The sequence below is a fragment of the Pyricularia grisea genome, chromosome I (genome assembly GCF_004355905.1).
Source record: "Pyricularia grisea strain NI907 chromosome I, whole genome shotgun sequence".
NCBI lineage: Eukaryota > Fungi > Ascomycota > Sordariomycetes > Magnaporthales > Pyriculariaceae > Pyricularia > Pyricularia grisea.
In genome coordinates this window covers 1336017-1408105 of record NC_044973.1, presented here as the reverse complement: position 1 = coordinate 1408105, position 72089 = coordinate 1336017, and the positions used below count along the sequence as shown (strand labels likewise).

The window sequence follows — 72089 nt, the reverse complement described above, 5'->3', positions numbered from 1 at the left end:
TCGGCGGTGCGCAGTTCTACATTGGGTGCGCGCAGCTCAAGGTGACGGGTAGCGGAAACGGCAATCCCGGCCCGACGGTCAAGTTCCCCGGTGCTTACACGGGCAACGAGCCCGGCATCAAGATCAACATCTACTGGCCACCGCTGACAAGCTACACCGCGCCCGGCCCCGTCACTTGGCCCAACGCCTGTGAGGACCACACCACCAACCTTTTTGGCCAGCCTAGCGATGGTGACTGCACCCCGCTGCGCAGCTCTCGCCGCCGCTCTGCACACTACTAAGCGTGGTTGATCGTGCTCATGGAGGCATGTTCTAGTTCCAGCGTTGGTCTTGGTCGCAGATAGGAATCTCTCGTTGGGCGCATCGTGGTTGCCTGCAATACATGGTCCGCGGTCGTTTTCTGTATTCAGCTTTTCAATACTGTCTTACTAACCTGCTTCATGTGTTGTCGCTACTGACACAATCTATGTCATGAAAATAAATGAGTCAATATGGCCTGAACAAAGCGGTTCTACGAAAGTGGTCCCAGGTTGTTGAATGAAGAAACTTGAATATAATCGCATAATTTGTTTAAGGATTGATAGAAAGTTTTCCGTCACCGGGCCACGTTTCCGGCCTACTTTATTTCTAGGTTATATTGCAACGTTTCCCGAAAACAATTTAGTATTGCCAAATCCCAAGCTGCAGTTAAAAGCATAACTATCCTCTCTCGAAAAAAAAACATATCCACGTTTTATAACTAATTAACATATACAGTGTTAAGTAGAGCTGTGTTAATGATTTTCTCCCCGTCCCGTCCAGGATAATGACAGCGCTAGTGGGGGTGGCGGTGTTTGTATAAATCTAACGTTATGCTCTACGATTGATATGATCAACCTAGACTATTCACTTTGACGTTCTGCTGGCCCGTCTAGCCTAGGACTTAAGTGTTGTGGTCGCCGTAGCCCTTGGCATGGTTTGATGCTCCGCATCGACGAACATCTGAGAGGCTGTAAGCTTCGTTTCAAGGGCAACTGTCCAGCGAACAGGATATTTGATATGAAACGTGTTGTCGGCGACCCATTATGTTTGTAGGTATGTTGTTACGAGTCCAGATTATTCTAAATGTGAAGGTTATGGCTTTGTTTGTTGGAAGCAGATTACCTCTACGCCATTAGGTACATATAGGGTAATTGTCATTGGCCGTGAAAAGCGAAAGTATAAACCAATTAACGAAATATTTAAATTTTATTCAAAAATAAAAATATAATTAAAAAAAATCAAAAAAATTAAAAATTTATTAAAAATCCAACCTCCATTTGAAAATTAAAGGCACCTATATCCCAATTCGACCAATATAACGATTAAAAATATAAAATAAATCGTTATTAATTATTTCGTTAATTTTTATATCCAACGTACAAACCGTTTATTTTTACGATTTTTATTTAATTAATTATAACGGAATGTCGGTCGCCGAATTGGCGAAATTACCTCCACTTGAGCCCAAAATAAACAAATTATCCTCAAACCTGAACCAAAATAATTTTTGGTTGGACTTACAGGTATAAGCAAAACCACGATTAAGCCACGCTTAATTGTGGAGCTCGCGTTTAAGGATAAGCCCTGAGACTATCCGTTTACCACGTTAAAAACTTTTTTACAAATTTGGAAAAAAAATAATAATTATTTAAAAAATTTATAGGATTTTTTAAATAAAGAAATATTTAATTTTATAAATATTTACCAAATAATGCAAATCGAAATTTCCCAAATATATGCCGTATTTCCGTAAATTTTAAAAGGAAAAATTAACAATTATTTCCGAATATATATAAATAAAAATAAAATTTTTAAAAATATATATTTACGTTTAAAAAAAAGGTTCGATACCGATTTTATCCGTTAATAATATTATTTAAATTAAAATTTAATTACGTTTTATTCCGTAAAAAATAAACCCGAAAATATAAATAAAATCCCAAAATAAATTTTGGAATTTTTTTTTAATAAATTATAACGGTATTAAAAAACCATAAAATTAAATTATTAATTTAAATACCAATTCGTTAATAATATAATACAAATTATATAAAAAATACCAAAATTAAAATTAACATTTGTAAATACGAGGAAAAAATCGTACGAAAAATTTTGTAATTAATTACGCCGGTTAATAATTATCGAAAATAAATTATAATTTAACGGCCAATATTTAATTAATCGTAAATACCAAATAATAATTTGAAACGAACGGTTATTATACCGTAAATAATTGGGTTTAAAAATTCGAACAAAATTAGGGATTAAATTTTAAAAAAAAAGGTATAAAAAAAAAGGTGTTATATTTGTAAAAAGAAAATTATAAATCGTAAAAATATACCAAAACAAAATAACGCGTTAAAAGAAAACGTTGGAAACGCGAATAAAAAAATTATAACCAAAATATACGAGGTTATAAAACGTTTTTACAAACCGCGGAAGGATTTAACGAAAATTTGGGCAATAATAATTTAAAAATATTAAAAAATTATTTAATAAAATTTATAAACGAAAAACCCATTATAATTAACTATTATATAATAATATAGGGTATAAAACTTTTAACAAACGAGTTTTTTAAATATAGGTTTAACGTTGTATAAAAATAAACAATAACGTAATTAATTAATCGTTTAAATTATATATTTATATAAATTAATATAAAATGGAAAGGTTTTTTACCAAATACCGGCGCGGTTAAATATTTAACGGCAAAATTTAAATAATTTGTAATATTGTAATAATATAAAATAAATTTGTATATAAACCAATAACGTATTGGAAAAATACGTATACGTTTTGGCCAAAATGGCGTAATAATATTAATGGGAATTATTAATATATTTACCCTTATAGGGATAATTACGTTTTATATTATAAAAATAAATATACCGTTTTTAATATCGTTAAAAAATATGGATAAATTATAAATTTATTATAATAATGTCCGAAGCAAAATCGTTTGCGGTAATGGTAAACGAATATGTATAAAACGGAAAAAAAGGCATTTTTGGTTTTATTTGGATAATATCGCGTAAAGGATTATATTTTTTACCGATTTTAAAATCGCGGGAACGTTTTTAACGGAAAAAAAGCTGCGGCGAATTTATAAACGTTTTGGGCATTTTTTTATTAATAAATTTTAACGTTTATTATAACGTATAGGCGAAAACGCGGATTTTAAAATAATTTAAATAATTAATAAAATATATTATTTTTGCCAAAAAAAAAATTACCGCAACGTTTTAAATTTATTTTAAAAGAAATATTAATTTTAATTATAAAATTATCGTTAATATTATATATTTGGATAAACGGTTAATATTTTATATAATTAATACGAATATTATATTTTAATTAATTTAATTTTTAGTTAATATATTAATTAAAAAAACGTAAAAGGCGTTAAAATAATATTGGATCGATATTTATTTAAATCCGCCAAACGTATTAACGTTCGACCCAGGGCCTAATTTCCGTACAATTAAATTTTACGTAAAAATACGTTTTTTAAAAATTATATATTATTAAATTTTTACAAAAACGTATTGGGTTATAGGTAAAATCGAACGCTTTTATACATTTTTAAAAAGGGCGTATAAAATTATCCGGGCAAAATACGGTAACGAGTATTTATAAAAAACTGCCTTTTAAATAACGGTAAAAACGGTTAATAATACCGCCGGACCAAACGGATTAATACCCACGTTATTTATTTTTAAAATTATACCAAAAATAATTATAAATTTACCATTAACGTTTATTTAGGTAAAACGCGCGGAAATAATAAATAAAACTATAATTAAATTCCGTAAAATTACCGTAAAAAAAAATTAAACGACGTATTAATTGTTAAAAACGGGTTTAATATAAAGGATAAATTACCGCGTACGTTAATATTAAATAACGAAATATTAATATACCGCGAAAAAGGTAATTAAAATGGCTTTTATAAAATTATTTTTATTATTAAAAATATAATACGGATAACGTTATCCAACGGCGATTCCGAATTTAAAAATACGTACGTTAAATTTTATTATAAATATTAAAAATAACCGAACGATATACCGGGTAATTAAACTGAATTTACGTATTTAAAAAAAGTTTAATTACGGCGGTAAAAACGCCCAAAAACGGCATTAAAACCTCCGAAAAAACCCTTTAAATTAACGTTAAACCCTTTTGCAAATATATTTATTATATTATAATAGGTTATTTTTAAAAATAATTTTACAGTTTATATAACGATTAATTTAAAAAATTAACGGCGTAATACCAAATAAAAACGGCCCAAATTGCATTACGACGAAACGTTTATATTAATTAAAAACCCAATCCAAACAATTGGTTATTAAATATAAAATCGAAAAAAAAATAATAACGTTAAAAATTTTATTCGAATAATTAAACGTAACGGAAATAACGTATATAACCGGATTTTTAATGTTAAAATGGTACGGAAAATTAAAAAAATAATAAATCGCCCGTACGAAAAATTACGTTTTATTATCCAAAAATATAATAATAACGAAAAAAAATTTTATTAACCCAAACGTTAACGATTATGCGGTATGATTAACGTTCAATTTTAACGATCGCATTTATTATAATAATATAATTTGGTTACGTTTTTATAATTAGGGATATTAACCAGGCGTACACCTAATTTAAAAACCAGTTTGTTAAAAACGTATTAATAAAAATCCCGAAAAAATTACTGTATAAATATCCGCCGGAAATTTATTTTAAAATTAATAAACCGTTATACGGATTAATTAAATTAAAATTACATTGGTTTAATATTTATTAACGTTATTATAAAAAATAATTAAATTATATAACGTTTAAATACGATATTTATTTCCTAATTACGAAAAACGGCCTATTTGGGTTAATGGGCCTGCAAATAAACGATACGTTAAATTTGGGGAATTCCGAATTCGTTACGTACAAAAAAATAAAATTCCAAAAAACAGGGCTGTTAATAAAACCGCAAAACATATTACAGGCGGGAAACGTTAAAAATTTTAACGGTTATAAAATAATATTATAAAACGGCGATATACTAATATAATAAAAAAAAGAATAAATCGTTTAAAGTTAATAAATTTACAAATACCAAATCGTAAATAGCAATATATGGTCCAACGGGCTAAAGGCGTTTATATTTCGATTACCTGCCAATTTAAAATTATATTCGATTTTTTAATGGCCGCGCAAATAATTAACTCGTTAAATATAAAAATTAAAATATTTAATAAACGATTATAATAATAAATCGAAAATTAGCAAAAGAAGTTGAAATATATTCCGTTATCCATAAAAATAACAAAATTATACGTATTTATAAACGGATTATTCGCTAATTTAAAGGATTTAAATTTATAAATAAACTATATAATTTTATATAATAACGAAATTAGCTATAAAAACGAAAATGATTTCGAAATATAGGGTAATATTTTGCATTGGTTTTCCACCAAATGTAAACGCGTAATACGCAACGTTTTAATTAGCGAAATTTATAATATAACGAACGGGTTAAATATAGGTTTTATATTAATACGTACGCTCCGAATAATTTGTAAACGTAATAATTTACCGTTTTTAAATTTCGTAATTTGCATAGATTTTAAATTATTGTACGATTATTTAATATAATTTAAAATTATTGTAAAAAAAAAATTAATAATCGATATTATGGCGATTAGGCAATCGTACGAAAAACGTAAAATTTAAAAAATCCGATAAATTAATAAATTAAATAATCCTATAAACGTTATAACGAAAAAATATCCGAATAATACGTTAAAAGATTTAATATTAACGAATAAATTACAAATACGTGTAAAAAATTGGGTATAACGTAATTAATAAGAAAATGCGAAAAGAAATTATAATATAAGGTATAATATAAATAGGGTATAATGTACGGATTAACATTTACTTTTTAAAAAAAATACGGAAAATAACGATTTTTTAACCCCCGAAAAGGACCCGCAGAAAATAATTAACAAATTAAAATAAAATTTTTACAAATTGTAAAACGGCCCGTTTGGCTTTTTTTTTCGGCCAATATAACCGTTACGGCTACATTATTACCTTTTTTTTCCTTTTTCCAAATTTCCAACATTTTTTAACGACGGGGCGTTATTTAATAATTATTTAAAATATACGTTAACGCCAAATAAAAAAGGAAAAAACGGTAAATATTATAATTTATAATTTTATCGTTTTTAGCGATAATCGTTAAAAAACGGACGGTAAAAAAATAAACGAAAACGGGAATTTTTTTGTAAAAATACCCGGAAACGTATTTATAATACCGTTTAAAAAACGGGTTTATTTCGCGGTAAACCGCGAAATCGCCGGAATTTTATTTGCCCGCAAAAATAAAACGTAAATAATTTAAACAAAATTTCGGCCGGATTACGCCGGCGGCGGGGCGGGGGCGGGGGAGGGTAATAATAAAAACACGTATTATATATAAATTATTAATTTTAAACGATTAAACGAAAAATAAACGAAAAAAAAATACGTATATTTGTTTTTAATTTTGGTAATCCGATTAACGGACGTAACGGTAATAAATTTTTTATTTTTACGGGCACCGGTAAAAATAATAGCGGTAACGGTAACGGTAAAAATAACGGTAACGGTAAAGGCGGGGGTAATAACGGCGGTAACGGTAGGCGTAAAAGCCCGAAAACGGCCCGAAGGTAAAAGGTGCCGGACAGGGTCGGTAAACGTAAAATTATTAACGGCGCAAACCGCCAAATTAAAAAATAATGGTTTAATTATTTTTTAATTTATATTAACGATAATATATTTATTAAATAATCGTTGGAAATAAATGGCCTATTTACGATAAATTTAATAAAACGTAAACCGGAAAATTAAAACGAAAAAATTACGAACCAAAAAAAACCGGTTTATTTATAAACGGATTAAAAAAAAAAAAAATTATTATAATATAAAATTTCTATTAAATTTTCGTATTATGGTTAATTATTTATAATAAATTAAACGTTTACGTAAATAAAAGGTTATTTTATAATTGTTAAAAAATAATAAAATCCCTTTTATTTATTAAAAAACGGTTGGAATAAAATATTTGTTTACAACGTTAAAAAACTTTACAATTTCCCAAACGCGTTATTTTTCCTTTATTTATTTATTAATAATTATTTACGGGTTTAAAGGGTACGTATATTTGCAATTAATATAAAAAATAACCTGTATTTATTCGCGGGCAAATATACGTGTGGGTAAATTACGTATGGTAATACGTGATTTTAAAACATGTAATAAAGATTTTAACGGATTTTTGCAGGATTGTAAATAGTTATAAAACGATAAATAGCATATATAAAAATACCGTTTTATTTATTATATTGTTTTTACCGATCGCAGCGATTATTTTATTCTTATTAACACGGACCGTTTATAAAACCAAATAAAACCTAATCGAAAAAATAAATATTTACCAATAAAAAGATTCGTTAAAAATTTATAATATAAAAATAAAAAATAAATTATCTAACCTTGGCGAAAATTTAACGGTATATTTAACGGCGTTAAAATATAAAAAAAAATATAAAAAATTTAAATTTTAATCCGGAAAACGTTCCGGAAATTAAAAAATAATTTGGAAAAAAAAACCGAATTTTAAATTTTACAACCATAATTTTTTAATTAAAGGCTAATTTTAAATATTAAAACGGGCATGTAAACTAATATTACCGTAAAAACCAGTTTTAATTATTTTATTAATATATATATATTATAATATTTAAAATTAACCTTATTCTTTCCACTTTTAATGTTTTTTTAATTATTTCCGTAATATATATTATTAATTTTACCTCCGTTTTGTTAATTTAAAAATATAAATCCGGTTAAAAAACCTTTTTCGCCGTTAATACCGGGGTGTAAAACGAATAATTTAAAAATACCCAATCTGTTTTATAATTATTTAAACGGTTTATTTACGGTAAGTAACCCAAATTTTCTAAAAAAAATATTTACAGCGCAAATCACGGTTTTAATATAACCTTATTTTGGATTTTTTTAATTATTATTATATTAATATATATTAATTGTTTTTTAACAAATATTTTTTAGAGGCGATTCTTTTAATAAATTTACTGACCCGCGATTTATCGTGACCCGCGATTTTGCAACCCCCTTTTTAAGGGGGCCCACAACGCATAGCCCCCAAATAATTTGGTCCAACCCATTTTACGTCGCCTGCGAAAAAATAATAAAGTTTTTAACCGCGACCCTATTTTCACTTAAATTAACGAAGCTAAGGTTTTTTTCCAATATTTTTTTAATAATTTTTAAACGTGTTTTATTAGTTTTAGGGCTTATCCCTAAATCGAAATTCCACAAATTAACCCGCGCGGCTTAATTCGTGGCTTTGTTTGTACCTATGGGTCCAACTAAAAATTACTTTGGTTTAAATTTGAGGATAATTTGTCGATTTTCGGTTTAAATAAAGGTAATTTCGCCAATTCGTCGACCGAAATTCCCTTATAATTAAATAAATAAAAATCCTAAAAATATACGGTTTATACGTTGGATATAATAATTAATAAAATAATTAATAACGATTTATTTTGTATTTTGGATAATTATATTGGTCGAATTGGAATATAGGTGCCTTTAATTTTTAAATGGAGGTTGGTTTTTGTATAAATTTTGCAATTTTTCGATTTTTTGTAATTATATTCTTATTTCTAAATTTAATTAAAAAGTGTTTATACGTGGCGGATAATATATAAATATATATTATATATAAGAGATTTGGTTTATATATTATTTAATATAAGGAATTAAATATTTAAATTGGTAAAATATTAAATAATTAGAATAAATAATTAAAGTAAAATTTGCAATTAAAACGGATTTATATTTGTACTAATTAAATAATCGGTATAAATAAACATCCACGTGATATTAAGTTTTAAAATATATTATATTTATAATTTTAATATTATAAATTTTTAATATAAAGGTTTAATTTATATTAGTATTATATTTTTAAACCGTATATTAATAAATATATTATATATTTATATAAATAAAAAAATCACGAATAATAATTTACAAATGTTTTTATACGTAGTTATTAGTAAGATTATAATTATTATTTTATAAAAATAAAAAACTTATATATATTATTATTTATATATAAATTTTTTAATAAGGCGTTAAAAATAGCATTATTATTATATACCTTTATTTTAATCTTTATACGGCAAATATCAATATAATATTTTCGTTATTAAAAAGCCCTTATTCGGGGCTTTATACCGATTTTCTTATTATATAATTACCATTTTTATTTATATAAATATCGTCAATAAATAAATATACAATTTTTTAATTGTATCGCCGTTATATATAAGGTAGGCACAATGCATATACAGTGCGTATATTGTGTAATTTCCGTCACACGCGGCGATAATCGACAAGATGTCCCCAGATCAAAACGGGCGCGATTTTTTCGGCCAATTAAATTGGCCGAAAAACCGTGTGGCTGAAAGGTATATGGAGCGCCAGGTCCACCACTGCGAAGCAGGGGTGGTTTAGTCTGAGCATTGAGATTAACCAGGCCCGCTGTTATTAATTTATAAATACCCAGTGAAGACAATTACTATGTTGGTCCAAAAAGGGTGCTGGCTAAGGAATCGTGGGTGATTTTTAACGTGGCCTTAGTAAAAGTGTTTAACCTTTTTATAATCTAGGTGAAGTTAAACGAAAATAATTTATGGCTATATAGTTAATCCCATCGTGGGTGTTAGGCTAAATAACGTGGCGGAGCCACCCAAAACAGGTTTATTTACGGGTTCATACGGGAAAATAACCACAACTTTACCAAAATAAAGGTAGTTTTAAAATTCTATTTGTAGGGCCGTTGCCCGATTTGTTTGCCAACGGGACAAGTTAGTGGTGCCTCGCCCGGACAGCGATGCGTTATTTTCTAATCTTCTCCCCCGTAATTTTTATATCTTTGGGACCATCGTATCCGTCAAGTTTACAGGGTGGCACAAAGCACCTCCCAGGGTTTGTTGCGTGTCGCAGTAAGTTTAATAGTCCCACGACCTCAGCTTAAAAGTATATAAAACCCGAAAATCACCGCTGCTAACCTTTTAACTTTGGCGTGTCCTGCAGTCTTCACCTAAAAGCTTCCTTAACGATAATGCCAAAAGTGCGTCCAAAAATTGTAGCGGGTTATATTTTAACAATGCATTTGTAAAAAGGGTAAATTACACAATTTCAACTATAATCTGTGTATTATTAATTTAATTAACATTTTAAATGTAATTTTTCTAGGAGTATTGGGTAAAATCTCTTTTGAACGCTTTATGAAAGATAATGGGCTTTGTTTTAAATTAATATTTTTCGGGAGGATTAAATATGAAATATGGTGTGCAGTAATTATTAAACATAACCACAGTTTTAACGTGATTTTTTAAGGATAATTTAATGGTTTTAAAAATTAAGGCAACACTTAAATTATTCCATTTAAAACCCTTTATATTAATGCCCGTTATAATAATGCAGGTATAAGCTTGTCGTACGGTGTACGCTAAAATTTAACTTTCTAACCAATTGGAAAGTGCTATAGTTGGAAAAAGGGCGAGGAAAGCGTAAATGGGGATTATTTGCCTAAAAGTCATTGTAAAAAGCTGATTCCTGGATTAATTAAAACAATATTACTTTTGCACTATGTATATAACAGCAAAAAATATTAAATGAAGTAATTTAAAATAATTATCGATATATTCGTTTAATTAAAAATAAAAGCAGTAGCGATTTGGAAAATTTCAAAATGGTGTGGAAAAGAAACTACCTAATTATATATTGCAAAATGTATAGGAAATAAATAATAATGCTAACCGTCTTTTATTTTTACCTTACGTCGGCGTGGCCGATTATTGCTATATATAACATATTATAATATTTGAATTAATATTAATAACGTTTTGAAACTAAGTAGAAGGAAATTAAAGTTTTGCTAAATGTGCTAATATTTGGGACGGATCAAATAATTTCCCAAATGCCCCACCTCTATATTTTCACTGCCTGGGTTTACATTAGGTATTTTATAAGCGGACCTTTTCGCCAAATGAATAAAACCACATGATTTAAAAAGAAAATAGGAACATTTAAAAATATGAACATGGTAGGAATTAGGCTAAATCCCTAATTTAATCTAGCGAGCAGGATTTTATATTTTAGGCAGGTCCAGCGTACAAGGACCGTAGCTAGCCTTTGTTAGGGGCGGTGTATTATATGTTGTAGAGTGCACAAGTTAAAACTGGGCATATATTTGGCCAAGTTTAATACAGCGCTAGACAAATTTGCGTGGGGTTTGGGTTGGGGAAAGTCGCAAAAAACGTGTACGTTTAATAATAACAATGGGCGGGTTAATTTTAAATGTTAAGTAGAGAATCGTGGATGTTATTCAAGACGTCTTTAGTTTTTTATGCAAGTGTATATCGGTATATAAACGGCTCGCAAAGGTATAAAACTGTCTCACCTGCCCATTTCCCCATATGCTTGCCTGTATTAAATAAGATTCCGCAAGAGTTCCAATATGGCCGTGTAATGATTTTTTACCGTTTTAATAGCGATAAATGAGCCCGGTAATATATTTCAATGGATGAGATTTAATGTTTGAATTCATATCGTGTAAATTATACGCGTGGGTGGAGTTCTTCGAGTCAAAACATGATCAGATTAACCGGCACCCGCGACATTTTATTTGGCACCCAAAATAATCCATTTATTTTTACCCATACAGTCTGTGTGTACACTGGGTACTACTTCAATGGAGTTTTCAAGTCAAGTCTGACACCATATATGATTTGAAATCTCGTTCCTCCATTTAAAAAGGTAGAATCCTATATTTTGAACCGGCGTTGTTGGGAGTTTTGCATTGTACGTCGTGCACTGTGAGTTGTGCGTTATACGTCGTACGTTAATCAAAATCTATAGGGCCTGACAAATCGGGGTAGAATTCTGGTGGACGTGAATCTTAGAACGTATGTTTTCGATGGTGACACCGGGTGGATACAAATCCAGTACCAAATAAGATACTGTGGGTGTCGGTTAATCCGGCCCTAAAATAGCCACACCCTTAACAACTAACAAACAATGGATTAGATGCACATTTGCTTGTACAACAGATGCAGAGCATGGCGGCCTAGGTACCAACCTCGGTGTTGTAATACAGGAGTGTGCGTCACGGGAAGATGTCCTCGTCATCTAGAAATGTCACCTTGGCCGCACTATGTAGTATTTAGCATCCGGAGGGTTATTATTTGTCTATATATCGCACGTGATCTATGCCTTTGAAAATATTTGGAATGCCGTCGTGACTGGGGCGAATCCTGAGGAAAGGGTGGCTGTGATGAGGATATGGGCTTGAAAAATACGGGGAAGGCCTTTTGTAGTACGATTGTCGTCGGCTAGGATCCTGTCGTGGGATTATACTGAGCAGCAAAAAATATAGAAATCAAAACGCAGATATCGATTATATAAAGGGACTACATGCCCGGAGCGATATTTTCTGATAATTTCATATTCCTCAAGAATGAGCCTTAAGATATGCCAACCACCAGGACCCCTGGCCTTGGGTTCACCCTGTCCACTATCCTCCCGAAACCTTGGCAATTATATCTCAATAAAGGGTGTTGTAAATTCAAATGTAGCTTCCAGGAGTGGTAGGCGAGTTTCAGGACACTTCAGCGGCTTCTTTTCGGGCGTTGTGGAGATTTTTGCCTTTATATCACAGGCGTACCGCATAAGTCTAAATGCAGATCGTCACCCGGCTCGACCATGCCGTCCGCCGGCCTAATGGTCGGGAGGGTAGATGGATTTCAATATATTGGTCCGGGACGAACTATGATTTGGGGGCTGCTGTCTAATTATACCACCTATTAGAGAAGAGTTGGTATTTTGAGGAGCTGATTTGAAACCTTGCATGTGTTCTTATTGCTGTGAGATCAGTATATTGGTAGGTGGACAAATGATATTCACGGAGCGGCAGTAAGTCGCGAAACCCGGGCATGACAATGTAGGGAGAAGGACGAACTCACATTGAAGTCTCGACTGTCAGGTTGCACCATACTTCTTTGGCGAGGACAAAGGTATTTTTGTGACTGCTTACTCTTTACTCCTCCCAGTTGGTAGCAGGAAATAATGACCCCACCCAGATGATTGGACATATTTGGGGCCTGAGCTGGTCACAAAATCCGCTTTTGCGTAGGACCAGGGTGAGAGTAAAGGAACAAAAAAAGAAAAAAAAGAAACACAGGGTGCTGGGGTGATATGAAAAGGGAAATAGCCAGATATTCCTGTTTTCACCTATGCGGGGTTATTATGCTAAAATTTTATTCTTTTGTATTGGCAACGCCGTCATGCCGCCTGCCAAGTTTGCAAGGATAGGTAGGTAATTAAGGTATGCAATGCACAGCCCGCAAGTAATTCTATATTTATTTACTACATGTCTGTTATCCATGGGACTAGGTTAACCTGGTATGCACTCTTTGAGTCATCAAGCGGTTGATTACACTGCACTTAGTTAGCTTGTAGTTACCAACCATAATATATTCTTTTTCTTTTCTTTCGTCTTTTTCTTTTGCTTTTTTCAACTCCTCGGACTTCTCGTATCAATTCCCCTTTTTATTAGTCACTTTCTCATGATAAACTCAGATCGGCCAAAAAACGCTCATAACTATGCATCTTTGTTCCCGATTCGACCTGGCCACAGCCGCCTTCGTCGCAGCCGCCTTGTTACCTCACGGAGCTTTTGCGACAGATTTACGCAACCCCAAGCCGGTGTACAGCTATTCAATCTGCAATGTTCAACTGCTTGACAGGCAATGTAAAGTGTTAGACCGGTACAGCATCCCAAAATACACGCTGGAAACGGTCACAGAGGAATCGGGCCGCGAATGGATACTACAAGTGGATGGGAATTGCAAGGCCACGGTATACAGGGGGCAAAAACCAAAAGGGATCGAGATAAGGGGCTGTACGGATCAGGTGTATCGCGAGAATAATAAGATGTGTCCTCGGCAAAAAAAGGAGGGGTTTGTAGCGGGCGTCGCAACATGCTTCAACTTGGGAAGGGCTAGCCGATAAAATCATAGCAGCATGTCAACTATCCGGCCCGTTCATACAAGCACCAGAGTCACTGATCGTTAAAGTCAATTGATGAACAGTACATGTTGGCATCGAGTATGAAGTTCAAAAGCCGTCGTCGCGGCTGGTGTAGCTTCCTTGGCCGGAGGTGCTGGCGCGGGCAAAGCACTCTAGGGAAGAGGAAGTCGCGTTGCCAAGAAGAAGAGATAAGCTTCAAGAGACTGGCCTGACCCAGATAGCGTTGGAAGGGGAGATATAAGCCAGGACGATAGTTACTATCTCGCATTAATCGAACGCAATTGTGGCTGACAGACTGACAGTGACAGATGCTGTTGTCCTTAGACCATACTGTGAAGTAAGGGGCAGAACTTAATTACCATAACTTACTTGGCGAGTATCATGCATTGCCGTGCGGTCTATCCTCAATCAGCCAATGAGTGCCCAGGAAAACATCAATGGCAAAGCTATTTTCTACCATCCATCATGCCTGTGAGCTGCTGCGCCGCATTCACATATAGGTAAATTCGATGAGTTCTGGTTCTGGTCCGTCCCGAAATTGAGCCGGAATTAATAAGTATACATCTTGTACTAGGCTTGGCATTTTGCCTTAGCCGCAATGAATATAGATCACGGATGGGAATGCGGTCCTGGAAAGAATAGCTCTGACGAGAATTGCTTAGTGTTCAGCTTGGCAGACGGAGAGCATGGGCTCCGGATGGGCGCAGGGCTTCTCGGCACAGATATTCGAACATATCATTCCTATGTGGATGAACCTTGGACGGCGCAGTTTTAAAATTTGCTATATTGCTATTATGTTCACTCCAAAGCAACAACTTTGCCATCGCTCTTGGGATGTCACAGTCCTCCAAGTCCTAACAGACAACTGCGACGAAGCCTACGAAGGAATCGAGAAAGTCACCCCTGCAGATTTTGCCGTCTCACAAGATATAAATCAGCAATTTGCCAGTCGTCCTCATTCTCATCCGTTTCCTAAAACATTAGCCTCAGCATCCTCAGTCACAGTCACAACGACAAGCAACATCACATCTATGCAATAGCAGCAAATCATACAAAAAGCCCAACTCAAGAAGACCAGGTTCTGTCATCATGCAGTTTTCCGGACTTGTTGTTGCGCTCTTCATCACCAGCACTGCCGCAGGCTGCGCCAACGGGCCCTTACAAGGAGGGCGCATGGTGCAAGACTTACTGCAAAGGTGCGCAGCCATGCAGCACCGGTAAGAATCAAGTAAGTTTGCGAAGAGGCAATTGCCGTTCCCATGCTCGTTGTCCTCTTTGGGAGTCTTCAAAGCCAGACTGTTGACGATGTGTCTTCTGACGGTCAATCCAACCACGATTATAAATCCGCTGTCAGGGGAATAAATGGATGGTGGCTAAGACATGCATCGAATGCTCTTTCGGTGTCTGCTCCAAATAAGCAATGTCGTACGGAAAGGAACCCCAGTCTTGTAACAGAGGAGTATCTGGGTGACCAGGAGTGAGAAATGACGTTGTGTATTCAATAGTCTAGAATTCTTTGTTTTCGTAGAACCGTTCACTTTCTCTGTGCGCTGTCAATAGACGACAGACTATGTGCATCTCACATTTCTTTGTTGGGGATATACGTTGAGTGTCCTTTGCAGCGTGTTTGTTGAATCGTGCTTGCCGGTCAACGTTGCCTTAATGAAGTGAGCCTCGCTTCCTATCTACAAGAAAGAGGAATGCAGCTGAACAGTACAGGAATACACAAGCAGGCAACAAAATCAGATCTATTAGTGTGCAGGATACGTTTCAGAAATACAAATGCACGGCTTCCTACCAATGGAAAACCACAGCTGGTCTGAAAACCAACACTGCTCCTTCAACTTATCGCTTACCTCCCCGCTGTCTGTTAAAATTTCCTCCTATCAGAGGTGGTGGATTACACTTCCTGAGATAAAACCGAATAGACTAAAAAGGATTACCCACGCAAACCCTCCCCAAACAGCCCGGCTTCTTGACGGACGGCTGCCCGCGCGCCTCCAGCTTCTCTACCTCGTCAATGTCGTCGAAATCCAACCTCTCGCTGTCAATAGCATCATGCTCTTCGGCCTCGACCTCTCCAGCAGCGACCCAGTCCACGTCAGCGTAGCCCTCGTACGCCAGGTCCCTCGCGGCCCTGGCGGCACGCCTCGCGATCTCCGGACGCGACGCCCCGACATCCCTGCGGGCGTTCTGGACCGGCGGGGCGTCGTACACGGCGCTGTACCTGACATTGGAGCTGCACGTCATGGAATTGGCTGCATACGACCGTGCGTCCAAAGTGCATGTGTATTGATTACCCGTAGTAGGAACATAAATGGAGAACGTCTTGCATGTTGTGATGGCTTTGCAGGAGGCCTGGCAGTCCAGCGTGGCCTTTTTGTAATCGTTGCCGCTGTTGTCTCCGCCTGGGATCGCTAGGCTTGATTGGTCCAAGTTGTGCCGGTCGTATTTGCACGCCGGCGCTTCAGCCTTGTAGTACCGGCGCAAAGACCCATTTACAGACACTGCTGTTGAGGTTGGGTTTGCAGTGGCAGTAGTTGTGGTCGGGTTGGCAGTAGCAGTGGTTGTGGTCGGGTTGGCGCCGGCAGTGGTTGTGGTTGGGTTGGCACCGGCAGTAGTTGTGGTTGGGTTTGCAGCGGCGGTAGTAGTTGTAGTCGGGTTGGCGGTGGCGGCAGTGGTTGTGGTTGGGTTGGCACCGGCAGTAGTTGTGGTTGGGTTGGAGCCGGCGGTAGTGGTTGTGGTCGGGTTGGCACCGGCAGTAGTGGTTGTGGTTGGGTTGGCACCGGAGGTAGTGGTTGTAGTTGGATTAGAGCCGGCGGTAGTGGTTGTAGTCGGATTGGAGCCGGCGGCAGTAGTTGTGGTCGGGTTTGCAGCGGCGGTAGTGGTTGGGTTTCCTGCGGTTGAGCTGCTGGTGCTTGAGCTCGTGGTCGGCGTTACTGCGGTCGTAGCATCCGTGGAAGTCAAGGTGCCAGAAACTGCCGAGGAGCTTGACGTAGTTGGGACCACAGTCGTCGTAATATCAGTGGTTACCGGATTGACGGTAGTGGAGCTTGATGTGCCTGAATTGGATGTTGTGGAGTCTACGGTAGTTGTCATCTCTGTCTCGACGGTGGAGCTCGACGTGGTCGGGACTACAGTCGTTGCAGCGGTGAAGCTGGTGGCTGAGTTTGTCGTGGTTGGAGTTACAGTGACCGTAAGGTCCGTGGCAGCCAAGGAGGTGGAGCTCGATGTGGCCGTGGTAAAAGTAGTCGTAACATCAGTAGCGAGCGGAATGATGGTATTAGAGCTTGATCCGCCTGAGCTGGAAGTTGCAGGGTCTACAGTCAGTGTAGCATCTGTAGCATCTGTCGCAGCAGTGGAGCTAGACGTGGTCGGAACCACAGTCGTAGCATCGGTTGCAGCGATGATGGTTGAGCTTGATGATGCAGAAGATGCCTCAGTCGATGTCGCAGCACTGGAAATCGTGGCTGTATCAGTATTGGCTGGCAAAGTGCTGGTAGCCAGGGCTGTTGTGCTTTCACTAGCGACGACAGTCGGCGCAACGGTGGCAGCGTCTGTCGTCGCCGCCGCAGTTGAGCTTGCAGATGTAGAAGCCTCCGCGATTGATGATACAACAGTAGTCGACGTTGTGTCAGCCCCAGCTGATGAGGTGCTAGTGCCCAGGGTGGTAGTATCCACGACTGTGACTGTAGATGAAACTGACGTAGCATCTGTTGTTGGCGCGGTCGAGGTTGCGCTATCCGTCGCCGAGGCTGAACTGGTAGTCTCACTGCTTGCACCTGAGCCACTGCCAGATGAAGTCTCTGCAGCTGTGCTTTCAGTACTGCTCGTAGTGGTTACCGAGGTGCTGCTGTCCGTAGTCGCTGTTGCAGACGTAGAAGTCGAGACTTCAGTAGTGATGCCAACAATACTGTTTGACGTGTTCCCTGGGATAACGCTAGCCGTAGTCGTCTCCAATGAGGCCGAACTGGTAGTCTCACTGGTGGCACCCGAAACACTACTAGATGAAGTCTCAGCATCGGTGCTGGCAGTGTTGCTAGCAGCACTGCTTGTAGTGGTTTCCGAGTTATTGCTGTCCACTGAGGCTGTGGCCGAGGCAGAGACCGAGGCTTCCGTAGTGGTGCTAGTGAGATCGTTTGTGGTGGTCCCTGAGTTAACACTATCCGTGGTCGCCGTCAGTGAAGCTGAGCTCGTAGTCTCAGTATTGTCAACCAAAACGGTACTGGATGAGGTTTCCAGAACAGATGCTGTGGTCTCAGCAGTGGTGCCAATAACAGTGCTTGTGATAGCTACCGAGGTGCTGCTGTCCGCTGTGGATATAGTCGAGGTAGACATTGAGACTCCAGCGGTGGTGTCAATAAAACTGTCTGACGTGGTGCCTGGGATAATGTTATCCGGAGTTGACTGCAATGAAGCCGAGCTTGTAGTCTCAGTATTTCCAGCCAAAACGGTGCTGGACGAGGTCTCCAGAGCGGATGTAGTAGGTTCAGCATTGGTGCCAGGTGCAAAGCTCGTACTCGCTCCCGAAGTGTTGCTGTCCACAGTGGTTGTGTCTGAGGCAGAGGCTGTAGACTCGCTATCCGTAATTGTCGCCACAGAGGCGGAGCTTGTCGTCTCAGCACTGGAGGCGCTACCAGATGAGGTCTCCAGAGCGGATGTAGTGGGTTCAGCACTGGTGTTAGTTACAAAGCTCGTCATGGCGCCCGAAGTGTTGCTGTCCGCAGTGGTTGTGTCTGAGGCAGAGGCCGTAGACTCAGTGGTACCGACAACGCTTGAAGCGGTTGCTGAATCAGCATTATCCGTAGTTGTCGCCTCGGCACTGGGGGCGCTACCAGATGAGGTCTCCAGAGCGGATGTAGTGGGTTCAGCACCAGTACCAGTTACAATGCTCGTACTGGCTTCAGAAGTGTTGCTGTCCGTAGTGGCTGTGTCTGAGGCAGAAGCCATAGACTCGGTGGCACCGGTCACACTTGAAGCGGTTGATGAAGTAGCGTTATCCGTAGTTGTCACCACGGCGGCGGAGCTTGCTGTCTCAGTACTGGAGGCGCTATCAGACAACGTTTCCCTAGAAGATGTTGAACTGTCGCCTACGGCGCTGGCAGTTGCTGTGGTGCTGTCCACAATGGTTGTTGAGCTAGAGGTCGTAGCGTCAACAGTGCCAGCGGCGGTGCTGGGAGTCCCCGAGGTGGCGCTATCCGCCGTGGTTATCGTCAAAGTTAGAGACTCAGTAGTGGCGACGCTGGACGTGGATGAGCCAAGGCTGTCGGTGTTAGCAGCCGTTGACGTAGCGTCTGCCTCGGTAGACGACCCTGCAGCGCTAGCGGAGGTTGGGCCTGCATCAGAAGTTGTAGCAGCAGCAGTCGTAATCGCAGCATCAGGACTACTGGTGATAGCCGTCGTCGAGGCGGAAGTGGTTGGCGAGGTCGTTGCGGCAGCGGCTGACGATGGCGTGTCTGTTGTCGAAGAGGTGGTGGCGAGCGAGACTGTGTCGGTCCTGGTTGGCGGGGTTGAATCGGTTGCTGTGGTCGATGATGTGGCAGTCAGCGAAGTGGCAGCCTCCAGGGAAGACTCAGAGGCTCCTGTTGCAGTTGAGGACGTCGGGGATTGGGTTGTTTCTGTCCCTGCAGTAGCCGTTGTGGAGCTTAGCGAGGCTGTATCCGATGTTGAAGCGCTGCTGGTCAACAAAGTGCTTGTCCCAGAGCTCGCACTAGTCGCAGTGGTCGGGCTTACGGTTACATCCGTGTCGGACGCAGATGTAAGAGAGTTGGCAGCCGAGCTGGAAGTTGAGTCTGTGCTGGCCACCGAAGCGCTCATCACAGAAGCTATGGTAGACAGTGTAGAGCTAGTATCAGAGGCAGAAGTATCGGTAGAGGTCATAGAGCTAGTAGCAGACGAGGCAGAGGTGGAGGCAGTGTTCAATATCGTCGAGGTGACTGTAACTGTATCGCTGGTATCAGAGGAAACAGAGGCAGACGACGTAGAACTAGTACTCAATGCAGATACAGCTGTCGAAGACGCGTCCACAGCAGTGGTCAAAGTATCACTGGTCGACGGGGAGGCGGTTGTGGTTGCCAGGGTGCTGGGCTCAACCGAAGACGTACCAGCAGTTGCCTCAGACGAGCCGGTGGTGGAAGTGGACAAGCTTGCCGGTGAGCCACTAGTAGATGTAGACGTAGTCATTGAAGGGTTGACAGTGATGGTGATGCCTCCCCCGGCCGATGAGCTAGTTGACGAGCTGCCCATGGACGACACAGTGGGCACGACAGATGTGGTGGTAATAGTCAAAGTCGGGGCGGACGACGAGCCGGTAGTAGTCGGAATCGAAGATGACCCGAGGCTCAAAGACACAGCCCCTGCTGTTACCATGCCAGTTGTCGTCGACGACCGCGACGTTGTCACTCCGTTGCAGGCACCAAAAGCACTCTGGCAACCCGTCCCGCAATAGTCCTTGGTGCTTCCGCACCATCCGTTCTTGGAGCAGCAGTTACCCCACAGCGAGCCCTGGCAGGTGAAGCCATTGCCGCACTTAGCATCCGTGCTGACCTTGAGCGTGGAGAGGTTAATAGCACCGGTGGGTGCAGTGTTGGACGTGGTACCGGAGGGATTGGTCAAACCGTTGCAGCTGCCAAAGGCGGACTGGCAGCCAGCACCGCAGTAGGCTTCAGTCTGTTGCGAGGTACATGTTAGTTGGTTTATGATCGTTACTCCGTGGGATGTGCATCGACGAAACTTACGCTGCCGCACCAACCGTTCCTACTACAGCAGTTTCCAAACGAGGAGCCCTGGCAAGTGAATTCATTCCCACACTTTGCGTTCTCGCTGATTTTCAGGGCCGGAGGGTTGGCCGTGCCGCTCGAGGACGTCGAGGCTGACGTGGTCTGGATGGTCGCCGCGTTGGCGGACATCGTCACTCCATTGCAGGATCCGTAGCCGACTTGGCAGCCGGCGCCGCAGTATGCATTAGACTGGGCGGGCCTGAAGTGGTCAGGGCCCTGAAGTGGTCATCTCTCTTTTGCTCTTTAACCATTATAACAATCCAACCGAATACCCGATACAGACCAAATTAAGTACCTATATAAAACCAAACAGCCGCTTTTCAATGGTATAATATATATATTTGTAACGTTGATAATAATCGAAATATTAAAGATAATATATATTTGTTATTTTTATTGTTTAAAATTCGAATTAAAATGCAATAAATATAAGGTAAAACCCATTAAATAAATTAAATTTCAAATAATATTTGGGATTTTAACCTGAGTATATAATATATTCGGTTGAATTTATACGATTTTTTAAAATAAAAACCATAAAAATGCATATTAAATTAAAATTTAATTTATAATATTTTTGGTTAATAAATAAAAAAATAAAACAATTGGACTGGTAATAAAAAAATAAAAACAAAATTACGAATTTTTTTGGCTTTAATTACAAAATCCTTTATATTTAAATGTTTATTTAAAAATTTTACTAGTAAAATTAGTAAAACTTTACTATGGGGATTTTTTAAAAAAAATATTTAATTGTAAAAAATTTTAAATATAAATTCAAAAAAATTCGTAATTTTGTTTTTATTTTTTTATTATTAGTACGATTTTTTTATTTTTTTATTTATCAACTAAAAATATTATAAATTAAATTTTAATTTAATATGCGTTTTTATGGTTTTTACTTTAAAAAATCGTATAAAATTAATCGAATATTTTACAAACCCAAATTAAATTCTGAAATATTATTTGAAATTTAATTTATTTAACACGATTTACCCTATATTTATTATATTTTAATTCGAATTTTAAATAATAAAAATAGCAAATATATATTATTTTTAATATTTCGATTATTATAAGCGTTACAAATATATATACTATACCATTGAAAAGCGGCTTTTTGGTTTTATATAGGTACTAAATTTGGCTTATATTGGGTATTTGGTTAAATTGTTATAAAGGTTACAAGAGCAAAGAGAGATGACCACTTCAGGGCCCTGACCATTTCAGGCCCGCCCAGTCTAGTCTGTGCCGGGAAACACCATGATTAGTTTCCCATGTATGAGGGAGGATAGGGAAAAACCTACACTTCCGCACCAGCCGTTCTTAGAGCAACAATTACCCCACTGAGAGCCCTGGCAAGAAGTGCCCTTGGCCGCTCCGCAGCTCGCATCTTGGGTTAGCTTCGGGGCCGGGCCGGCGATGACCACGTGGACAAGGGCCAGAACGACGCCGACGGTAGAGAGCGTGAGCCGCATGGCTATGAATGAGTGATGGAAAAGGCAGGTAGGCCTTGACTGGTAATGCAAACCGCACACAGAGAAAAGAAATTATTGTGGGAAGCCGACACGCCTGTACTGTGCTACTTCATCAAGGGCATATGAGAAACATCGAAAACATCGGGAGCAGCTTTATACGTAGATCTTACCCTGGAAAGGGGTTAGCACTAGGCGTGGAGAGAGCCACTAATCCAGACCCCAGGGCTAAGCTCCCCAGGTCGCAGGTGGCTACGCCGTTCAGGAGGCTAGTGTCTGCCAAGACAAGCTTTTTTACGTTAAGATTGATCTACGGCTGAAATGTCGTCACGCTAGTGACGGATGCCTCCTAGGGGCGAGGCCGTTAGATAAAGTGATGGGATTGCGATCAAGTCAACAGCAGGTGAAAGGTTGTGAAAGTTCCCTGCTCAGGGGTTGGATCGGATCACTTACACAACGGTGCACTTTTCAGCCGTTCTTAGCAGGCAACAGCTCATTAAAGGTAAAAGAAATCACAAAATGAGCGTGAATGGACGCCATGTGTGTATTAATTGATTTTAATTTCAACTGGCGAGCATTACTAATCCGAACTAATAAGTATATTTACAAACCCAAAAAGGTAAACCACGAAAAGGATATAATATTCAACGCGGAAACTTTCCAGAAACTACTGGCAGGAAGAGTTAGTGGGAAGAGAAGGGAATATGAGAAAAGACGTTGATCCCCATGACACAGCTCGTCCCTAAATCCCAGATAACCCTTCTCTTGTACCATATTCCGAACGCTCTTCTCACGAGGATGAGACTCCTCAACGGAAACCTGATTACGGGTTGTCCGAGTGATCTTATCCGTTCCCTGCGGGTAATTAGCCTCGTCAGAGTGCAACTACATTGGGAGTCAACCTAAGCTGCCTCACACCGTCTGGTATCCTAGTTTCCGCTTTGGCCTGCTTTCGGTTTCCGGACCCTGCTGCTGAAAGTGCTGCTGTGCTAGTCACTGGTAGCCAGGCCGCTGCTGTCATAGTAGTACCTGACACAGGTCGACTCGCACACCTACTTGAACAGCTGCTTGAGACACGAGATGCTGGCGGCGACGATGGCGACGGTGATCTCAGCCACAAGCCAGAGGGTAATGTCGCCTGTGTCCCAAAGGTAGTAGCCCTGCAGACCCCAATCGGCTCCGTTGTACTTCTTGACGACGCCCGCCGGGAAGGTGAAGTAGCGGAGCGGCTTCCGATGTTTTGAATATGGTTTGATTTGGCAAACATTCAAAGCAATCGTCCAGCTGCGAGGAAACGGCTCTTCAACACAACTTACGAATCATGCCTGGCAGTGAGAACTGAGTTGGCAGTAAGGCCTGCCAAAGCACGAAAACGGGCGGCCCGTCCCAGCCCATTAACCCGTGGGTACATCATGGGGGCCCGTAATAATCCATGGGTTTTCTCGGCGGGTTATTGGGGGCCCACGGGCTCGCGGGCTTGGCCCGAATTGGGTAGCCAGCGGGCTCTGTGCAAGGTCGACGTTTACTGGGGGGAAAATCGAAAAAAAGGCATTTGGATTAAAGATTATGTGATTTTATATTTATTTATTTTTGTTAATAGGAATAGAATAATCGCTGCGATCGGTAAAAACAATATAACAAAATAAACGGTATTCTCATGCATGCTATCTATCGTTCTGTAACTATCTACAATCCTGCAAAAATCCGTTAAAATCTCTACTACATATTTTAAAATCACGTATTACCACACGTAATTTACCTACACGTATATTTGCCCGCGAATAAATACAGGCTATCTTTTATATTAATTGTAAATATACGCACCTTTTAAACCCGTAAATAATTATTAATAAATAAATAAAGGAAAAATAACGCGTTTGGAAAATTGTAAAATTTTTTAACGTTGTAAACGAATATTTTATTCCAACCGTTTTTTAATAAATAAAGGGGATTTTATTATTTTTTAATAATAATAAAATAATTTTTTATTTACGTAAACGTTTAATTTATTATAAATAATTAACCACAACACGAAAATTTAATAGGAATTTTATATTATAATAATTACCGATTTTTTTTTAATCCGTTTATAAATAGGCCGTTTTTTTTTGGTTCGTAATTTTTTCGTTTTAATTTTCCGATTTACGTTTTATTAGATTTATTGTAAATAGGCCATTTATTTTTAACGATTATTTAATAAATATATCGTCGTTAATATAAATTAAAAAATAATTAAACTATTAATTTTTGGTTTGGCGGTTTGCGCCGCCAATAATTTTACGCCCGCCGGCCCTATCCGGCATTTTTTGCTTTCGGGCCGCCCTAAGGCCTTTACGCCCACCGTTACCGCCGCCGTTACCCCCGCCCCTGCCATTACCGTTACCGCCTTTACCGGTGCCCCTACCGCTATTATTTTTACCGGTACCCGTAAAGGTAAAAAATCTGTTACCGTTACCGGTGCCCGTAAAAATAAGAAATTTATTACCGGTATCCGTAAAAATAAAAAATTTGCTACCGTTACGTCCGTTAATCGGGTTACCAAAATTAAAAACAAATATACGTATTTCCTTTTTCCGTTTATTTTTCGTTTAATCGTTTAAAATTAATAATTTATATATAATATACGTTTTTATTCTTACCGCCCCCCGTCCCCGCCCCGCCGCCGGCGTAATCCGGCCAAAATTTTATTTGGATTGCCTGCGTTTTATTTTCGCGGGCAAATAAAAATCCGGTAATTTCGCGGTTTACCGCGAAACGAACCCGTTTTTTGGACGGTATTATAAATACGTTTCCGGGCATTTTTGCGAAAAAATTCCCGTTTTCGCCCGTTTTTTTACCGTCCGTTTTTTGGCGATTATCGTTAAAAACGATAAAATTGTAAATTATAATATTTACCGTTTTTTTTTTTATTTAATATTAACGTATATTTTAAACGATTACCAAATAACGCCCCGTCGTTAAAAAAATATTAAAAATTTAAAAAAAGGAAAAAAAGGGTGGTAATTTGGCCGTGGCGGTTATATTGGCCGAAAAAAAAAAGGCCAAACGGACCGTTTTACGGTTTGTAAAAATTTTATTTTAATTTATTGGCTGTTTTTTGCGGATTTTTTTTGGGGGTTAAAAATTCGTTATTTTTTATATCTTTTTTAAAAAGTAAATATTAATTTATACGTTATATTTTATTTATATTATATTTTATATTATAACCTTTTTTCGCATTTTTTTATTAATTACGTTATACCTAATTTTTTATACGTATCCGTACTTTATTCGTTAATATTAGATTTTCTAACGCGTTATTCGGATATTTTTTCGTTATAGCGTTTGCAGGGTTATTTAATTTATTAATTTATCGGATTTTTTAAATTTTACGTGTTTCGTACGATTACCTAATCGCCATAATATCGATTATTAATTTTTTTTTTGCAATAATTTTAAATTATATTAAATAATCGTACAGTAATTTAAAATTTATACAAATTACGAAATTTAAAAGCGGTAGGTTATTACGTTTACAAATTATTCGGAACGTACGCGTTAATATAAAATTTATATTTAACCCGTTTATTATACCGTAAATTTCGTTAATTAAAACGTTACGTATTACGCGTTTACATTTGGTAAAAAACCAGTATATAATATTGCCCTATATTTCGAAATTATCCTCGTTTTTATGGCTAATTTCGTTATTATATAAAATTACGTAATTTATTTGTAAATTTAAATCTTTTAAATTGGCGAACGATCCGTTTACAAATACGTATAATTTCGCTATTTTTATAAATAATGGAATATATTTTAACCTTTTTTACTAATTTTTAATTTATTATTATAATCGTTTGTTAAACGTTTTAATTTTTATATTTAACGGATTAACCGTTTGCGCGACTATTAAAAAATCGAATATAATTTCGGGTTGGTAAGTAATGGAAATATAAACGTTTTTAACCCGTTGGGCCACGTATTATTATTTGTAATTTGGCGCCTATACGTTTACCAATTCCAGGCGATTTACCTGTCCTTTTTGTTATATTAATATATCGCCGTTTTGTAATATTATTTTACAACCGTTAAAATTTTTAACGTTTTCCGTTTATAATATTTTTTGCGGTTTCGTTAGCAGTTTTATTTTTTAAAATTTTGTTTTTTCGTACGTAACGAATTCGGAATTTCCTAAATTTGGCGTATCGTTTATTTATAAACCCATTAACCCAAACCGACCGCTTTTATAATTAAAAAACAGGTATTATATTTAAACGTTATATAATTTAATTATTTTTTATAATAACGTTAATAAATATTAAACTAGTATAATTTTAATTTTATTAGCCCGTATAACGGTTTATTAACCTTAAAGTAAATTTCCGGCGGATATTTATATAATAATTCCTTCGGAATTTTTATTAATACGTTTTTAACGAGTTGGTTTTTAAATTGGATATACGCCTAGCTAATATTTTTAATTATAAAAACGTAACCGAATTACGTTATTATAATAAATACGATCGTTAAAATTAATCGTTGGTTATACCGCATAATCGTTAACGTTTAGGTTAATAGGCTTTTTTTTCGCTATTATTATACTTTTAAATAATAAAACGTAATTTTTCGTACGGGCGATTTGCTGTTTTTTTAACTTTCCGTACTATTTTAATATTAAAAATCCGGTTATATATATTATTTCCGTATATTAATTCGAATATTTTTACGCTTAATAAAATATTTATTTCCGTTACATTTAATTATTCGAATAAAATTTTTAACGTTATTATTTTCCCTTCGGTTTTATATTTAATAACCAATTTTTTGGGATGGGTTTTTTTAATTAATATAAATATTTCGTCGTAATATATTTTGGGCCGTTTTTATTTGGTATTACGCCGTTAATTTTTTAAATTAATCGCTATATAAATTGTAAAATTATTTTTAGGGGTAATTTATTATAAAATAATAGGTATTTTTATAGGGAAATTTGGCGTTAATTTAAAAGGTTTTTTCGGGGGTTTTAATACCGTTTTTGGACGCCTTTTCCGCCGTGGTTAAACCTCCTTTAAATACGTAAATTCGGCCTAATTACCCTATATATCGTTCGGCTATTTTTAATATTTATAATAAAATTTAATATACGTGTTTTTAAAATTGGAATTGCCATTGGGTAACGTTATCCGTATTATATTTTCGGTAATAAAAATAACCTTATAAAGGCCATTCCAATTATTTTTTTCGCGGTATATTAATATTTCGTTATTTAACGCCAACGTATGCGGTAGCCTATTTTTTATATTAGGCCCGTTTTTAGCAATTAACGTATTATTTAATTTTTTTTTTACAATAATTTTTCGGAATTTAATTATGGTTTTATTTATTATTTCCGCGCGTTTTACCTGGATAAACGTTGGGGGTAAATTTATAATTATTTTTAATATGGTTTTAAAAATTAATAACGTGGGTATTAGCCCGTTCGGTCCGGCGGTATTATTAACCGTTTTTACCGCTGTTTAAAAGGCAATTTTTTGTAAATAATCGTTACCGCATTTTGCCCGGATAATTTTATACGCCCTTTTTAAAGGTATATAAAAACGTTCGATTTTATCCACAATCCAATATATTTTTATAAAAATTTAATAATATATAATTTTTAAAAAACGTATTTTTGCGTAAAATTTAATTATACGAAAATTAGGCCCTGGTTTAAACGTTAATATGTTTAACGGATTTAAATAAATATTAATTTAACATTATTTTAACGCTTCCCACGTTTTTTTGGCTAATATATTAACCAAAAATTGGGCAAATTAAAATATAATATTTATATCGATTACATAAAATATTAACCGCCCATTTAAATATATAATATTAATAATAATTTCGTAATTAAAGTTAATATTTTTTTAGGGTAAATTTAAAGCGTTGCGGTGATTTTTTTTTTTTAGCAAAAATGGCATATTTTATTAATTATTTAAATTATTTTAAAATCCGCGTTTTCGTTTATACGTTATAATAGGCGCTAAAATTTATTAATAAAAAGGTATTTAAAACGTTTATAAATTCGCCGCAGTTTTTTTTCCGTTAAAAACGTTTCCGCGATTTTAAAATCGGTAAAAAATATAATCCCTTACGCGGTATTATTCAAATAAAACCAGGGGTGCCCCCTTTTCCGTTTTACAGGTATTTATTTGCCGTTACCGTAAACGATTTCGTTTCGGACGTTATTATAATAGGTTTGCAATTTATTTATATTTTTTAACGATATTAAAAACGGTATATTTATTTTTATAATATAAAATATAATTATTTTTATAAAGGTAAGTATATTGGTAATCTTTATTAATATTATTACGTTATTTTGGCCAAAACGTATACGTATTTTTCCAATACGTTATTGGTTTATATATAGATTTATTTTATATTATTATAATATTACGAATTGTTTAAATTTTACCGTTAAATATTTAACCGCGCCGGTATTTGGTAGAAGATTTTCCCATTCCATATTAATTTGTATAAATATATAATTTAAACGATTAGCTAATTGCGTTATTTCCTATTTTTATACAGCGTTAAACCTATATTTAAAAAATTTGTTTATTAAAAACTTTATACCTTATATTATTATATAATAGCTAATTATAATGGATTTTTCGTTTATAAATTTTGTTAAATAATTTTTTAATATTTTTAAATTATTATTACCCAAATTTTCGTTAAATCCCTCCGCGGCTTATAAAAACGTTTTATAATCTCGTATATTTTGGCTATAATTTTTTTATTCGCGTTTCCAACGTTTTTTTTAAATACGTTATTTTTTTTGGTATATTTCCATAATTTGCAATTTTCCTTTTTGTAAATATAATATCCTTCCTTTTTCTATATTTTTTTTTTGGGGTTTAATCCCTAATTTTATTCGAATTTTTAAACCCAATTATTTGCGGTATAATAACCGTTCGTTTCGAATTATTATTTAATATTTGCGATTAACCAAATATTGGCCGTTAATTTATAGTTTATTTTTAATAACCATAAACCGGCGCAATTAATTGTAAAACTTTTCGTACGATTTTTTTTTCGTATTTACAAATGTTAATTTTAATTTTAATATTTTTTATATAATTTATATTATATTATTAACGAACTGGTATTTAAATTAATAATTTAATTTTATAATTTTTTAACACCGTTATAATTTATCGAAAAAAAGTTCCAAAATTTATTTTGGGGTTTTATTTATATTTTCGGGCTTATTTTTTACGAAATAAAACGTAATCGAATTCCAATTTAAATGGTATTATTAACGGATAAAATTGGTATCGAACCTTTTTTTTAAACGTAAATATATATTTTTAAAAATTTTATCCCTATTTATATATATTCGGAAATAATTGTTAATTTTTTTTTTAAAATTTACGAAAATACGGCGTATATTTGGAAAATTTCGATTTATATTATTTGGCAAATATTTATAAAATTAAATACCTTTTTATCTAAAAAATCGTATAAATTTTTTAAATAATTATTATCCTTTTTCCAAACCTGTAAAAAAAATTTTAATATAATAAACGGAAACGTTTAATTGGGTATTTAAATGGGTAATAAACGTTTATATATAATAATATTTTATACCGTAATAAAGCGATTATACGTTTGGAAAATTTCGTACGCAATTAATTATTCCTTTTAAATATTTGCCCGTTTATTTTAGGGCTTTTTTTTATATTTTTCGTTAAACGGTTTTATATTATTAAACGGTTATTTTCCGAAAACGGTAAATAAATGGTAAATATAATTATATTATATATTGGGTAATAACCGTAATTTTGGGTCGAACCCCTAAAAATTTATTTTGGGCGTAAGGTATACGGATTATAAATTAGTAAATAATAAAATACGATTTTTTAATTTTTTAATTAAAAGTTTGTTAGGATTACGGTTTTACGTGGTTTCCGTTTGCGGTTTTTTTTTTGCAATTTCCATAATATTTATTAATTTTCGGCCTATTTTTCCGTATTTTTAACCTAATATTATAATTTTATAATTTTGTAAATAATTTTTTAAAATTCGTATAAACTTTTTATTATATTTATTAAAATTCTTTTTTTTCCAACTTTTAAATTTTTCGATATAATATTCCAATAACCGGTTACCTTTTTTAAATATTATAAATTTTTCGAAATCGCAAATTATTTTAATAATTTATACGTTTTTTTACGTAATTATTATTTGGCCTAAATATTCGGATAAATTTTTTAACCCGGTTTTTAACGCCTTTATATCGATTTTTTTTTAATTATTGGAACGAATTTCCAATTTTTTAAATATACGATTTAAAAGTTCGTTTTCGTTAAAATTTTCGAATATTTTCGGTATCGTAAATGGTATAGGCGGTATATTTGGATTTATCGTATTAATATCCGATATAACGCCGTTTTTCGTTTAAAATAACGGTTCGGAATAGGGGTTTGGTTAACGGTATAATCCGGATAATAAAGGTTTCAAAAGGTTTAAATTATAACGATTTAACCGGTATTTTTAAAAATTTACGTAATAATAATCCACAAATCCTAAACGCGTTAATATACGGTATTTGTAATTATTATAATATTTTTCGCTATTAACCCCAAATATAACGTTAATTAAAGGAATTAACAATTTAAATACCTTTATTTAGCTTATTTGTATTGCTTATACTAATAACATTAATTAATATTAATAAAAATAAAATAATCGCTGCGATCGGTAAAAACAATATAATAAAATAAACGGTATTCTTATACATGCTATTTATCGTTTTGTAATTATTTACAATCCTGCAGAGATCCGTTAAAATCTCTGCTACGTGTTCTAAGATCACGTGTCACCACACGTGATCTACCCACACGCATGTCTGCCCGCGAACAAACAATTTTGGTATAATTGTATTCCGAATCTCATACCCACAAATTTCAAAATATTTACGTATTTACGGGTTTCCCACGGGGGCCCGCGGTCTGCTAAGAAAACCCGCGTTCGAATTTGGGCCGGACCTGGCCCCCGTGGGCGGGTTTTGGCATGCTTTAGTTGGCAGATCAGCTGGGGTACGCTGAGAAACATCTAATGCAGGATTTCGATTGCGTTGCAAGATAAGTTGCTTGTAACGTAGTCCTTAGAGCAATTTCATTTGTAGTGACCATCTTCTAGATATTGTGTCTATACTGTCTTTTCTTAATGCACTCTAAGCCTCTAAACAAAAAAGCTCCACCCTGCTCAATCCGGGTTAGAAATCCCCTTCGCAAGCGGACGGCAAGAAGCGGGTTGCATCGGCCCTAATTGCCTGCGATATCGGGCTGGATTTCAAGCCAAGACAGTTCAATTGCTGAAATCGGAGGCTTCCAATATCTACACTATAAGACATGCAAGCGCATCTCTGACCTGAGTCACTGATTCTGGTATAAACCAACCTCGCCACCTCTCTATAAAAGCCCCTCCTGCACACCTCCCACCCAACTCGAGCAACCATGTCCACCCCCAACCTATACGACAAGCGCATCTTTGTCGCATCAAATAACTCCTCCAACGGCCAGGTCAGCGACGGCACGCGCTTCCACTACCGCCAGGACGGGACCGTCGTTTGGGCAGAGTATACGGGCGGCTCCATCGTCAAGGGTTTCCTCATCGCCACCGTGGCAGACGACGACTCGCTCGACATGCGGTACCAGCACGTCGACACTTCGGGCGAGCTCAGGACGGGAAAGTGTCGTTCGCGGCCGGAGAAGCTCGCGGACGGGAGGTTGCGGATGCACGAGATGTGGCAGTGGACAAGTGGGGATTTGTCGGAGGGTGTATCGACGCTGGAGGAGGTTGTGGAGCAGTGAGGGAGAGTCCAGAAAGAGAGAGTGCCACAAGGGCAAAAGGCATACCTCATGGTTCACACAACAGCTGCTAGCCGAGCTCTGTCAAGCAAGTAAGATTCGGTGTCGGGTATCCACGGGCCACGGCAACAGACTCGATCCCCTCCTTCACCATATGCCATAACCAATCCACTCCGTTGCGATCTCTCAAGCAGCAATCCTGTGTGTCCCCAAATCAAGCTCCGATGGCTGAACTCACATAAAAACATTCTACTGACCTCATCTGTGATATCTTTGCAAAGGCTCCTTTCGGTGTTGGCATTACTGTCAACCTGGCTAGCCCCATAGATGGTTCAGGATTCCACGCGAGAGGTTTCCGTAGAGCTACCAGCAGCCTAGGTATAATGTGTATACCACGACTTTTGTCTGCCATCATAGCGTTTTGCGGCGGGTGAAATAGTGCTCAGGAAATTATAAGGGGCTTTTGTGCCGATGATTCTCGAAGTAAGTCGAAATCCAGAATTCATCTCCGCTGTGACATTTGGCTGTCGGCGGAAAAAGCGCTGTAATCGTCATAATCCAACATAGACTCGGGGCCCGTAACGCGACATGCACGAAAAGAACTAGACTGGCCTCAGGGACAGGTGACTTGGGAGATGTGACGGGACAACTATCCATGCCCAATTCCGGGTTCTTGGCGCTCGGTTGCCAGTGTCGTGGACTCGTGGCTCTCCCATCTTCATTTCGACATATGACAGAAGACACGATGCTCAAATTGGCGGAGACCACCGTTTCTCCAGGGGTGACATTTTGGCCTACGCTGCCAGGGTGTATGGCGTTTTTATCATGGCATGTAGCTTTGTCAAGCAAGGGCAATGGTGTGACGACAATGATTCTATCGCCAGGCCTAGGAACACTATTGTATCTCAGAGCTGTCCGAAACCTGGACACGAGCTCTACTATGTGTTGTCAGAGCCGTCGCCGGGGGCGATACCACAAGAAGTATACTAACATCTGATATCCACACATTGAGATCTAATTGAAATTTGAAAAAAGTGAAACTCCTTATTGACGGAGATTGTACGAAATATTGCTCAGTGATAGCATATAAAACTTTTAGACCTGCAAATGGCACAGATTCAAATGAGGGGATAGTGGCTGTCATCTAAGTAAATAAGAAGGTCGAAGGTGGTGATACGCTTATGATCAAGCGGAATAACCAAAACTTGCGCCTGAAGCTGCCGAGCCTTTTGAGAAGAAAAAAGCTTAGTGATGAAACTGAATGTCTCATGTACACGAGATATCGATTTGAAACTTCGACTCAACTACACAATTAATCATTACCACTGCTTGAGTCCTTGCTCCGGTTAATAATACCTTAGAAGGGATCCAAGAGTTACGTGTGACGGGTACTAATTGAAGTTAAAAAAGGCTATTCTGCATGGCTCGAGCTTCTCAATGCTGGCGATGCTTGCTTAGCCACTATACTCCGCTCATCTCATTATAGTTGCGGAAAGAAGAAATCTGCCATATATTCCAACCATCTCAACCTCGTGAAGAGGCTTTGGGCGGTTGACCTCTGCTAAGAATACATGGGAATCGTGATCCCATATATAAATGTAAGGTGGCAGTGCTAGTGAAACTCTAACGGATAATTTTACTCAAAAGTCCGAAACCTTCTACCCTGGATCGGACTTGGATAGTGTATAGATATGAGGGGATAAAGTCATATGCGCATAAATAACTTCAGCGTTTCATTGTAGGTACTAACTAACACACAAAGGGCGCTTTCCGGCTCCAAGTCCACCAAAAAAGAACCGCCTTAATTTTCTTTACCCAGACTTTGGAAATCATGGATCCCAGATCCTGGATTTACATGTCATGTCAAGGCGCATAAAAGTCCGGAGTTACCGTAGTCCCTGCAATATGGGTCTGGTTTAACATGTCTAATTAAGGGACCATGCTGCAGTAAACTTTTACCCAATTATTATCCTTGATTTGAGCAATAAATAGAACCGAAAAACATAGGGAATACACAGCTGGACCTAATAAATCACGTGCACGGTGCAAGTACAGGGTAAATTTGAGAACGAGCCTTGTCCTAGCCTTCCGGCTATGGGCCCGGATTCACTCAGGGGGTCATGTGTACATATTTACTGGCTATGTGAAAAATCAGTCGCCAGAGATACGAAGGAACTGTCATACAGCGCTAAAGGTTCCACCCCGTTGCTTAGCTCAGGTCAGTGTGAATTGCTCTCGCCGCCGATGACTGGCGACTCGTTCTGATGCACCCGATTCAAATGTGCGGATACGAGTGTCCTGGTCATAGATGACTGAAGAAGGTGTAGCGGCAATAATCGTTGCCGCTCGGTTCGAGGACACAAGTCTCCCATACTGCCGCTGAGTTTATCAATCATGGCAAAACGCCAAACTGGCACAGTTGAACGGCTAGGGCTTCGGGGTGCTTACAAGAACAGGGTGATAGTGGTTCACGTGAGGACTAACAGTGAAATCAATAAGTTTCTACCTAGGTGACTTGCTTGCTTAAGATTTTGTAATTATTCTATCCGTCAATGTCATCCAAAAAAGGTTACAACAGCTATCCACTCGTCCTCGTAAGTTAAAAAGCTATTCAACTTGGAAAATGCCCATGACGAAACCTGCAGGCGTGATAAGCAACCAGAACTAGCAATACATTAATGGATGCTTCAAAGAGACCAAGAAACATGCGTGTCGCAGGAGTCTCTCAATGAAAACTCAGTAGAATTCAGCTTGCGGCCAAAACAATGCAATGAAGAATTCTTGGTCCTGTGGCGCAATTATTCTCGTGGGGAGGGGGGCATTGGTCCTGACGGTCGTGCTAATGTTAATCAAGTCTGATAGCTCGAAAAATGACATCTCGATACATATAGGCTTGTTATCTGTCTCCGGGATGTGGATCTAAACAAACTAGAAATGCTTATCGAACCTGAGATCTCGAGCTTATGTAGAACAGGAGTATTGTCTATCTTCGCTTAGCTAACTACTACCACTTGTCTGAGTATAACTTCCAGGGTCACCAGAGTTATTTGCTTTCCTAATCACTACAGGTCTTACTCCTCTTGACAAAGGGGACGCTGCCTGTGCGGCTTTGAACACGAAACGAAAATACTGGAAGTAAAATCGAAACGAAGCTTGTTAACGTTGGATTGGTTGGTCTTCCAACTTAATGCAGGAACAGCCCAATCTTTGTACAAACCCATTTGCAAAAAGCGCCGCTTCAGCAAACGGGTCGAGATGGCTTGGAGGACTAGCTCTCTGCGAGGAGCCCGCTTTGTTTGGCGAACGCGGGAACATCTTTTTGCACCGGTTGCCAGCTTCTTCACGTAACACTGCCAGATATTGCCCTTGGTCCCGCGCTCCAAGTAAAGCTGCCGTTGGACTCGCCAAAATATATAATGTTTTGACACAGCTTTCATAGTCCCTGGGCTTGCAAATTATGTTTGGCGCGAGTGCATTGTAATCGGGGCACTGGTCTCCCGATGTCGAAGGGGCGGTGTTTTGCGACCCCTGTTCTGCTGCTGTTGGGAATAGCTTGCGGCAATCATCGCTAGCCGTGCGAAATAGAATTTTCTCCATTTCCTTCCAATGTTCAGGTTCAAACAAAGCGACCGTACTATGAGTTAAAACATATACAGTCTCGACGCAGCTTTTGTAATCATTAACCGGGCGAATTACATCCGATGTATCCATCAGCGTGACCGGGCGATTTTGAGCTGGAACGTGAGTGACTGTGGGGGGCTTTGCAAGAGCGCCACAGATTGAATAAAAGAACAGGATACTTCCAAAGCGCATCTTGATGGATCAAGTTTTGACTGTTGCGAGAAGAATTAAGGCAATATTGGCCAAAAGAGAGAGTGATAGTATATGAACAGGAAGTCTCAAAAAGGGATAGGGGAGGTCAAGGTCATATTTATGTACACACCTAATTTTCTAGACATGGGTAAGTCCACAGGCAAGAATTTACTATCGAGCACATGAGCAAAGTTTTGAAGCCGCAGCCAGGGTTTAGTCTCTTCGTAAGTACAGCTGACTTAGAAAAAAGTCTTTTTTTAAGTCTTGGAATCAAGCAAAAATATACAATAAAGTAAGGGTGTGGTTATTTCAACCCATGAGAAAGACGAGTTACGTCAAGCATACCCATTCTTAGTTGAAATAGATACCGGTACAAATTGTAATCGCAAGCCACTTGGTTGACTCAACACGCCCAGCATTTTACCCCCTTTTGTGCCAACCTTTACGCCACTCCGTACAACTCTCTCATGCGAGTTCTTTGTTGAATTTCTTTGCGTATAGTTATTTATTTTCATTCAATTTTGCTATTATAATACATTTGAAGTGCCGTAAAAAGCTTCTGAAAAAGTGGCGTAAAAAGGTAGCGTAAGGTTGTTCGTATAAGGGGAACGCTGGGGTACCCAGTGGTGATTTTGAGCGGCATTTTGTGTACTGCTGTTTATTTTCTCTGTGCAGTGGATATACCTGTGGTGACTCAGCGTTTTCCTGCATTATAATCAACCCCATCCAATTTTTGCGTGCGGTAAACAGGAGAAAAGCATGGGTTGCCGGTGAAATGGAATCGGTATCTTGAGATCGCAAAGACAAAAAAAAATATTATAGATCACAATAATTCAAAGATGACTGACCAGCTCTCCTTCGGAGGAGCCGACTGCCTTGATGAAGCATGACACCACGTCATGCTCGTGAATCCAAGCAAGGTCCTGCCTGGTCCGCATCCGCCGCCTCAGCTCTTGATCCGACTCAATCACCCCTGACCTCAGCCGCTGCAAAGTCGCCCTGTTCTTGTCCGCCACCGTCTTTTGCACGCGGTCCGTGTGCTGCTTGCGAGTCTTCTCGTACAGCTGCAGAGCAGCCGTAACCTTGTCGCCCTTATCCCTTTTTTGCAGCGGGGACGGCGCTGATCTTGTTCCATCAGCGACTTCTCTAGCGGACGACGCCGCCGAAGAAATCTCTCTGGCGAAAACGTGTAGTATGGATTGCGCAAACGCCCAAGCGTCGTCGATGGCCAGGCTCCCGCCGGCCGCAAAGGCTCCTCCGTGCGCGTGCGCCGCGTCTCCGGCCACAGTCACCCTCCCGCCGCCCAATACCCAGGAGTCCAGCCCGTCGGCAGCGGCGTTGTGGTAAACACGCGTGTGGGGGTTGGCTTCGATGATTGCGCGGAGCGTGGGGTGCCAGTCCTTGTACAATTCTCGTACCTCTTCGAGGCTGCCCTCCCTATTCCACACTGGCTCGCCCTTGGAAGAGGTGGCACCGGAAGCTTCCTCCTCCGGATCGCATTGTGTTGATCCTACGATTGCATAGAGGTCCTCGCCGCCTCCACCGGCCAGCGGGGAGAGGAAGAGCGTCCGGTCGACACCCCAGTAGTGGACGGCCTCATCTGGCAAGTCCGGAATGTGCGCGACGACGGAGCGGGGGAAGACGGAGCGGAAGACGACCCAGCCGGTCCAGTGTGCGCTTGTCTCTGGGACAAAGGCGCGACGGACGGCTGAGTGGATGCCGTCGGCACCAAGGACGACGTCTGCCTCGGTGGTGGTCCCGTCGGCGAAGGTTAATACAACTCGGGAACCATCCTGGGTCGGTTTAATGGAGGAAAAAGCTTTTCCGAGATGTAGACGGCTCGGCTCAACGTGTTGAAGAAGGGCGCGCTGTAGGTGAGGTCTGAAGAAGCGGGCGGTGCGATGGCGTGGCTCAATGTGGCCGACGTGGCTGTCGGCTGACACTGTTTCGTTGGTTTGGGCGTGACTTTCTGTTGATCAGCATGTGTTATTTTCGGGGAATTGCGGCGTGATAATAAGGCAGTGCCTTGGCAGCTGTCTTGCCCAAGCTCCTTATCAGCCGTATACTTACCGGTATATCATAGGATGTCCCGATTTATTCCGGAAAGCGATTGAATCATCAAGTGCATTGTTGATTCCCAATCTCTCTAGTGTCCTCAACCCATTCGGTCCCAGGGCGATAGTTGCGCCCACTTCACGCAGCTCTTTTGTGCGCTCGTAGATGCGCACATCAATGCCCGGCTTTCCTTGAAGTGCAATGGCAGCAGTCAAGCCGGCTATTCCGGCGCCGACGATGGCGACGCTGAGCACACTCTGACTATCCATGTTGCCATGTGCAATTCTTTGAGCAGTCGAAACGATGCAGGGATGAAAAAAAAACAGTCAGCCCTACTAAGACTGTGCTATGGCACGTACTTATCAAACAAAGGCAGGACAGTTCCGGTGATTTCGGAATGTGCCCCGAGTCGAAGGCCGAGTTTCGGATGATGGCCGTGCCTTCGGATCACGCCACAACAGCCCCCCTTTTCGTGATCACCACATCAGGCAATTGGCGTTATCAGAGCTGAACACAGAAACCCCACCGACTAGCAATCTATTTGTCTCTTATCGTCCGGGTTTGGAGCCAAAGAGGCAGACAAACAAGGAAATATCCACAATGGTGCAATTTTGGCCCTCTTTTTTTCTTTCTTTCTTTTTTTTTTTGTTGTATTGCGATTATGTGCCTAGGTATGTAAGCCAATCTTTGGGGTGTATTGGAGGTTGCCTCCTTGGCAGATAGGATTGTATATGTGCCTGTTTTCCGATATCTGTCTCCTGTCCTGTCGCGACCGGCACACTGCATTTTGCTCATCATCCATCGTCCCTAAATCAATACCATTGACGCTCCAGTCCGCCCGCAGCGTCCTGGGAACGCTCCAGACATTTTGGTTAGAGCGGCGGCAAGAAGAACAATTACCTTGGCTCCAAGGCTGCTACAATGACCGAATCGACAGTTCCCCGCCAAAAATGGTGGAAGATACAATGGTATTCCGACGACGACACGCCCGAGGAGCGTCGCTTTATCACCAAGCTTGACATGGTCGTTGTTCCCTACGCCGTGCTGGCATATTGGGTAAAATATATCGACCAAGCAAATCTCAACAACGCATACGTCGCTGGCATGAAGGAAGAACTCAACTTCCAGGGCAACGAGCTCGTTGAACTGCAGACCATGTATACCGTAGGAGCCGTCGTGGGCATGGTTCCGTTCATGTTCCTTTTTACTTACATCCCAATGTACTGGTCTATTCCATTCATGGATGTGATGTGGGGTCTGTTTACACTGCTTCAATACCGCGCGAACAGCTTTGGTGAGCTGGCCGCATACCGTTTCCTGGTTGGATTCTTCGAAGTAAGAGACACCCATGCGCAGGACATTGCTCAGACTTTACCTGACTAAGATCACTCTTTTTACAGGCCGCATTCTTCCCAGCGATGCATTACGTTTTCGGTGAGTAATCTTGATCTGTTCCTCCAATCCTGCTTTGCTGTTCGGGATCCTAAACGAGGTTCTTTTCCCTCACAGGTTCCTGGTACCGCGGGCATGAGATTGCACGCCGCGGTGGGCTCTTTTATACCGGCCTCAACTTGGGCACCCTCACAGCTGGGCTAGTGGCTGCAGGGGCTTCGCATCGCCTGGAAGGCGTCAATGGTCTCTCTGGATGGCGATGGATGTACATCATCTGCGCACTCATCACTTTCCCTGTCGGCATCATGGGCTATTTTCTACTGCCCGGTACCATCGAGCAACCCAATCGCTGGATCCTGAACGACAAGGACATTCAGATCGGCAAGGATCGCCTCGAGCGTAACGGCCACGTCACTGCAGGCAAGTTCAAGGTCGGAAACCTGAAAAAGATTCTTTTCAGCCCACGTTTCTGGACCGTCGTCCTCGTCGACATTCTTTTCTGGAACGCGGGCATCCACAAGTCGACAGGCAGCTTTCTTCTCTGGATCAAAAGTTTGGGGCGGTATAGCGCCGCACAGATCAATGAGCTGGGTACCATCGCGCCCGCCCTTGGCATCCTGTATAACCTACTGGCCTGCTTCGCATCGGATCTGATTTTGGGTCCGGCCTGGGCCATTACTTTGTCCTCGTTGCTGAACGCTTCGGGCCTCATCATCCTAGTCATCTGGAACGTTCCCGAGAGTGCAATGTGGTACGGGTTCTCCACCATGTATTGGGCAAATGCATTGTCCAGCGTCCTGCACGGTTGGGTAAATACACTGTTGCGCGACTCACCCGAGGAACGCTCCTTTACCCTCGTGGTTATTACTATAATCGCCCAGTCCTCCACCGCCTGGACTCCTTTACTCACTTTCCCTACCGTCGAGAGCCCAAAGTTCCCCAAGGGGTTCAGCTTTTGCCTGGCCTGCGCCTTGGCATTAATCGTAGCTACGCACGTCCTTAATGTTTATCTCAAACGACAAGAGTAAGATACTTTCACCCTTCTTTTACTTTTTACACTGGCTGACGTGACCGTTTGGGACTAGGGCGCACAAAGCGGGAGTTACCGCTAGTGGAGAGGATGCTCAGAGCGACGGAGCATCTACAGAAGGGACTCCTGATACCAGAGTCGTCGTGGGAAAGGATGTGAAGTAATTCTCAGCAGTTGCAAGGTAGCCAAGTGAGTTCTGGTAATAGAATAAGTACATAAAAGTTGAATCCATTGTCGTCCGAATCATCGTATTCTTGCTCAGTACTCAAACTGCTAAGCACTGTGACCGTTGACCTGTCCTTCAGTCGTGCTCTTCTCGCCACACTGCTCCCACTCCTCCGGCCTGGGTGCGCCTTTGAACAAAACCTTGATGATTTTGCCCTCGTTGAAGCGGCGGTACAGCTCGGGCGCCTGATCCAGATCGAAGGGGCCCTCGTCAACGATGAACGACGGCTTGGCGCGCCCATTCTCAACCAAACTCACCAACTGGCGAGCTGTTCGCGGCGGATCGAGATGACCGGCCTTGATGGAGAGCTGTTTTGAGAAAAGCTCGGCCACCGGGACGCTAAGCTCCTCTGGGACCTCATCGGCTTTGGGTACGCCTTCCGACTTGGGGAATTTGGCATATGCGCCGATGAGGCCGACGCCACCGCCGTGGGTGGTTACGTGGATACACTCGCGCAGGACGTAGTCCCACTGCAGCTTGAGCTCCTGGTTGACCCCTTCCTGGCCTACGCAGTCGACGGCGCGGTTGACGCCGCCGGGACTCGTCTCGAGTATCTGCTCGCTCGCCTTTTTCTTGAGAAAGTTGATCGGGATGACGGCGGGTCCAATCTCGACGGCTTTTTCCAGCCGCTGCTGGTTGTGATCGACAATGTAGATCCTGGACGCGCCGCGGAGGGAAGCGCCGTAGGCGCACATTAGTTAGACCAAGTGGGCCAGCTCCAAAAACAGCCACGGAATCACCGGGTTGGAATCCAGCCCAGTCCAACCCCTGCCATGCCGTGGCAAAGGCATCGCTGACCATGATCCATTCCTTGTCGGAAATGCGATTGGGGATGGGGATCAAGGAGCTGTCTGCGAATGGTATGCGCATAAATTCGGCTGTGGTACGTCAGCTAGGTGCATCAGCTGACAAAAAAGGCACAAGCAAAATAACGGTGCAGGCTTGAAGAGTAAAAAGCTACATGCTGACGCTTACCTTGTGTCCCGAATTCTCCCCCTACAAGCAGCTCGATCGCTGGCGAAGAGAAGGAATTCTTGGTCCCGATGGGCCGGTCGTCAGGTATAGACGTGATAACACGGTCGCCAACCTTGAAGCTGTCGACCGCAGGGCCGACTTTGTAAACCACGCCGACCGCTTCGTGGCCGATGACATAGGGGAATTTCGGCGGGCCGAAATAGCCACGGTAGTTGTGCAGGTCACTCCCACAGATTGCAGAGGTCGTGATGCGGAGAATGACGTCCTCTGGCTCTTCGATCTCCGGGAATGGCACGTCGCGAGTCTCGACCCTGCCAAGGCCCACAAACATCACCGCCCGCATAGTCTTTGGGGACTTTGGGTGGTGAGGAAGGTCTGGATGCAGCTTTCTCGACATGGTTTCTTTGCCTGCTGGCCTTGATTACCGTGGAAGTAAATGACGAATGCTAATTCTTGATCTTCTCGGGTGGATGGTCGATGTTATCAAGAGGCTCACGAGAAGTCGCCGCCATTGTGATTTTACACGCTGCTAGTATTTATGGATTTTGGAGCTTCTGAGCCACCCAAGGTACGATGATGAGGAAAGTTCGGAGTTAGTCTTCCATCGGAGATTAGAATTATTGTCAGCTTAGACAAGGTTGATGTAAGCTGACTTCTCTTGATAAAAGGGCAGTCAATATCTGACATTTGCTTGGCATCACGCCCTTTGAAAGACGTCTCAGATATTGCCTTATTCTTTTCTTCTGTGACCGCGGAGCTGGGTATCAGGGGTTGTCTTAACTCAGTCACGCTGAGCTCAGATTTTTGCCCTCGATGAGTGTGGTAGCCAATCCTGACGTTAGCCAATCTTTGTGGGGATCAGTGATCTTCGCATCCTTCCTCATTTACTTCTGAGAAACATCTCTTGCCTCATCTTCATGCTGCTCAAAGGCCACAGGCACCCACACATCCTAAGCCCACAAACAACACTAACGAAGCAGGCACCGCCCCCAAATAGCCCAGCGCTAGGCCTCGGTGAAGCCTTCTCTTAGCTCGACTTAGTTGATTAAACCCTTGGTATGGCAATAGGCTCTGAGGACCACCATCACCAGTCATGGCAGGCGTGTTCTGCGCCACTAGTCTCTTAGCAGCTTGTCCACCCCACGGATCGAGTGGCATTGGCAATACCATCACCTACATTACCATCGTCTTTCGGTGAGCGCCCTGGCATTCCAAAAAAGGCATGTGGGAGTCACGGGAACCAAGATCCCATCCAAATACTCTAGTGGTCTTCCACATCAGTATCACGAGTTTCTCCAAGGGATTACCGCTTACTTCGTCTTTCTCAGAGGAGAATCAAGGGAGTACAGTTGAAACAGGAGTAAGGGTCAAATTTCCAACAGATAAAAAGGTGAACGCTTATACGCATTCAATGAAAGGGGGAGATGAAAGCAATTACTAAGTGTATGGACCGGGGAAGGCCCCCTAAAAACAACACGCGCGAAGAAACAAACGAAGAGCTGTCTATACACCAGTATTTTCACAAAGTTCCAAGGAACGGCTTGATATGATCTCTCCGTCATTACCAATATTCAAGAGGTAGCGGGCTTTTGATTTTAAGCAGAATCGCAGAAAAGCCTTACGTAGGACTAATTAATGTTATTCCTTCCACGTCAGTTGCAAACATCAAAATTAGGTTGGACCTGATTGGAGAGCACAACTGCGCAGAGTTCACATGTTGCTGCAGGTTGTGTACCACAAAGCAGCCACCAACAATGGTAGACGTCGATTGCTGAACCTCCAATCATCAAGTCGTCACATTATTCTACCTGCATGCATATGTTGCACCACACCTCTGAAGCCGTACGGACCATTGGTCATTACATGTGCCGGACATCCAATTGACGTCTGGGTACGTCACCCCACTCGAGAATCAGGTGCAATGTTATGACTGCTGTTGTGAAGAGCGACGCGGCTCAAAAGCAAGAACATGAAAAGAAATACAAACATAAAACCCTGGCATTTGCAACTTGTCTATCGAGCTTTTAGCGTTGTTTTCTTGTTTCTCTCCAAACCAAACACAATGGCACTTTCAGAGACAGCAAAATTCATCCGCAGTCACGTCAAAACCATCGTTCACACGTGCCATTCAATTGTTTATTTTTATCTGTCAGAACCAACAGTTATCTGGAAATCGGACTCGTTATGGATCAACGGCGTCCAATATGGAAAATTGACAATGGCAAAAAACACCAGTGAGGACCTTACCCGACAGTTCGCCATCTACCAAGCGATCGCTCACCATCCACGCATCACACAATGTCTGGGTCTCGAAAAAGACACGGTGGGCAACGCCATCGCGCTCCGTCTCGAGCGCGCACCGATGGGCGACCTGCGGGGCTTCATTGAGGAAAACTCGCCACCATCGATTAAACAGCGCGCAGCCATGGCAGCCAATTCGGCAGAAGGGGTTAAACATCTCCACTCCCGCAAAGTCACTTGGGGTGATCTTTCCACCCGCAACACGCTTGTTTTTGATGGAATGGACCTTAAACTTTGCGACTTTGCCAGCGCTGCACTCGAGAACGTATATCCGGAGTTCGGGCAGCATACCTACGAACTGCTTTACTGGCCGGCGATGACCCTGGACGATATCGAGCAGCTTAACATGTACCAAAAGGAGTTATTCGCCTTGGGGTCGGCCATTTATGAGATTATGGAATGGGAAAAGCCGTATGCCAAGTTTGACGATCTTGAGGTCGACAGGATGCTCTGCGGGGGCCAGAGGGCTACGATTTCGGTGGGGAACTGTGCTGGAGATATCATTGTGCGTTGTTGAAATTTCGGTTATGCCTCGGTACGCGAGGTTGAGGAAGACCTGGTTTCTCTCTTCCAAAAAATGAATGAATAGATGAGTTCCAAGTTCAGGCGTTAATGATATACCTACATTCTTCGCGGCTTTATCTGGTATCATCTCGAACGATAAATACATTACAGTGTACAAGTCCCATTTGATCGTGTCAGTACAATAGTCGCACATCTGAACAGTATAACCAAAGCTAATCGCTCCAGAAACTTTAATCTAACTCGATAAAATGAAACGGGAGAGTAGAGTTTGTCTTTGTTCGGTGAATTTGTTAGTGCTGGCTGTGTATAAAGCACGTTAGAGCTGAGATGAAACCAAAAACTAGCTTTTGCGGAATATTGCATACATCAGAACACCTTCCACAAATACTAAAAGCCCGTTATATGATGTAAATTATCCTCATACAGGCGGCTTGTATTGCCACATTTGCAGTCAAACGACATCGTACACCCAACCAGCAAATGACGCATATGCCCTTTGGCCTCCTGATGAAACCTTCGTACCAATATGTGTGAGAATAACTCTTCAGGTGGTGAAGTCTCCATTGCACAACGCCAGAGTGCTTGGCGGGAGCTGTTTCAATGAACATTATCTTGAAAATCCTTGGATAAACTATGAACGCAATGGGTGCGATCCTAATAGGCTTTATGAAATTTGGATGGGCCACAGAAAATGGATGCTTAGGCAATGCAGGCTAACTTTTCATACCATCATGGCGCCGATAAGCCTGACCATGTATTGACGGAGACATGGTTGGTTGAGGGCACAGTGAAGACACCTTCGGGCTGAACGGGCTTGAGACCGAGGACGTGCTTGTGGTGAAACCGTCCTGCATGTTGGTAAAGGCTAGGGTGCCCATAGCCCCAATTGACGGGCTGTGAACCAACGAAGCAATTGTATTGATTGCTCCCTATTCTGTTGATTGAAGTAGTAAAGGTTACAAAGTAGGGTTGCACAACGAAGATAGGCCCTTTTATAGGGACCTACCCCCTGTCTATTATCGATAAGTAATACATGGGCAAATGCATATAATTATGAACAGACACTGTACGAGGTTCTGGAACACGATCATGAAGCTTGCGCCGCCCTCGAGTTGAAGGCGAGCGTAGCACCAAAGATATTTTTGCCGAAACCAGACTGCCTGAAAGCGTCAATAAGTTTGCTCAATTCGTCAATCTTAATCCAAGCTTCAGTTTGTCCGCAAAGGCAAATAAGAGCTTGTATGCGCCCAGTTGCACGACAGCGAGACGCTCGTTGCTGTTGTCCGACTTCGCCAGCTCGCCCTTGACCTGTATTGTAAGGCATATTGTAGACGTGAGGTATCTCTCAAGCAGCCGCATTTTTGGGATCGGCCCAGAAGTCAGAAACGACTTGCCATCGTCGCCTTTAAGCATCGCGTACATGATCTCGTGGATACTCGGGGGCATATACACGTTCCGCGTGATTGACATGGGCCTGACGCCCCCCCCNCCCCTGGACTAAAGAAAAAAATCTAAAGCACCGCTGTTTCTAATTTCTCTCACCCTGACTCTCTCTCGCCTTTGCCCAACTAACTGCTCACCCTTGAACTAGCGTTGTGAAATAAGCCTCCAATGATTTCCAATGTAGTACTTATGAAATGAATTGCCATCCAGCTTCTTTGAAAAGGCCTACCTCGAATCGGGGACTGTCTTGACTGGTTAGGGGATTTCAATATCTCTTGCAACACTTCTCTAGGCGTTGAGTAGCTTAGAAGTCACTACCTTGAGGCGTCACTCTAGGGGAATTATCCAGAAATTGACATTATTCAAATTAACACGATTCCACGTAAAGTTTGCTAACTAGGACTTGCATGAGGAAAGACTAAGCTTTCACATATAGCTGAGGGTTTGTACGAGAAAACACTGCCATGGACCCAAGATCACAGAGCTTCTTTTCCAAGTTTGCCAATATGCAAACAATTCCGTTTCGCTATTTCGGTATCTCCAAACTTTTCACCTGCCACAATGCCGATGCAACCTGTCCTCAGGATTTTCCACCTCGCCATAAGAATCCTCGAACGCCTCCCCAAGTATGAACTCCGACCCCGCGGCTCGACCATTACCTATGTCCCGCAGCATTTTGTGTCCGTCTGGGGGCTGGTCTGGGAGCGGGTCTGGGAGCGGGTCTGGGAGCGGTTTGCCGCTTGTTAGGGTCGTAACCAACACTTGGTATAACCCTGATCTCAGTGCCCGATGGCGTGCTGTCATAAACGTGTTGTTTAACGCATTTGAAAATCTTAACCCTGATTTTATAATTTTCGTGCAGAACTTCAAATGTCCCAGACTCATCTGCCTCCGTGCCAGCTATATGGTTTGGGTTTCTCCCACCCTTCTCGTATAGACCAATAAAACAGTCGCCGTACTTGGCCAAGGTTGGGACGACTTGCATTGTCGCAACAAGAACAGCGAAAAGAGATCTAATTTGCATATTGAGGCTCAGAATGATAAGTCTATCGACTCATGTAAACATAGAGGTGATAAAATTGACTGTTGCTATGGTTTTAATAAAGAAGTCATTATAATGCGACGGCAATCGCGAATCGGACAGTCGGCATCAGGGTCAATTGCTAGTCTTATATTCCACGGCCCATCTCTATCAGGCATCTAGCATATTCATGATCCTGGGCATTACTCATCTGGCACTGCGTGGAAGCATAAAGACCCGATGTCACCTGTTAATGGTAAAATTGGGATGTCCGCCTGCTTACCATAATAGTCGATTAGTCTGACATAAGAACTCCAAACAAGACCAGGTATCCTTGGGAAACTAGATCAACGACTATTGCGAGCATCCTAAAGTGTAGAAACCAAAATTTAATTAGGTCACCGTTGGGCCGGGCGCAAACTCGTAATCTGGCACAGATTGCACAATATTGTTTGTACAGGAGTTTTGTTTACTCGTTAAACTTGATTAACGACCATTTCTACGGGTATTATCCAACAATTGCACTGAAGTCTGCTCATTGCCATGAATCGCGAGCGCAGGCTCCAACTTGGATGTTTGGGGACCCCTTTATAGTGTGACTCGCCCACACGTCTTCCATATTATGTATAGTTAGGCGTAAATATAATTCCCCTCTCACCCTTGTCATTATTGTGTGCTTCCACTCTCCTTAGTCAGGGTATTTCACGGATAAAGCGCATAACGTCATTGTGACTCTCTATTTTGAAAGACATGCCTCTCCGATAATGCTGCCGAAACCAAGTTTTGTGTGTGACCATCAACGCGGGGACCCTTGCAAGCTAGGTCTTATCCCATCTTGCGTACGAGCGAAGGTTATTTGAGCGTCTCTGGTCGGTAAGCTAGTCTCCAGACAGGGCTTTTATGCGATCATCGGGGGTCCGCGTCATTATTCTGGCTGCCGTAGCTCAAAGAGCCCATTCAGTCCTGACACTCTACCTCGCGAGCTTTGGTATTGGTCACGGGTGATTGGCATCCATTTGAACTATTGTGTGCTGCCCCGTTAGACTGGGAAATCCGAATTCTCAAGTTATTACTCACTATCCTTCATTGGCGAGAGCCTTTCCTTCAGAATGAGAGATGGTATCCTTGGTCAGGTTGAGAAGAGGTGTTGCTGAGTGCGGTCCTCGCAATTATTTGGTGCAGCTGGCCAAAACATCTAGCAAATTACAGTTCTTGCTGAATACAATTGTCCCGCTGCGCTATGGGCTGGCTGGCGATATTAGTCACTATACGCACCAGCCTGGACTTGTCAAGACCAAAGAGAATGAGTTCATGCTGAGGTGTAATGTAGTGGTTTACATGTTTCATTCGGGCTGCTTTTGGTAGGTAAGTAAATGTATCAAGTGGTTCGTCGTCCTATGAAGGAGTTTCACCTTATGATTTGGAAGAGCTTGCAATGCTTTTTTTCCCTGTTTGCCGAGACTTGACTTTTTGTTGTTCCAATATACCACCCCAAGTACAAGGGGAACAATTTTAACTCTTGCTTATCACGCCAATTCCTGAGGACCTGTACTCCCAAAAGGATCAATATTTTGAGGATTACGCCGTGCAAAACTAATGTACTCAACTTCAAACTCTTCCAAGGAATAGACAATATGGATAACCTCACCAACCACTTCAAGTCAAGGGTTAATACTATAGGAGAGGGTGTACGATAGGAAATGCAAAAATCTCATTTTGACTTGAAGCCGAGATTGCAGTAGTTACAGAATAAGATAAGTAGAGCGAGCCGTTCGTGGAAAATATGTAACACGAACTGTACTAAATACATTGAAGGAGTATTCCGAGTATATGAAGCAGGTTCAGACCAGTGCCCGTATATGGATCAAGAATTTGTCCGCATTAAAATTGCTTGGAAGCGAGGTATACGGCTACTTTCAACCATACTTTTCAAGCTCTGTAGGTGCGCAACTAACGATAAATATGTAAATAGAACATGTATGGTGCTGGGAGGGATAGGGCTCTCAGGTAATTATAATTAACACAATCTATATTAATCCTTCATTTTATGTCACTTGTGGATAAATAAGCGGCATGTACAAGTCAGTTTTAATATGACCAAGTTTAGTTTTAACGGCCCAATTTTAAGTGGACTTTTGAAGAATTTTACTGGTAACACTGGAAAGTCCCGAGTAGGTTTCCGTTCTATATTTGGATAATAATCTATAAATATTTGTTCCCATTAAATTTAAGAATAGATTTAGCTCCTTTGACTAGCGCAAACTTAACCCACAGACAAGGATTCTGTAATAGTTCATCATTCTAAAGCTTCCAAACCTGTATAAGTATCGAGCTATCTCAATTGACTTGTTTCCTTGGTCGATACAATCCAAGTGATGAAGCAGTTGTTTTTGTATGAACTTGAGAATCAGTCAAAAATCTTGCAAACATGAATCCTTTTTATTTTATTCTTTGTTTTATTACCCTCGCAAGCAGCGGTGCAGTAAATCCGGCTCACCGGGAGAATAATCTCGAGGCGAGAGCCAGTAGTGGGGGAGTCTCGATAGATCAGTATGAATACAACAAACAACTCGGAAGACCTCCACCCCGTATAGTCGATGGAACAAGATTCCAGGTTTGGATACGCCTCAACCAGGAAATTCCGACGGACGAGTTTTACAAAAATGATATGGGCTTTACGCACAATGCATTGAGAGACCTTATCGGAAGAGCAGGCGGCAAGCATACCGACGTAGTTATCGGCAGAGGGGGACAATGGGTCGAATATGGACTATTTTTCAAAGATCCACTATGGAGGAATTTTGCTGAAAGCGGCTTGGGTTACGAGACAATAATTAACGTTCAGGACCTGCGGAACATACAAGGCGTTAAATGGACTTACGTGGGATTGATTCATCGCAATGCAATCAAATCGGCAGTTGATCGTGTATTGCTGAAGAAAGGTAAGTTTAATTCTCATCAAAACGTGTTGATAGACATATTTCCAGTTGCAGCCTTTGAAATTTTGAACTAACATAATGATATATTATACAATTACAGCCGAAAGTCTGAAAGGAAAGCCATATTCAACCCAAGATTGGAATTGTATAACTTTCGCTGCTGACTTTGTAAAATGGCTTAAACCTCTTATATATTATGATCCCTCGGTGTTGACAAGTCTTGGTGTGGAAAATTAGCCGAACAATTTTGTTTGGCTGTAAAACGTTGGGCGGTACTAGGGAGACAGGTTGGAGTTACAGCCAAAAGAATTCTGCCGGCAAAACCAGGAACACAAACAGGACGAAACAATGTCAATAATTTGTAAATCTTTATATTAGCAATTTCACATTTAACTAATCAGAAGAAGTTATTTTTGGGATACAGTTTATATGAAATATGTTCGTTGTTGTACGGATAAATTTATTTCACAATTGCTCAATAGTAATGAGATTGTAATTAGCTTTAACATTCTTTTCTAAAGCCGTTTGTAATTTCGAGACTGATCACCGAAAACCCTAATCATTTTCTAGTCAGCCGCGCAGCTGTTTTAACCCACTGTACCCTTATTCCTCGTAGCAGAGAGACGGTTAGTCATTGAATACGGTGCCGTGGTAGCAGCAATAATATGATATAACCCTGATTGTCAAATTTCTCGGCCCCAACAGATTTATGCCGCCTGGCACAAGCTTTGACAGTAAAAGAGTTCTCTTTTGGTGCACCAACTTCTTTGGTGTTGATTTAATATGCCCCTCGTCAACCTAAATTTCATTGCCATCGTTTCTGGGCACCTGGGTGGTTCTCGGTTGTTGGACGTCGTCTGCAGTGAGCTGACAATCAGACGTACCACGATCCAGTATCCCCTCATCTTTCAGGCAACTTACCTACAAATGGCATCCACTACACCCTAACTTTCAAAGGAGCCATTACTAGTCCCAAATCCCCAGCAAGTGCAAAACAGGTCTGGGCGGGGAGTGTATATGGATGCAACATCTAAGTATTGCTGGTAAGTCCTGTACAAAGAAGAAAAACACGACACAAAATCTGTCGAATGTTATTTAAAGCCCTGTGTTGTTCTTTCTAACACACTATATACTGCCGTTAAGCTGTTCAGGCAAGGTCTTAATGTCTGGGGGATATCTATGTGCATGGGGAGTTTATTGAACTAGCTTCTATCAAAGTTCAATTTCCACCGCTGTTTTGAACTCCATAAAACACCCGATACTTCTAAATCATGCGGATTGAATACGTGAACAACCTTAATACCGGCAGTCTTGTAATTGTGGGTGGTGTTGATAGGAATAGAGTGATCGCTGCGATCGGTAAAAGCGATATGATAAAAATTGGTATTATCATGCATGATAACTTATTTATTTGTAATTATTTGAAATCCTACAACAATCTGTTGTAAACCTCTGCTACGTGTTCTGAGATTACGTGGCTCCAGACGTGATCTACCCACTCGCATGTCTGCCCATGAACAAACAGTTTGCGGCGTTGTTCGACATATAGCGAGCGGGGTCGGTTTTGTTATTTGCCGCTAGATGGCCTCTTTTGGCGTCATCAACCTTTCTTGACTTTGTTTGACAGAAGAGGTTTCTTGGTTGCTTTAAGGTTTTATCTCCCTCGTTTACTTTCAAGAAGTTATGCTTACCTAACTTTGTGAGCTCGGTGGCTAGTTGAGTAGAATACATATATTTGAGAGATGGGTCCGGCTCACATGACAGTTATATTGTCTGAGCTTTTGATAAATTGGTTTAACAATGAGCCCGGATATAAAGGCTAGGATCTGCGGTGTTATATAAATCAGTTATGCTGCTAATATATTACATCGAGAGTTCTTTGGCTACTTGAAACATTGATGCCGCACATGTCCATTCATAAACTCCTTTTCTGTCAGTTTTCGAGCCAAAATTAGATATACGAGGTAAACTCTACCGACTTTGACCATAGCACAAAAATGTCGGTCCATGTGCAATCTGGACTGTTGAATGCCCGATAGAAACCAGGTTTATTGATCCTTTCTTAGCTTTTCTGACGTCCGTTAATTCGAACACGTGAATTCGAACAGCATGTGTCTGGGATAAAATATAGAAGCGACCTCTACTCACGCTCGCCACAAGAAACGAAATACTGCAGTGCACTCAATCCAAACAAAGTAGCTAGACCAACGGTGACCCAAGAACTTCAAGCCACCAACAACCTCATTTCTTACTTTTTCCCATTGGCTCCGTTCAATGTCTTTTGCTCCACCTGATGATCCTTCAACTGCCCCTGGATCTGACTCACGCCCTCACCACCAGGTTGGGCCTCCTCGGGGGTAGGTTTGAGGTTGGCCCCAAAGATCTCGTTCGCGATGCCCAAGCCCAGCGACACACCACCGATCGGGAACAAGCCCTCCCTGTCGAACCTGGTAGCGCGGGCCTCGTACCGAACCTCGGCCGTGGGCTTGTACTTGGTCGATCCGTCCGGGTTGAGCTGGTACGGGCCCTCGCCTGGTTCTTGGTTCGGGTTGGGCAAGAGAACGTCCTGGGCGGCAAAGGCGTCGAAGCGCCAGTGGACGCCGAGGAACACGCGCGAGAGGGCGTTGTCGTGGATGCACGACCACAGCGACTCGAACTTGACCGGGACGCGCGTCCGCACCGTTCCGACCTGCTCCGTGATGGGGCGCGACGCGTCGTAGTCCTCGCGCAGGTCCCGGTTGATGCCGTTGAGCTCGTCCGACACGAACTCGATGGCGATGTTGTCGGCCCCGTCGTCGGGGAAGTCGAGATTGTCGCGCTGTTTGTAGTAGAGACGCGCCATCTGGAACGTGGCACCGCCAAAGGTGGCGTGGCCGGATGGGTAGGCCGGGAAAGGGGGCTTGAAGTTGATGCCGTTGTTGTTGGTCTCGGGGCTGCCGATGGTCTGGAAGAAGGGGTCGCCCAGGTCGGAGGGGTGCTCACGGATGCCGCTGAGAGGCCGCCAAAACTCAAAGGTGTACTTTTCGCGCCACGCGAACACGCCGGCATCGCCCATGGCGGCGTTGCACAGGGCAAACAGCCGGGCAAAGTCGGCGCTGTTGGCGTCGCTGGAAATGTCGGATTGGTCCGGGCGGCGGTCAAAGGCGAGCTTGCGGAGAATCTGGTTGTACAGCCGCGGCGGAGTGCCGATCAGGTTCGTGCCGTCGTAGGCCCAAAAGTAACCCGTGACCGACTGTGCCGGGCTGCGGCGGTTGCGGTTGTCGTCCGGGAGGGCACCCGAGCGGATCGCGTCGACCAGGGAGTCGATATCCTCGACGGCGTCCTCGCGTGCCGCACCGGCCGGTGGATCGGCGAGGAGATGGTTATCAGTCTGGACAGCGAAGCGTCTAGCGTTGCCATAGAAAGGAGCATATGACTCGGCAACGGCCTGTTTGGGACCATTGGGGTTGTTGGGGTCGATAGGGATCAGTCTGACCGGGTGATTGGGCTCGGGGCGGAACTTGTAAGGACCTCCCTTGGGGCGGTAAGCACCCTGGCCAACGCCGGGGTCGCTGGGAGGGATGAGTAGTTCGATGATGGCCCTGGCAACATCAGCGCCAAACCGGTATTCGGGGAGTCTGGCATCCAGGTTGGAGAATCGGTCAATGGATTGGCTGATCATCTGTCTCAGGGCAAAGGTCGTGTTCCTGGCGATACTGGGCGAGGGTGTCGTGTACAAGGTTTCGAGGACTGTGATGGCGGCACCTGCTACTGCTGTGCGTGTCTCAGTCAAACCGTCGTGAGGCGGCAGCTGAGGAAGATAGGGGGTGAAGGCCTCATCAGCAGGAGGGTGAATGGCGAAGAAGGCGTCATGGATGGCAAGGTGCAAGATACCAAGCACCCGCGATGATGCAGCGGGGCCGCCTTGGGGGTTAGTTGCGAGGGAGTGAGACAATCGGTTTAGGTCCAAGGCCAGGTTGTTCCAATAAAGAATGTAGTTATTGTTGTACTCGGCTGGCTCGCCAGTGGGGGGAAGGATGGGAATCGACATGGTGATACAATTTTCAGGTTTCCTGTTGAACCCGAGAGCTGTCTTTGAATAGTAAATAACGAATAATGCCTCACGCTAGCTGTAATATTGAGTTTTCAGAGTATGGAGTGTGGTCAAGATGGCTGGGCGCCAATACTTTGAAACATTGTCTCGCCTGCTCTACCGGCTCGACGCCTTTGCTTTATAGTGTATAAGGCCTGCCAAAGCCCGAAAAGCTTGGGGGCCCGGCCCGGCCCATTAACCCATGGGATTGGGATGGGGGCCCGTGAGGGCCCATGGGTTTTTTTGGCGGGTTAATGGGGGCCCGCGGGCTCGCGGGTTTGGCCCGAATTGGGTAATCCGCGGGTTTTATGCAAATTTAAAATTTACGAAAAAATTATTGGAAAAAATAAAATATTTGTATATTTAATTAAATAAAATAACGTAAATTTTAAAAAATTATAACCATTTTTTATAATTATTTTATATTATATTAAATTATTAAATTAAAATAAAACGTATTATTATTTTTTTTAAATATAATAATAAATTAGTTTTTTTTTTATTTTGGTCGGATTTGGCGTTATCGTTAAAAAATTTTTCGTTATCGTTAAAGGAATTTTTAATAATATGGGGGGTAAAATTAAATAATTTAAACGGTAAAATATTTAATTTATCCTTTTTTTAAACCGGAAATAAATTTTTAACCGAAAATTTAAAATTAAATTTGGGAATTTTTTCCGGGGTAATACGTTATTTAATAATAAAAATTTTATTATTTATTTTTCCGTTTATTCGCGGGCGTTACGTAATAAAAAACCATAATAATTTTTAACCAAAAAGTTTATTTATATTAAAACGGGCGGTTCGTTTTTTTTTTTTTTGGATTTGGGGCCATTTATAACGGGTATAATATTATAAAATATAAATTTAAATTGCATATTAACGTACGGGTACGTCCCACCATTTATAATATTAAAAATAAATTTAACGAAATTTATATTTTTAATTTGGATAATAATACGGCGAACGTATATAACGTAAAAATTGGAAATTATTTTGTATTAAAATAATTATAACAAATGGTTATAACGTAAAAAAATAAAAAAATTTACCAATAAAAAAATTGGTAAAAAACATTTTAATAATTTTTTACAAAATCGCGATAATAAACGTAAAAAATTTGCAATTAGGTAAATATTCGTGGGTAATTTTTCGGACCAAATGTTAAAAAGGTGCTTTGGGGATAATTAAATCGAAAATTCGCTATATTTTTCGAATTTCCCGCAAAATAATAATTAAAATAAAATTAAATAAATAAATTAAATATATAATAAAAAAATAAAAATATATTACCGGGTTTAAAACGTATATTTTTGCGTTTTTTGGCGATATTTTTTTTATCCGCGGTTTTAAAAAATATTTTTGGCGTTTTACCCGTATAAAATTTACGTATTATTTTTATTTTAAGAATTTTACGAAACGTTTTAACGGAAATAAAATATAAAGGGGGAAATATTATAATTAATTAAAATTAAATAATAAAATGGTTATAAAAAATGGTTATTAAATAAACGATTTAAATCGGTAATAATTGGGGTTAAATAAATAATTGGGTGGAAAGCCGAAAATTATTACGCGATTACTAAAAAAAAAAGTAAAAATTATAGGGGAACGAAATTAAACCCGATTAAAATTAGCGTAAAAAATTTTTTAGGTAATAACGTTTTTTTAATTGGATAAAATGCGGGGTGGGTATAGGGCTAACCCAATTAAAAAGGCACCGTTTGCAAAAGAATTTCCGAATTTTGGAATTTAATTGTAATAATAAAAATTTTAAATTTTTACAAATTTTATAACCTTATAATTTAATCGCGTTTTTGTTTTATATTGGAAAAATTACCATTTGTAAAAATAAATATCGTTAGCAAATATAGGTAAAAACCTGCATTTTTTATAATAATTTTAATTATAATTAAAAATTAACCAAAAATAATACCCAAAGGCAAAATAAATAATAATATCGGTCGCAAGGCCCAAAATTTACAAAACCGTAATAAGAAATTTAAAAAATAAGCAAATAATAGCGATAAAATTAAATTATTCGTAAACCGCGCGTATAAACGATTTAATATAATATTATCGCGGTAAAAATCGAAATTACGCGTTGGTTATAAATATATAATATCGATTAAATTTAAATAAAAACAAATGGAAAATAAATTTAAAACAAAATTTATTGTTAAAAAATAAATAACTATTCCATATAACCATTTAAAATAATAAAATTATAATAACCATTTTTTATAATTATTTAAAAAACGTTAAAATTAATATTGGAAAGATTTACAATCCAAATTTGGCCTAAAAATACGTACCCCCGCCCCAATTAATAACGAATATTGGAAAAACGTGGATAATTTTAACAATTTGGAAAATATTTTCGAAACTTTTTTTCAAATTTCCATTAAAAAAGTTGAAAAATTAATATTTAAATAGGAAAAAATAATCGCTATTTTATTATTATAATAAACTAATTACCAAAATAAAATAAATAAATTTATCCGCCAAATTTTTTACAGCTTTTTTAAAGGCGTTTTACCTATTAATATTATAAAAATTGGTAAAATAATACGCCAAATTCGCTATAAAATTACCTATTTTGGTAATATATTAACGTTTTTCCAAAAAAAAATGGCTAAATTGGTAAATAATTAATAATTATATAAAATAATTATTATTTTTTTTAATTAATAATATTAAATAATACGTAATTCCGTTTATTATATTATATATTGGTGCTAATATTCCCTGGTTACGTATTTGGTTACCAAAATATATTATTGGGCAAAAAATATTGCGGTTTACAATTATAATATAAATTAAATATACCAAATATTCGAAAATAAAATAAAATAAATATTTCCCAAATTAAAAATTATAATACCAAATTTAATAATTATAATATAGGACGGTTTATTTTACGTTTATTTAATCCTTGACCCTTATTAAAAAATCCTATTACGCGTTTTTATTTATTATAACGTACCCAAACCTTTAATTATAAATTATATTTATATGATAAATACCGCCAAATTCCGCGCGTAAAAATTATATAGGATATTTAATCGCAAAACCCCTATACGCCGCATTTGGGCCAAACAAACGTTTTATAAAATATATGTAAATATATTTAATAAGTCGATTGGAATAATTTACCGAATAATTGTTTAGGAAAATACCCAAAAATGGGTTATATTTCCATTTATTACCGCCGATTGGGTTAAAATACCCGATTTTGGCGAGGTAATAAATAAGGAAATAAAAAGGTTATAAATATTAGTTATAAAACCTATTTATAATAAAATATTTAAGGAATTTAAAAGAGATTTTTTGCCTATAATATAAAATTATACCCAAATACGGTTATAATAAATAATTACGGGATTTTTTTATATTTTAAAATTAAAATATGGAAAATTAAATTATAATAATTATTAAAATTAATATAATATAATTTTAACGGTAAAAAGGGTTTTTATTTTCCAACCCCTTTTAAAATTAGTGAAAAAAATTAAAATTAAAAGTTTTTTTTTATTTATAATTTTGCATTAAATAAATTAATATATTTCAACCAATTTAAATAAATAAAGCAAATAAAACAAATATAATAAATAAAACGAATATAATTTAAATAAATAGGGAGGTATATAGGTAAATAAATATAAAAATAAGTAAATATTATTTATTAAAATTTTATTTTATACCCCATTATTTGTAAAATAAATCGGATAAAGGATATATTTTTGGTAAATACCGTAACCCGTTTAGCGTAAATAATAACCAAATTCGAAACCGTAAATAATTATATTAAAAATATTTCCCCGGTTTTTTATAAAGCTATTAAAACCTTAATTTAAATATATAAACGAACGTAAAACGTAACCGTATTTATTAAATCCTTTATTATACGTTGGAAAACGATTTTAAATATTAATAAATCCGTATTAAATTGTAAACGGCAAATATTTTTTAATATAATAATTAAAACAGCATATTAATATATAATTATCCAATATAACCATTATAATTTATATTTATTTCCAGGTTTAAATCGTTTTGTATAATTTTTCGTCCGTTATCCTTTTTTTGTTATTCGGTTATTAATACGGCCATTTTTTCGAATTGGTGGTTTGTTTTCCGTCGTTTTTTTCGCAATTTTTTTCGTTCGACTTCGTTTTATAATTGGATTTTGGGATAAAATTATATTCGGGGGTAATATTTTTGGTATTTTTCGTAATCGAACGGGTAATCGAGAATTTAATTATTTAATCGGGTTTAACGGTATAAATTAAATATAATTAATAAAAATAAAAAATTTAATTTCGATTAGCCAATATAAAATAAAAATTAAATAGGTAAAAATTTATTTAATATTTGGAAATTTTTGTTTAAAAACCGGTAATTGTCCGCGATATTTTTATTTTATTCGTGTTATAATTTATTATACAAATAATAGCGATAATTTGGAAAAAAAAAAATTCGTTAATTTTCCAAATTTTTTTTTTTTTTTTGTTTTAAAAAAAAAAGGTTAGCCGAAATAAATCCAATATCGATTATTTAAAACTCCATATTAAATTTTAAACGAACGAGTTAAATCGATAAAAAATTTTTTAACGTTTTATATTANGTTATTTTTTTTTTTTTTTTTTTTTAATTTTTAATTATATAATTGTAATGGATAAATTAATAAATTTTTTAGGGGAATTAATCGAAAAATTATTTTTTCTAAACGTTAAATTTGTTAACGAATTTTACGATAAAATTTCGAACGTAAAAACGCCCGTATAACGTCGATTTAACGTAAATTCGAACGAAAATATTTTTTTTTTAAATTTTAACCAAAATACCGAAACGGAATTTATCGTTACGTTATTTACAAATTACAAATTTACGGATTATAATAAATTTATAATAAATAGCGGAAAAAATAACGTTTATTATTTATATACCCCTAAATTATAAAATAATTTTTTTAATTTATTCGTTATTAATTTTTGGTTTCGCCGTTGGATTTTAAAAAAAAATAAAATCGATTTAATTTTAAAAACGTTTTAAAAACCCAAATTGGCAGAAATTTGGAAATTTTACCAATAAAGGTTTTTCCGAAATAACGGCGAATTATACGTTATTTACAAATAATATATACAAATATTAAAATACCCCTAATTTAATAAAAAAAACCAATAATAATATAGCGGAATAAATATCTTTATACGGTATTGCAATATTATTACCTATACCCGAAAAGGATCGGAAATTTAAACGACGTCCGGTAATATTATATTAACTAATATCGATTTTCGGCTAATAAATTACTTTTTTTTAAAAAAATATAATTATTTATATAATTATCCATATAACTATCCATTATAATTTGAATTTATTTATTTTATATATTATTTTTTTATTTACGTAACGTTAATAAAATATTATATATTCGTATAGGTTAAAAACGTATAATAATATTCGAAAAATAAAATCGAAAAATCTTACGTCCAATTTTATATTTCGTTACGGAAAAAATTTAATATTATATACGATTCGGAATTTAAATTGTTCGTATAAACCCGAAACGACCGATAAAAGGTCCTTTTATTATAAATATTTACCAAAAAATACAAAATAATAATTAAAAATATTATTATTTAAACGTTGGCCAATATTTCCCGAAAAGGAAAAATATTTTTAATTATTAATAAGTGGATTAATTTAAATTTAAAATACGTTTTTTAAAATATTATGGCCGTTTACGTAAATAATAATTGAATACGCCGTTATATTATTTTGGATTTTATTATAACCAATATTAATAAAACGAAAAAACGATTGGTAAAATTTACGGCCCAAATTATTATAAAATATAAATTAGAAAGTAAAATATTAATTATTACGGCCGATAATATATCCAATTTTCGCGCCAATAACGTAACGGCGGAATTTCGGGTTTATAATCCCCAATTATAAATATAATTAAAAATTTCCCAATTATTTTATATGGCCTACGTTTTACAATTTATAAAAGGGGTTATATATTAAAATTTCCATATTATTAAAACAAATTTCCGCGTTTTTTTAATTAATTTTTCTAACGACGAAAATTTAATTATTAATAGTACGGATAAAAATAAAACGTAGGATATTTTTCCAAAATATATTATCGTTTAAATAAATAATACCAATATATTAAATAATTTGAATATTATTTAACCCAATATTTTATATTAATTAAAATATTTGGCGGTTTTATTTTATTAAACCCCCAAACGGATAAAATTTTTTTGCAATTTGCAATAATTTACCGGTAAATATGGATTTAAAAGCTTTTAATTATTAATTAAAAATATCCAAATTAAATAAAATTCGACCATTTTAATTATTACGCGTATTTTTTAATTTTATCAAACTATAGGAATATTTATTTAATAATATTTTATTTTGCCAAATGGTTAAAACGATCCGGTTAATATTATTTTAGCTAAATTTCGAATTTTTAACGAAAATTGGATTATTTTGGAATATTTATTAGCGACGATTAAAATTATAACGGTTTTTACCAACGTTTTTAGGGTAAATAAAATAAAAATAATTATATACGTATTATTTAAATTAAAAATTATCGGTATAATTTTTACCAATTTCGAATGTAAATTTTAATTAAAAGTTCGAAAATATCCATAAACGGGATAATATACCAATTTAAAAACCGTAATTTTAACGGCGCGAATAAAATTGGATAAATATATTAATTTAATTTAATATTATTACGTTAAAAAATTATATTTTTTGGCCGTTATTTTAATTTCCCCGACGCGTACGGATTCCCGAAAAAACCGTTTACGGTATTATATAAAATATATTAATTAACGCGTAGAAAATTTAATCGCCAAAAGGATTAAACGTTTAACCGAATTATATTCGAAAAAACGAAATCCGAATTTCCATCCGAAAAAAAATTAATTTAACCGGGTATTAACCCGGTTTTATTTATTTTATAACGTAAACCAAATCCGAAAAAATCCAAATATATAAATAATTAAAATTTAAACCCGATAAAATTTCCATACCTTATCGATCGATCCGTCGAAAAAAATATCCGGTTAAAAGTTAAAATATTTTTAATATAAGGTATATAATATATTAATTTTATTATAATCCAAAATATGGATAATTATACGGATAATTATACGGATAATTATATATATTAATTTTTATTTATATTTAATTATAAAAAACGATAATAATATTTTCAATTGGTAAATTATATAGAAAATAAAATTTCCAAAATTCGCCCAAATTACCCGCGATATTTTAATTATACCTGCTATTTTAATTTTTATCAAACGTTTATAATTATAATTAAATAATTTTATCGGTTTTAATTAATATTTTTTAAATTTATTTGCCATTTGCGATTATATTATTATTTATATTTCGATTAAAAAAAAATTTATTTTTTTAGTCGGTATTAAAATTATTATCGTAAAAAACGAATATTTAAACCCGGAAAACGAAAAAATTAAATACGATAGGTTTACGGAATTTGTCGGTTTTATCCACAATTTGGGTAAATTAAATAATAATTTTAATTCCGATAAAAATAATATTATCGGAATAACCGTTAATAATACCCCAATCCGGGCTAATATTAACCGTATATTTGCATTATTTATTTTTATTTAAATTGGATTAAAATATAGCAAAATTTTTATAAAAATTTTAATTAAAACGTTAAAACGGGTACGGAATAATATATCGCATGGGCGTAATTTGAGGAATTCTTAAATATAAAATATTGTTAAATAAATTATTTTTTTTCGTATTTTATATTCGGTTAATAAAAAAAAATATTACAATTAATATTTATTATTTTTATTTTTATTATAATTTAATTTATTATATACGAAAAAAAATAAAAATTAATAATAATAATAATAATAATTATAATAATAATAATAATAATAATTATATTAGAAAATATATTATTTTATATTACGTTTATTTTAGTATAATTTCCTTCGGAATTTTACAAATGTTAATTTTAAAATATTTACGTATTTACGGGCTTTACCCACGGGGGCCCGCGGGCTGCCAAAAAAACCCGCGTTCAAATTTGGGCCGGGTTGGGCCCCCCCATAAATATTACAGTTTACCCGCGGGCCCCCCGACCCACCTATTTGGGCCGGCGCGGGCCCCCATAGGCGGGTTTTGGCAGGCCTTAATAGTGTAGAGCTTTTCTGGGGGATTCTGTATGAATCGCTGGATCTCTCTAGCCTCTCCTTTCATCACTCTGCCTTGAGGTTCAGCATGCCATGATAAGTCCAAATCCGGATGTTATTTGCACCTTCTGACCCTTCAACCACACAAACAGGCTATGCCTTGCCTCTTCGGTCCATGTCAGTCGCTGTGAGTTGGAAGAAAAATCTATTGAAACTATTTGTCAGCTGATGAAAAGTTTGCTGCGCCTCTGGGATTTGTCGGCCCTTCCGGAGGACAATGACATGACTGGACATCAACTGATTGGTCAAAAGATATGAGCTTATCCGTAAAGCTGTCTACAAATGTAGGAAAACCGGAAAGGCAACCCGGTACCAACGGACAAGAACCAATCCCGCTAATATGCAACCCCAAACCGACGAGTTTAGAGCTGAATGACTCGCTTTTGTGGTCTTTCATCTGCTGACGTGGGCTCATCCTTAAAGGCGTAAAAGAGCCTCATGTCGCTGTTCATGCCTAGAAGTGGCGGAAGCTGACCGGCAGCTTTGAGCCGCTGACCACCAATGTGCAATTGAACTAGCACGAGGCGGCCACCGACGCGATGGTGCAATGTCCAAAGCAATATGCGGGCCGCGAAACGCCCGTGCTAAGATTTGCCTTCGGTGTGCATCATGATGGATGAGTCGGCATAGATAGAAGTTCTTCGCGCTTTGCCTCGGCCATATCCACGGTTGACAGCCCTGCGCCGTATTCTTCAGGCATGTTCCGACAAGCAAGTTCCACTGAGAATAGGTACATTTTTCAGCTCCATAACGATTTCCCCCTCCAGCGAGACACACACCGCGCTACTATGGCTGCACACTGATACAGGCTGACATCACGACGGGCCAGCGGAGAAACGTTAGGAGATCAAGAGAAATACCTTGTCCACTCGTGCCTCAAAACACCTCGATGAAGCACAATGGTCGAGCACAAAACATCGTCTGACACAAAGAATCTCACATGTCTCAGTGCAGTGAGCTGCGCTTCTCATACCTTAAGATCTCGTCTTGCGAACACACGGGCGTTTTGTCTCTAAATATCTTGACGACGATGGTGTCCAAGCTAGCCAAAAGGAGGTCAGTAACTGGGAAAAGCGGGTGACTGTATCCTTGCCAGCCCAAACCCTCCAATGCAACTTGGATGTTTTGCATACAAGGGATTTGACTAGAGTTCGAAATTCAGTTAAAAATCCCCGTACGGATACTTTCCAACTTTGCTGAAGGGATACTGTACAGAAAATGACTGACAAAGACTGATGCGGCCACACAGTCAACAGCGGGTGCTATGCAAGTCTTGATGACAGCGGTAGCAACCAGATCGCTCCCAAAGGTATCCTGGCGTCCAGATCCGTAATCTTTTGGGCTTTGTAGCCACGAATCTCTGTACCTGACAAGTTCATCTGGGATAAAAGCGAGAAGGACAGCACTGGCTTTTTCGCCGGACAAGAGTGGATCTAGGTTTGAGAGAGCCTTCTCCATCAGGGCCGGCTACCGGGGACATTGGGGACGGACAAAACACGTCGGCCTCACGGGTAGTCGTGGCCAGATGCGTGGCGGCGATGGCAACACCTCCAGTTGCGAAGAGGCTATCGTCCTGGCTGGTTGTAGCGATGTTGGTACCCAATACATCTGCCCACAAACTGCGATTCGCACTTATCTGCTTAACCGCCGGGCTTCTTCCACACCTGTGGCTAGCCAGCCCTTGCTTGAAAACAGCTAATATGTGACATTTGACTTCACAGAGCTCCAGGTGCTGGTCACGGTTCTAGGCCTGGTAATCTCTTTGACCAACCAAGCTCAGATGACCGCCCGCGTGGCACTACACCAAGTCTCCCATTTACCAGAGCTACCTACGCTGGGTCAGCCAACAAAGGATGTTTGCTCCATAATCAATCCTCTTAATTAGATATAAAGCTTCATGCTACAGAACGTATCAAGCCTTCTTCCCAGCCCTCCTTTCCCACCTCGGCAAACGTATGGACACCTCTCTTCACGAGTGTGCCTCGGAATTGGGATGCTGATAGTCTATCTGGTATTGCTTCAAGTCATGCGAGTCAGCCCCCGGGATGGGACCATGCTCGGTCGCATGCAGATGTTGAAGGAGGCGTGACGAAGTCCAAAATTCTCTGTCGCAACCCGTGCATTGAAATTTTGGCGAACCTTTCGTCCAAATAGGCTTATGAATGTGTTGTTCAGAAGAGACAGGGTCGCTATGAGGCTCGACCAGCGAGTGACTATTTGTGGTCGGAGCAGCCATAGCGCCAATGGCAAGCAGGGTGATAAGTTGGGCGAACGCAGTGAAGCGCATTCTTGCGGTTATACGCGAGCTAAAAAGATGAAGCTAACAGGAACAGTCAAAAGTCGAATGTAATCAAATCAGCTTAACGAGCTGAAAGCAAACTGAAAGTGTGACTGGTGAAAATGGAAAAATAAATGAAGAAGAGGAAGTAGAAGCTGATGGGCTAAATGTGATGGTTTACAGCCTAGGTAAAGAAAATGCACAAAGGTCAAGGTCTCAAGGAATGATGACTTAGTCTCCGTTTTCTCTCCCTCCACTTTTTGAACAAAATTTTGACATGCAGAGTTAATGCCCCCCGCAATGATTCAATTTATCAGGAGCAAAGCCACTGGCTCCTGACTAGGATTACACATCATGCTCTAAAGGCTGCGCGTTTGTCCAGCGGGGACAGACCTATCAATGCGGCAATAAGAAAGCTAGGAAGAGATACTTGTCCATATTTGCATTTCGGCTAACCCACCCCTTGCATGTTTGCCAAATGCAATTTTTCATAGATCTAACCTACGAGTAGGGACTAAGGTTGAGATACATAAGTACTGCGTATCGCTTTGTTTGTTTCTGTCTATTTCAAGTCTAAACGAAAATCGTTTGGCAATTTGCACCAAATACAAAATAAAAGGGTTCCGTGTATTCATGGGTACTTTATGCGTGATGTATCCGGACTGCACGTCCATCTATGGAACCGGGGATCCAATCTGCGGAAAGGTCACTGTTGTTCCAACAGCATTATTGATTCTGCCACCGGAGGGATGATCTAAGAGGCTGAAAAGGGGCTGCATGCCCGCCCGACTCATAGCATTGACTGAGCCTGTAATTTTGATTGACCACTGAAAAGCCATGCAGGCCTAACCCTGCGGTCATATTTGCGAATCAGATCCTTACTTTACTACAGTGGGAAGACAAAGGTATCGACTTTTTCGCATTTGCCGATACAAAATTGGGAGAAAATACACCTTTTCCAACTAACATAATTTTACGAATAAAGCGGCTATATACGTACACTTCCGTTATAAAATGTACATTCAACAAATTTAACTTGTCTCTTTTGAGAATTCAAGATATGTTTCCAAACCGTCGAAATATCGAAATTGAGTGAAATTTTGAAATGGAAGGTTATTAGAGCTTTTTTCTTTCTTTTTCTTTTTTTTTTTTTTTTTTTTTTTTTTTTTTTAGCACATACGGTACCGGTAAAGGTTATGAATTAGTGGGCTACACCGTTGGGAATTAACGGATCAAGAACGTCAACGAAAATGTGAAAAATCTATTAATTTTTACTTTGCTATAATTCCCGTTGACAATCAAATACACAAAGTTTTAAAACTGTGTATAGTTTTGGTTAATTATTACTAAATTTACGAGATTTAAGGTGTGTTGATTTTATTTCGTAAAGTTACAGTTGTGTTAAAAACTCGAGTTTTGTGCGTAAAATTGCGAGAAAAAAAAAGTCGGTACTTTTGGCCGTCGATTGCAGCTTGTGGCTATAAATAATATTGTCGTGAAGTGAAAATGGGTTTCACTTTCTCGAGCCTTGACCAACTAGGGTTGCGATTTAGGGACCCCAGGGATCTTTAAATTTGATTTTACGCATAATCGCTTCGGCATAACCAAAGACGAGAATTAGCAGATTAACACTATTGCACTTCTCTGCCAATGAAGAACCGGTTGCATGGCTTTGGAATTAGCTTTTATGGTTGGAGCTTGAATGGGTTGGGAAGATAAACCAGACCGCCTATGTACCTAACTTAGGCAACAGGCCACGCTTCGAGGCAAAGACCTGCTTCACAGCAAAGCCCGGTAATGGAATAGGCATTCGGGAATGAGGGTGTCATTAACTCACTGCCCCGTGTCCACGAACTAAACGCATGGTGGATGCCCACCTCTATAGTATTTCAAGAATGACCACAACGATGCAAGTGCGAAACCTGATCAAGAGCTTGGGCCGCCAGGTGCCAGCAAACATGTTTGGGACTACAAATCACGTACTGGACTTCACATACAAGGTGAGAAACACATGTTGGAAAGTCTGGAGCGAGTACATAAGTCTGAGCCAAAATCTACACATAATTATTTGGTTATTTACCACGGGTTAATATTCAGCAATTTCGACGCAATTAAGCTATATAAGGACCTCCTGACCCATACATTACAAGTCCAGCACCCAGATACCTATTCATCTCAACATCTCTCCGAGTATACTTCAATCACCCCCAAGTATGACCGGTCTAGTGTTACGACAAATCCGTTGGCAGCTCCTCGAATGAAAACCGGCATCTTGGCCACGACAAAGTTGCCGAGGGTTCCGACGGCTAACCTTTGTTTCACAATAGAGTCCTTGATGGCACCAGAAAGGTCCAGGGAATCGAGGACGGGCTCCACGGACTTAACGACGGGGAAGGCGTTATCGATGGAGGCCTGCAGGCCGGCGAAGGAGCTACGCAGGCTGATAGCCTCCCTGGTAGAGAGACTATTGCTATTGGATACGACGACTGTGGCCTCGGAGATGGACTTGTCAAGCGCATTAAGAGACGACTTGATGGATTTGCCGTTATGGGTGTTGAAGGCGTGCTTGGTGGCGTCGACTTTGGTTTTAATTTCGTCAAGGGCATTTCTGATGAGATGAACCTGCGCGCATGCTAACGAGAGGATGCTCGCGACAGGAACGATGAAGGTGGAGAGACGCATAATGGCTGTTGTGTGGTTGAAAAGATGAGTGGTGCCGACTTGAGCTTCTTTGTAAAAGACCTATAGGAGACATTATATAGTTATGTCGAAGATCTGCCAAACTGACTCCGACAAACGATTAATTTAGGGTGTGGTTATTTTAGGCCTGATCTTCTGCATGTTTAACATTCGTATTCCCAAATCCGGCGGTACTTTATTCCTGATAAAAATAATTGGGCATTTCGTGAAAATAACCTTTTTTACAGGGGGTTTGCTAGCGCTATGGGATGGGCTTTTGCAAAAGTGGTGCAAAAGTAATTACAAATGTTCAAATCAGTTCTCAAATTATGCAAAACACGAGAAACAAGAGGATTATTTTTTAAATTTGGTCTTCGGTTGGGCTGAGTCCAATTTAAAACAATTTACTACGAAAAAAGTAATAAAGATTACTTTTTTGGGTCATTGGAGTAGGAAATTATGCGTCCATATACGGTCTCATGCTGAAATACCAAGCCCTTAGCCCGGGAAAACATTAAACCACCGCAGGTAAAAACCACGTTATGGTGCTAATGAGTGGCGCTATACAAATGGCGCACAAAGCCACGCCTCAACATCACTACATTCCCCATGTACGCCCATGTATTATCAGCTTTTTTAGGCCACCTTCTACGCCACTTTTTTATATAGTCATGACTATAACACAAACAATAACAGAAATTGTTTCGGTGATTCATTTATGAAAAACAATCTGTATATTTCCCAGAACTTATGTGATTTGAAATTCCGAAGATGTTAAAGTTTGCGCAAAAAATGTTAGAAGTTGGAGAGCCAAATACATTTTCCTGTATTTTCTGATTGGAGGTTTCAAATCGTGGTTTACTGTTTCTATTGCTAATTTTCTACTTGGGGGCTTGTACGTTGATTTGCACGCGAAATGGTTTTAGTGATGATGATTTAGCGTTTTCCTGCCCTGAAATAACAGATGGAATAAATTACAACCGGGTAAACATCGGTGGTTATATAACGCTACGTAAAGCAACATAAACGTTTCCCACGTGCCGGCCTGCCCGCCTCTCTGCCTGCACAGGTCCCAAAATTTCAACACGGTCGTAAAGGCAGTTTTCTGCACCATTATTTGCATTTATTTTTAACTTTACCAAACCCGCGTACGGATATAGTCCAGCCGAAAAAAACAAAATCGGTTTAACAATATGGTGCAACAAGTAGTGTGAAAATTTGCTGTTTCTGTTTGTTCGCGGGCAGACATGCGTGTGGGTAAATCACGTGTGGTAACACGTAATTTTAGAACACGTAACAGAGATTTTAACGGATCTTTGCAGGATTGTAAATAATTACAAAACGATAAATAGCATGCATGAAAATACCGTTTATTTTATTATATTATTTTTACCGATCGTAGCGATTATTTTATTTCTATCAATATTAATCAGTATTATTAATATAAGCAATATAAATAAATTAAATAAAGGTATTTAAATTGCTAATTTCTTTAACTAACGTTATATTTGGGGTTAATAACGAAGGATATTATAATAGTTATAAATACCGTATGCTAACGCGTTTAGGATTTGTAAATTATTGTTACGTAAGTTTTTAAAAATACCGGTTAAATCGTTATAACCTAAATTTCCTGGAACCTTTATTATCCGGGTTATACCGTTAGCCAAACCCCTATTCCGAACCGCTATTTTAAACGAAAAACGGCGTTATATCGGATATTAACGCGATAAACCCAGGTGTACCGTTTGTATTATTTACAATATCGAAAATATTCGAAAACCCTAACGAAAACGAGCTTTTAAATCGTATGTTTAAAGAGTTGGGAATCCGTTCCAGTAATTAAAAAAAAAATCGATATAAAAACGTTAAAAACCGGGTTGGGAAATTTATCCGAATATTTAAGCCAAATAATAATTGCGTAAAAAAACGTATGGATTATTAAAATAATTTGCAATTTCGAAAAACTTATAATATTTAAAAAAGGTAACCGGTTATTGGAATATTATATCGAGAAATTTAAAGGTTGGAAAAAAGAGAATTTTAATAAATATAATAAAAGGTTTATACGAATTTTAAAAAATGATTTATAAAGTTATAAAATTATAATACCAGGTCGAAAATACGGAAAAATAAGCCGAAAATTAATAAATATTATGGAAATTGCAAAAAAAGAACCGTAAACGGTAACCACGCAAAACCGTAATTTTAGCGAATTTTTAATTAAAAAAATAAAAAATTGTATTTTATTATTTACCAATTTACAGCCCGTATATCCTACGTCCAGGGTAAATTTTTAAAAGCCCGACCCAAAATTACGGTTATTATTTAATATATAATACGATTATATTTACCATTTATTCACCGTTCCCGGAAAATAGCCGTTTGGTAATATAAGGCCGTTTAACGAAAAATATAAAAAAAAGCCCTAAAATAAACGGGCAAATATTTAAAAGGAATAATTAATTGCGTACGAAACCTTTTAAACGTATAATCGTTTTACTACGGTATAAAATATTATTGCATATAAACGTTTACCACCCATTTAAATACCCAATTAAACGTTTCCGTTTATTACGTTAAAATTTTTTTTACAAATTTGGGAAAAAAATAATAATTATTTAAAAAATTTATACGATTTTTTGGATAAAAAGGTATTTAATTTTACAAATATTTGCCAAATAATGCAAATCGAAATTTTTCAAATATATGCCGTATTTCCGTAAATTTTAAAAGGAAAAATTAACGATTATTTCCGGATATATATAAGTAAAGATAAAATTTTTAGGAATATATATTTGCGTTTAAAAAAAAGGTTCGATACCGATTTTATCCGCTAATAATACCATTTAAATTGGAATTTAATTACGTTTTATTCCGTAAAAAATAAGCCCGAAAATAAAAATAAAATTTTAAAATAAATTTTAAAGTTTTTTTTCGATAAATTATAACGGTATTAAAAAATTATAAAATTAAATTATTAATTTAAATACCAATTCGTTAATAATATAATACGGGTTATATAGGAAATACCAAAATTAAAATTAATATTTGTAAATACGAAAAAAAGGTCGTACGAAAAGTTTTACAATTAATTACGCCGGTTTATAATTATCGAAAATAAATTACAAATTAACGGTTAATATTTGGTTAATCGCAAATATTAAATAATAATTCGAAACAAACGGCCATTATACCGTAAATAATTGGGTTTAAAAATTCGAACGAAATTAGGAATTAAACCCCAAAAAAAAAAATATAAAAAAAAGGAAAATGTTATATTTGTAAAAAGGAAAATTGCAAATTATGGAAATATACCAAAAAAAAATAACGCGTTAAAAAAAAGCGTTAAAAACGCGAATAAAAAAATTATGGCCAAAATATACGAGGTTATAAAACGTTTTTGCAAACCGCGGAGGGATTTAACGAAAATTTGGGCAATAATAATTTAAAAATATTAAAAGGTTATTTAATAAAATTTATAAACGAAAAACCTATTATAATTAACCATTATAAAATAATATAGGGTATAAAATTTTTAGCAAACGAATTTTTTAAATATAGGTTTAACGTTATACAAAAATAAAAAATAACGCAATTAATTAATCGCCTAAATTATATATTTATACAAACTAATATGGAATGGAAAGGTTTTTTACCAAATATTAGCGCGGTTAAATATTTAACGGTAAACTTTAGGCAATTCGTAATATTGTAACGATATAAACCAAATTTATATATAAATTAATAACGCGTTGGAAAAATACGTATACGTTTTAGCCAAAATGGCGTGGTAATATCGATAAAAATTGCCGATATACCTACCTTTATAGGGATAATTACGTTTTATATTATAAAAATAAATATACCGTTTTTAATATCGTTAAAAAATATAGATAAATTGCAGGCTTATTATAATAATATCCGAAATAAAATCGTTTACGGTAACGGTAAACGAATATTTATAAAACGGAAAAAAAGGCATTTTAAGTTTTATTTGGATAATACCGCGTAAGGGATTATATTTTTTACCGATTTTAAAATCGCGGGAACGTTTTTAACGGAAAAAAAGTTACGGCAAATTTACAAACGTTTTAAATACCCCTTCGTTAATAAATTTTAACGCTTATTATAACGTATAAACGAAAATGCGGATTTTAAAATAATTTAAATAATTAATAAAGTGTGTTATTTTTATTAGAAAAAAGGAAAATTACCGTAATATTTTAAATTTATTTTAAAAAAGGATATTAATTTTAATTACGAAATTATCGTTAATATTATATATTTGGATGGGCGGCCAATATTTTATATAATTAATACGAACATTATATTTTAATTAGCCCAATTTTTGGTTAATATATTAATTAAAAAAACGTGGGAAGCGTTAAAACGGTATTAAATCGATATTTATTTAAGTCCGCCAAATATATTAACGTTTAACCCAGGGCCCAATTTCCGTATAATTAAACTTTACGCAAAAATACGTTTTTTAAAAATTATATATTATTAAATTTTTATAAAGGCGTATTAGGTTATAAGCAAAATCGAACGTTTTTATACATTTTTAAAAAGGGCGTATAAAATTATCCGGGCAAAATACGGTAACGATTATTTACAAAAAACTGCCTTTTAAATAGCGGTAAAAACGGTTAACAATATCGCCGGACCGAACGGGTTAATACCTACGTTATTAATTTTTGGAACTATGTTAAAAATAATTATGGATTTACCCCCAACGTTTATCCAAGTAAAACGCGCGG

General features: G+C 38.4%; 13 protein-coding genes across 13 annotated transcripts in view; 7 read left to right on the top strand and 6 right to left on the bottom strand.

Annotated features, from left to right (window-relative positions):
* The window catches only part of PgNI_05479 (uncharacterized protein), a gene marked incomplete at both ends in the record, with an annotated part of 819 nt that extends 538 nt beyond the window's left edge, over positions 1-281 (top strand). The window contains one exon of the mRNA XM_031125510.1: positions 1-281. This exon is cut by the window's left edge and continues 538 nt beyond it. Within this exon, the coding sequence (XP_030982292.1) occupies positions 1-281 (281 nt within the window).
* A 15850-nt stretch (positions 282-16131) lies between these two features.
* PgNI_05478 (uncharacterized protein) lies at positions 16132-22459 on the bottom strand (the record flags this gene model as incomplete). The annotated part of the gene is made up of 3 exons (XM_031125509.1): positions 16132-20871; positions 20940-21170; positions 22289-22459. 3 exons carry the CDS (start codon positions 22457-22459, stop codon positions 16132-16134), a joined length of 5142 nt encoding a protein of 1713 aa, XP_030982136.1.
* A 9488-nt stretch (positions 22460-31947) lies between these two features.
* On the top strand, positions 31948-32304 carry PgNI_05477 (uncharacterized protein; the record flags this gene model as incomplete). The annotated part of the gene is made up of 1 exon (XM_031125508.1): positions 31948-32304. One exon carries the CDS (start codon positions 31948-31950, stop codon positions 32302-32304), a length of 357 nt encoding a protein of 118 aa, XP_030983027.1.
* A 4643-nt stretch (positions 32305-36947) lies between these two features.
* PgNI_05476 (uncharacterized protein) lies at positions 36948-38438 on the bottom strand (the record flags this gene model as incomplete). Its single annotated transcript, XM_031125507.1, has 2 exons — positions 36948-38079; positions 38185-38438. 2 exons carry the CDS (start codon positions 38436-38438, stop codon positions 36948-36950), a joined length of 1386 nt encoding a protein of 461 aa, XP_030982135.1.
* Positions 38439-39090: 652 nt separating this feature from the next.
* Positions 39091-40760, top strand: PgNI_05475 (uncharacterized protein; the record flags this gene model as incomplete). The annotated part of the gene is made up of 4 exons (XM_031125506.1): positions 39091-39504; positions 39570-39603; positions 39679-40585; positions 40647-40760. 4 exons carry the CDS (start codon positions 39091-39093, stop codon positions 40753-40755), a joined length of 1464 nt encoding a protein of 487 aa, XP_030982133.1. The 3' UTR covers positions 40756-40760.
* A 104-nt stretch (positions 40761-40864) lies between these two features.
* Positions 40865-42189, bottom strand: PgNI_05474 (uncharacterized protein; the record flags this gene model as incomplete). The annotated part of the gene is made up of 3 exons (XM_031125505.1): positions 40865-41446; positions 41511-41695; positions 41793-42189. 3 exons carry the CDS (start codon positions 42187-42189, stop codon positions 40865-40867), a joined length of 1164 nt encoding a protein of 387 aa, XP_030982134.1.
* Positions 42190-44010: 1821 nt separating this feature from the next.
* PgNI_05473 (uncharacterized protein) lies at positions 44011-44610 on the top strand (the record flags this gene model as incomplete). Its single annotated transcript, XM_031125504.1, has 1 exon — positions 44011-44610. The coding sequence occupies one exon, from the start codon at positions 44011-44013 to the stop codon at positions 44608-44610; it is 600 nt and encodes a 199-aa protein (XP_030982131.1).
* Positions 44611-46622: 2012 nt separating this feature from the next.
* Positions 46623-46867, top strand: PgNI_05472 (uncharacterized protein; the record flags this gene model as incomplete). The annotated part of the gene is made up of 2 exons (XM_031125503.1): positions 46623-46803; positions 46845-46867. 2 exons carry the CDS (start codon positions 46623-46625, stop codon positions 46865-46867), a joined length of 204 nt encoding a protein of 67 aa, XP_030982132.1.
* Positions 46717-47085, bottom strand: PgNI_05471 (uncharacterized protein; the record flags this gene model as incomplete). Its single annotated transcript, XM_031125502.1, has 1 exon — positions 46717-47085. One exon carries the CDS (start codon positions 47083-47085, stop codon positions 46717-46719), a length of 369 nt encoding a protein of 122 aa, XP_030982120.1.
* A 2425-nt stretch (positions 47086-49510) lies between these two features.
* PgNI_05470 (uncharacterized protein) lies at positions 49511-50258 on the top strand (the record flags this gene model as incomplete). The annotated part of the gene is made up of 2 exons (XM_031125501.1): positions 49511-50024; positions 50122-50258. 2 exons carry the CDS (start codon positions 49511-49513, stop codon positions 50256-50258), a joined length of 651 nt encoding a protein of 216 aa, XP_030983007.1.
* A 2011-nt stretch (positions 50259-52269) lies between these two features.
* On the bottom strand, positions 52270-54051 carry PgNI_05469 (uncharacterized protein; the record flags this gene model as incomplete). Its single annotated transcript, XM_031125500.1, has 1 exon — positions 52270-54051. One exon carries the CDS (start codon positions 54049-54051, stop codon positions 52270-52272), a length of 1782 nt encoding a protein of 593 aa, XP_030982987.1.
* Positions 54052-66554: 12503 nt separating this feature from the next.
* On the top strand, positions 66555-67284 carry PgNI_05468 (uncharacterized protein; the record flags this gene model as incomplete). Its single annotated transcript, XM_031125499.1, has 2 exons — positions 66555-66647; positions 66997-67284. 2 exons carry the CDS (start codon positions 66555-66557, stop codon positions 67282-67284), a joined length of 381 nt encoding a protein of 126 aa, XP_030982983.1.
* PgNI_05467 (uncharacterized protein) lies at positions 66823-67329 on the bottom strand (the record flags this gene model as incomplete). Its single annotated transcript, XM_031125498.1, has 1 exon — positions 66823-67329. One exon carries the CDS (start codon positions 67327-67329, stop codon positions 66823-66825), a length of 507 nt encoding a protein of 168 aa, XP_030982315.1.
* Positions 67330-72089: the final 4760 nt, after the last annotated feature.